Here is a 72,089-nt window from a genome sequence, read left to right as displayed (position 1 = left end):
TCTCGTGAAGGAAGCCGACAGAGCGTGACAGGAGCAAGGCGTGCCCACAAAATCCCGCAGGGTCTCGCTTGATCCGGGCGAGGTACAATCCAGTCGATTCCCGGGATCTACTGCCCAGCACTTGCGTCCAAAGCTTGATGCCGTACAGACACGCGATGGACAATGCCGATTGACCTGACGCCACGGCGACGCTCCAACGAATGCGTAAAGGCCCAACCACCGGCACGCGTCAGCCCGCTTCGGCACGCGCCGACAAGCGCACGCGTCGCGGAGAGGAAAAGGTCACGCAACCACTGGGCAGAAGCTCCGACGCGTCCCGACGGTCGCTCGCCGCTTGCAGCGCACTGTTGCTGGACTATTTTGTCGTCAACCGTCCGAGTCCGGCCTAAAGCAGCCAGCTGTAAACTGAGCTTGAAACAATAAGTCAGTGATCTGTACGCTCTTTTAGACATAAAAAAACACGTTTGATTAACGAATGTACGCCTGCCGCAAAAGTTTTTTTTTTACCTTTCAAGTAACAATAGAGCACCAAATATCGGCATCTGCGCTTGCGCTCACGTCGTCGTCGGTCTACAAGTTCGCTTTGCAAACACCTGCACGACAATGCGATATCGTATCGAAAGCTGCCGTACCGTTTTATTTAGCTGTTGTAACGTTTCGCTAGCTCATTGCACAGCCAACTGCGTAGGAATTGGGCGTGCAAAGTATTATTGAAATATATCTATGAGCTAAATGTCGTCACGTCGTAGTGACGCTAAACAATGGTGCAGAGTCAAAATTGGCAGTTACAAATTTAACTCATTATTGGGCGAACTTGTGCCCAGCAAAACAAGTAAAACTCAATCGCTACAATATAGCGGCTAGCAAAGTCGGCGATCGTCGACATCTGCGGGTCAAGCGCGTCGGCTTTCATACGTCAGTCGTTTAAAGTTGACGCGTAGTCGCCGGTGCCTGCGGGCCTTCCAGAAACTACCGCACAATTCGTGTCGCGCATGCAATGAGATTATGTAAGATTCGTCGACAACACGCAACGGATAGAACCATTGATGACACTCGCGAAACTGCCGATACGTGCAGGCGCGTCCTGAGCCGAACGATAGCGTTTAACGTTTTTTAGCCGGTCAAATACGGCTACGGGATACAGGTAAAGAAGTACGCGTGTCAATATAATTATGCTTGTAGGTATATGAAAAAAGGGCGAAAATGTAGCTTCTGATGACACGCATAAGCAAAAAGAATTTAAACACGTGTAGCGTTCACACACACACACACACACAGAAACATCTGGAACAGCTAAAATTTGCGTCATTCATAGACTGTCTCCTCCCGATTCTTGTTTCTGTCTAATCGTGCCCAAGGAGCACCTCATTTATTTTGCTCTTTTATTTTGAAGCATGAACACCACATCGGGAGGCCTTTACATTGGGCGTATTGCTAGAAAAATTTTCATTGTGCAAAGGGCAAGTTCTAGTGTGACTTGTTTCACATCTCAAGTGTGTCTTTCCTGGCAATACTGCAATGACATGCCGTCGGGTAATGAAGTTGAGAACAGGAGAGTTTTAATACGTGTCTTTCGTTGCCCTTTGCCAAGTTGTACTATAGAAGCACTTATTCAAATGTATGGGGGCAACTAGTTCTGACAATGTATATATATATATATATATATATATATATATATATATATATATATATATATATATATATATATATATATATATACATATATATATATAACGAGATGTTTGTCACAAATTATATACTTCAAGTCGCCGCACAAAAAATACGAGTTAATTGTGTTCTGCCTAGTATTATGTTTTGACACATAAAGACATTTAATTTGTTCTGTGAGGCATGCAATAATTGCTATGGCTTATTATTTTACTGCACAACACTTAATATGGTAGCGGTGGTTGTTAAATTAACCGCAGAAGAAATTAATAATACAATGTATATGTTCATGCACATAGTATTTTATTGCGCCTTCTTAATTCAAGCTTTTTTTTTAATTGGCTGACTATAACAATATTGCAGCATAAAAGCAACTCCATCGGAATAATACACTAATGCATACTTCAAGAACATTCTTTTATACTACAATAATATTATTAAATCAATCAATCCAAATGTTTATTATAGTACCGAGGAACAGCTGGACAGCCTTTGTACCGGTGCACTTAAAAAGCAATATGCGAGCCAAAATGTACATTTGTACGCTGTACACAGTTGTGTAGACAGCGTCTGAAAGGGTTACGCCCTGCCGAAGGAATACCATCAGCGCTAAAGTGAGGGAAGATCCGAGGCGCCTTCATACACTTGAAAAAACAAAGGCCTTCATTGACTGGTAGCGTCCACACCGTGCAAGACTGAGAAGGGAAGTTAGTTGAAACATCTTTACAACATATAGAGAACAGAAATGTTCTGCAAAGGCATCACAAGTGTTGGATACATCACCATTTTCATTAAGAAATATTCGGCGCTCTCTTTAGAAGAGTGAGAGCGCACGAAGGTTCATAAATATCTTGAATTATGTGTCACGCTTTCAGCACATTCAATGTGGTCGTAATGAGGATGCTAATAGCAGTAATAATATTTGCGGTAACATGCCACCCTAGACAGCTCGCAAGGCTTAAAAAAAAGATTGAGGCCCGTAAGCTGGAGCGTCCGATCCCTATAGCGCAAAAGGAGAGTTAAAAAGGCTTCCCTGGGTAATTTCCTGGCGTCATCGTCCTATGTGATCATCGCTATCGAGCACATCTAAAGGCCGGAGCAAATCGTCGGCAAACACCTGACGCAGCTCAATGATAAGGAAACAAATACTGATCGCATGGGTCTGCCAGTCTGAACACGAATGCTCGAGAGGCTACAGCGTGCCATCGACCACGGCCTTCTAATTTAGTTCCCGGAAAATTCTATGCGCTTAAACCTGCGTTGCATATGGAAGCTTGTCTCGTAATAACTGTTTAGATGTAATTCGTTACTGTAAAAAGTAATTGGAGTGGAGTGAGCGTTGCCGAGTGAAAATTTCTTCTGAATGCTGGTAATTATAACGTGTAATGTGTTACGTCCAAGCCTCATTCGGGCATATACCTAATTACAAAGGTAGTCTGCTTGCAAAGACAGCAGGCAGCACTTACCCAATGGCCCAAGCTACTAGACAACTTTAGTCACTGTGTTTGTCCCGTTGTCTGTGTGGCATCATTGAACAGTTCAAAGTGGCCAAAATAGATAACGTAAACTCTTTAATATACACTGAAATGCCCAAGAACGTCGCGCTGAGCTGAAACTAGAGCCAAATGCTCCAGTCGCGCACCGACTGGCCACGAGGACGAACAACGCTGCCAGATGGTCCAGCATGCCGTACGTGTATGAAGCATAGCCGCTGAAGACAAGCTCCTGGATGACTGCGGTACAGAACAGCAGGTCGGCCAGCACGCAGCGGACGTGTACCATCGGGAACAGCTCGTCCACGTGGATCTGGCGCTGCGCGTAGCCCCGGCGCCTCAGCGCATCAAAGCCTGAGTATCGGGCACGTCGGTCCATTTCTCGAAGAAGACGTGCGTGAGCATGACGTCGCACCTGTCGAGCAGCTCACACGACATGCTCACGCCCACGCTCGAGCACCGCACGCTCATTATCTCTAGTGGGTCGAGCGTGGTCACTATGGAGTGGAGCGCGTCCGTCGGCTCCCTGGTCGGATCGTCCAACAGGTGGTAGTAGAGCCTGGCGTGCCTTAGGTGTTCGCTAAGCTGGAGGCCGTCCCGTAACTGGGGCTGCTTTGGTGACATCCGTGACTCGAGCAGCTCCAGGAACTCGATGGAGAGGTGCTGCATCAGCGGCCAATGAACCAGAATGAAGGACCGCCTGAGCCGCGTGTTGAAGGCCAAAGACACCACGCGTCCACACAGGCAAGCCAGGCCCAGCCGTCCTTCGCGTAGCTTGATGATGACGACCCACAGGAAGTTGCTCCATAGGGACACCTCCGCAAGCTGGAAGCACCCATCGGTTGTGCTGGCCCTGCATGACCTGTCGAGGTCCACCTGGTGATGGCCCGAGATGCTCCACACGCAGCGAAGGTTGGAGAAGAGCTGGTTGACCGACAGGCACACGATGGGACAGCTGCCGACAAGGCACACAGCCGACTCTCGAAGGCGGCCGCGCTGTGGTCCCATCTTGCAGACCTGCGGATAAACACCTGTCGTCCTTGTACTCCACTCTGTTGTTCCCATGCATAGCACATCGCTAAGGCGTGGTTTCTGTCTCCTTAAAGAGTAAGTATCGCCAAGTAAGGTTGCGAAACTAGCCTAATATTCGTCTCATACTTATAGAAAGTTAACGTGTGTCAAGTTTGTTGAAAAATGACTAGCCTATGCTGAACCTGACGGCAACCGTCGGGGTGTTCGTGACGCCAAGATATGCAGCTTCTCTACTTAGGTACCGTAATTTACGGTAGTGAGGCAATGGTATAGCAAGTACCACTGGAGTTCACCAAATGAGGAGCGAGAACCACGTCGATGCGATGTAAATTTGCGCAATGTGCCCCAGAATGTGAAAGCGTTGTCTTTTCCTTCTCGGGGGCAGTTTCAAGTGCGAGATAACGCTGCGTAGCCTCCATTTCACTGCCATGCAATTGCGAAACCCAGTGTAGAGATATCAGCAACCTTCATTTCGTTACGCACAATGAAAATGTCCTTCCTCAAAGCAAAATTTTACCTGAATTTTTCTATGTCACTGAACATTGTCATCAGCGAATGAATACCGGCAAGCTGCCGTGCTGGGGAAACCTCACATTATAGGATAAGTCTTTGAATACACAAAAAATGGCGCTGCTATGTATATCCGCGTAAATCAGGTGCTTGTGTACTTGGTGTACGCAGAAACCACTACACGCGGTATGGTTCAGTGTCTGCCCATGTCCTACTGCGAAATATGTTCTTCGCATCAGCCGTGGCTGTATTCTTAGGTACTAACATCATAAATTCAAACGCGAACAAATCGAAAGGTACAAAGCTACGTTATGGCATTTCCTGCCTAAATTGCAGGGTCAACGACGACCTAATTCATGCAGAGCAATGTGACTTTGGGTCGACAGTATGCTTAAAGGCCGGCTATACGGAATAACATCACATAATATTTAGTTGTATATATATCATAAGAAGCCAACAAACACTGACACCAAGGACAACATAGGGGAAATTACTTGTGCATAATAAACGAAATAAAAAACGATAAATTAATTGAATATGGTGGGAACCGAACCTTGTGGGTTCGGTTCCCACCTGCGGCAAGTTCTTTTTTCATCCACTTTATTTTCAAGTAATTTATCGTTTCTTTATTTCATTTATTAAGCCCAAGTAATTTCCCCTATGTTGTCCTTGGTGTCAGTGTTTGTTGGCTTCTTATGATATGACTAATAAAAATCGGGCCCCTCGGTTAACCCCCTTTCTTCTCGTTAGTTGTATATAGTTACTTAGAAGCGGTCTTCACATGTTTTGTCTTGTTCGCGCTTGCATTTGTTCCGAAATGTCTCCCGCGTTTAGGAGAGCAGCAATGCGGCTAGCATTATAGCAAGGGTATACCTCGAGGGAGAATCGAATCCGCGACCTCGTGCTGAGAAGGAGAGGGCGATATAACCACTAAGCCACCACGGCGTGTGAGAGAGCTCTTCATTAACCGCACTGAGTGACGAAGCAGTGAGCGAAGTAAAGGTCTTACGCTTTCGCTTGAGCCTCGCCGTCGCGGCAAGTCCTTCGGCCTCATCCACCGCGTAGCTTGGCTGCCTTTTGGTGTGGACGCAGAGCGGAACGAAATCCCTGGAGCCGAGCCGGATCTTGGGTCGCGTGGTTGGCACTAGCACCTGGAACGGGCGTCGCTGGAACGTGTGTCGGGTGGCTGTCACGAGCGCCTGCGCGATTATGTGGGCACGCGTTGCCCGTGGCACGCTGTCTCGGGATTCCTTCGCGAGACGCGAGGTCGACTGCGCGGCGGAACCGAAAACGATGAACTGCCGAACTGCCGCGAAATCAAGGCGCACGATGGAATACGCGCGATTTTAAGTATGTCATGTGCGAGAAGGGCAAGTCGGCAATTTCTTCTCGGTGCATAATTAGCAAGAGCGCAATGAACAGGGACGTAGAATGGCGCAAGATGGAAACCACAAGTGCGGCGTGTCTTTTTCTATCCGTATTTTAGAGCGCAGCTCTTTGGCGTCCGTTCCTGGGTTTCGCGTCGTCGTCGGCGTTGTCGTCGGCCTCGTAACCATCTCCGCCCCCCTTTCATCCCCCCAGCGCTAGCAGCGACCGACTGATACCGCTGGATGCCGCTGACGCCGCTAGAGAGTCAAGATAACGTGACTGCATAGAACACCGTCGCCGCCATGCAGAAAGAGGAGGAAAGGGTCCCCCCCCCCTGTTCTTGTGTGGCGGATAGGGTGCTCTTCAGTTGCCGACGCGCCGGTTATTTCACGTAGGCCCCGGCACGTCGACGAATACGTGACCACCTTCCCACGGCTAGACCTGGTTCTTAGCGCTGCGGAAGCGAGGGTATCATATTGTTTGTGTCGGCATCGGCGGCGTTGTCCCTGAAACCAACTCCGCAGCTGGGGTTGACTCACTATCGGCGTCAGCGGCATCAGTCAGTCGCTGCTATCTCTTCCCTCCTCCCTTTATCGTGTTGTCCGCTTGCTGCGCGCGCTTCTGCCCCCATCGTTTGCCGCTGGGTGTACACGCCGCCCCCCTCCCCCCTCTTCCTGCGAGTCTCCGGTTGTCAAAGCGCCGGCTCGAACTTAATTCCTTTCTTCGCTCCTCCTCCAATGCAACCCCTGTGCGGTGGCAGTCAGAGAGCCAGATCGGTGGCGGCGGATCTGTATATGTGCACCGCCCGAGCCGAAATTGCCGCTGCCGTTCGCCCTGTGCGGTGGCAATCAGAGAGCCAGATCGGTGGCGGCTTGACATAAAGACAAACAGCAATTTCCTAACACTTATGCGGGAGAACATCCCGTTCCTCTCGCTCGTAACGCGTCCCACGGCTGTGACAACCTCGCGAGGCACTTGTATAGATCTCGTCTTTGAGAATCAAGCATTGGTGTACCAAGTCGAACATATATCAGTCTATTTCTCCGACCACAAAGCTTCCTTCATGACTGTCAAGAACTGTTAGTGGAGTCTTTGTTAAAGGAATACGTGTGAAAAATAAAAAAAAAATTCTGTGATAGCGCATACATGTGTTGCTCGATTTCCTTGCCTCAATCTATCGAAAAGGTGAAACAGCTTATTTGCTGCGCTCAAATTTCGCATTAGGAAGTAACGTAATCGTCGGTAATTTTTTTACAGTGCTCAAGTATAATGATACATTGACTCAAATATCACAGTGCTGTGTAATGCTTCCTTCAGTGCGTCAGTGTTCTTGAGCGCTAAACGAGCGATTTATCCCCAACTAGCCCAAAAGATGCATGCACTTGAAAAAAGTTAGTGAAGGAGTACTGTGAACTTCTAGTTAACTGGATTCGGCAAGCCGAACAGAAGAGCGCATTGTAAGTTGAAACGGACGGCATGGCTGATGGTGTGCGTACTTCCGACTGTTCGACTACTAGTATCCTTTGCTTTCGAAAGTTATCTTTGCCGCAGGAAACAGCGCGAAGAGTTCGCCCCTTAAAGTTGACTGACCTGAGATCACACGAAACACTACGCGGTTCACTAACCGAAGTTCGACACGGTTCATTCACCACATTACACACTACACGAATTCAGGAGTGCCATATTTTAAATCGCTTGAGCGCCGAAGGGAACTGAACATTCACTTTCTTCGACAGAGTTTCTCAGCTGGGCTAGTCCACTCGCCAAGTACGAACTTAATGGGCGCGCTAGGCCTACGCGTAACGCCAACAATATCGGCGGTAGGCGATCGAGAGCCGATTATCCACACTTCGGTGTTCGGAAGCTTGTTTCCATTCGTTTCGAGCATGTGAAAATGCACGTACACCAAGCACAGGCGTTACGGCAATCGTGATTCGGTTGGATGTTTTAGCAGACGATCGCATTGAGACCTGCAGAACCCCGTGGGCAGGTTGAATTTATGGACGTCGTTCGAACTTTGCTCGGATCCACATCGCACTGCCACAACCCACGGTTGTCGGTCGTGTCGTCATTGGCCTATTTATTTTTATTTCGTTTATTATGGGGTTTTACGTGCCAAAACAACTTTCTGATTATGAGGCACGCCGTAGTGGAGGACTCCGGAAATTTCGACCACCCGGGGTTCCTTAACGTGCACCTAAATCTAAGTACACGGGTGTTTTCGCATTTCGCCCCCATCGAAATGCGGCCGCCGTGGTCGGAATTCGATCCTGCGACCTCGTGCTCAGCAGCCCAACACCATAGCCACTGAGCAACCACTGGGGGTTCACTAGCTGTGATAAAGCAAAGGAACTGCATATATTTATCATCTCTTTGCTCATCATATCCCCTGAACTAGACGCAATGCCTGGGTTGGTCCACTAAATCCCGGGTAGGTTAAAATCACCACCGACAACGAGAAACTCTGCATTAACTGTTTCATTGTATTTGTTAAGTCGGACAGCGCCTCAGATTGACTTCCAGGAGGCCTATAATATGACCACCACAGGGTGATTTTCCATTATCTAATCTAATTTCAAACCAAACAGCTTCGCTTTGTCCGACATGAATATTTATCTTACGCGAAAAAATATTTTTGTACACTAGCAGAAAGACGCCCCCCCCCCCCCCCCTCCCGGCTGTTACGGCCTTTTCGTTAACAAGTGTACTGACGCGGACGAACTTCGTAGTCGCTAATGACATTGTTAAGCAACAATTCAGATGCAAGGACTATAGACGGTGCAGTCACATCAAGCAAACTAGAGAATTCATCGGTTTTATTCTTTATACTTCTGCAGTTAACAATTAATAAGGAAAAAGTACTCTTAGGTGCTCGTCCTTGTCAAGTAGCTTGCACGACCTGTCCTAGGGAAGCGTCATACACATACCTCACATTATTTTTGAACAGGTTGTCATGAATTAGTTTAACCTTGTCACCTTCGGTTTTGTTAGCTTTGGCATAATCCCATAATTGATTCGTTTTTCTTCGCACGTTTTCCGAAAAATGTTCCGATATGCTGATCTCCTTCCCTTTTAGTTTTTTTACATCTGCAAGCACAGCCTACTTCTCTCTGACCGAGCTAAACTTTGCAATGATGGGACGCTTTTTTCGTGAGGTGTAGTTTCCAATACGGAGCGCTCTTTCTATTTTTACTTGCTCACAGGCCTGTGTTGACCTGCAACACGCGAGACTCGGATTCACGCTTATTGTCCTCGGCAAAGCAAAAAAATAAAGGAGGTTAGCCTATCTACTACGATTTTCCACGTCATCAACCTTTGCAGCAAGTTCTTCTAGCATCGAATCCTGTGATACAGCTTTAGTGCTGCATTCACTCACCAATCTCTGAAGGTCTTTTAAATTAGCGATTCGGATTTCTAGATTTCGGAAACGAGCGTTTAAGCTCGACATTTCCTTTTTGTTGTCAGTTTGGTACTGCTCAGTGGTTACGAGCCTACTTTTAATCTCGTTCTGTCCATCCAAGAGCTGTTGCAATATGTTGTCAACAGGGCCTGGATTTTGTTCTATATCGCCGCATACCAACAACATCAAGAAGTAGAATGCCATTCTACGCAGTAGCACAATGCGATGTCGTCTACGGTTCATACGTTTTTCTTTAGAGTTATGCTAGCATACACACTGAAAAAGCACAAGGGGTGGAAACGGCAATGCGAGCAGAAAACGGCAGGCAGAATTGACATTACTAACCTGCAGCCGGAACGAAAAATGCGTGAGCGACGCAAGCATAGTAACGCCGGTTCCACGCCCAAAGTGCAGACTGGTGCGCCGGTCCTTAAGTAGACTGAAGTAATCCTGGATGTTAGTCCATGGTTGGCTGGCTGGCAACGGACACCACTCGTAGAGGGCTGTAGTGTAAAACTCCATATCGCTGCTTTATTGATCTGTAATGTATTCCTCAGAAATCCGGAAGGCAGCCCAGCCCGTTGCATCCGGTGACGCAGGCTCGTTTTCGCTGGCTGGCTGAAGATCGCAAAAACGTTGACGCGAGGCTTGAGAGGTAACCAGCTGCAGCAGGAACGAAAAATGCGTGAGCGACGCAAGCATAGTAGCGCCGGTTCCACGCCCCACAATCAGATTATGGCGTTCTTCATAATCCGATGGCAATTTTGGCCCGTAAAACCCCATAATTTAATTTATTACTTGATTGTTGGTGCCTCCGTCATTACATCGGCAGCCGTCATAGGCATAGCAGCCGGAGACCTCGCAGCCTCTGATTGGTGCACGCAGGCGACGCGTCGCCGCGCGTCGCCGATCTTCTAGCATCGATAGTCAACAAAACAACTCCGCGTGGCCATGCGTCACCCTGTTCGCGACTGACGCATGTGATGCATTGACGCGTGCCGAGGCGTGCCTTAACGCCCCTCCTCCACTCTCAGCTTCATCGCTCGCTCAGGTGTAAGCGAATGCTTGTCACACGCTGCTGCGGCCCGCTGCGTCGCTCTATTTCTGAGCACAAGTTTGCCGGACTCGATTCTTCTGTAACCGCAATCACGTGATAACCGACTGACTAGCGCCGTAGACGCCGAGCATATCGGCACAAGATTCTTATTCGAGGTTCGAGTTTATCGTAATATTAGCATAAAGGGTGACGCGACCCGCAAAAAAAAAATGGAAAAGAATAAAAAACTAGTCGGAACAAGTGTTCCTTGTGACCCCAAGGAAGTGCTATGTTCAGTCATTCAGTAGCAGGTGTATAACCATGGTGTGAACCAATGTGCACATCGTGGAGCTTCGATTAGGCCAGTGCTACAAACGCAGGCAAAGACTGAAGCGCGATTATGCAGCTTACTTGCTTCCGCTTTGTTCGAGATAGGCATTTAAGCACATACATGCCTATTTCGAAGCTATGCATAGGCATAGTTTTCTTTGTTTCCACGCGTGCAACTTTTTTGTACGCTTTCCAACGTGAGCTCCTTAGGGACTACCATATCCGCAGGACAGATGCGAGCGGCTGCCCATGCCACTTGCTATGTGTGTTCCGGCACTTGCCGCAGAAACCACGATTTAGCTCTGTGTAATGTGAACATTAATTAGAGGTGTGTTCGAGCACGACAGGTCTTTGTACCGAGGCCGGCGAAACGGCACCTTGGAGCAGCCACCTACAAAACTACGGCGGGTACCAGGTCGGCAGCTGTGCCAGCGTGTGCCAGTCGGTCAACCAGCTGTTCTCCAACTTTCGCTGCCTGCGAAGCATACTGAGCTATCGCCGCGTGGACTACAAGTTCCGCACTGCCCGCGTTGCCGACGGCTGCATCCTCTTGCGAAGCTGTCCCTATGGAACGTATTCCATTGGGTCAACAACAACAAGCTACGAGTAGTGAGTGCACCACGGCTGGCCTGGCATGCTTCCGCGGATGCGTGGTTCCGAGCTCGGCTAACATGCACTGGGGGCATTCCTTTTTCCTGGTTAATTGGCTGCGCATGGAACAATGCTGCATCGAGGACGCGGAACTGTGTGACTCCGGCACGTCGCAAGAGCAGTTCCACTTACGAGACAGACTCTGCCTGAGCCGCAACCTGAGGCACACCAAGCTATGCTACTACCTGCTGGACGATTACTCCCCAGGAACCTGACGGACGCGGCACGCTCCACGGGTGACAACGCTCAACACGATGGAGATCGTGAGCGTGCACTCCTCAGGCGTCGGCGTGCACGTGCTGCTTGACAGGCGCACGATCCACGTCGACTGGCTGTACGCGACCGATGAATCCTACTACGTACTGGCCGACCTGGAGTATGGCAGTGCGGTTATCAAGAAGCTCGTTATGAGCCACTGTGAATCGGGCGCATCGCATATCGGTGCACGCTGCCCAAGTTGTTCGAGATGTCCAACATTCATCTGAATAAGGCGGACCTCTGGAACCTATCCAGCATCTTGTGCGTCAGCTCGAACATCAATGTGGTGATGGTCATGTGCACTGCCGCCTCCTCGGGTATCCACTTGCTTGTCGCCACTGTTATTTCGCACAACGCCGAACTTGTGGAAATAACTCGTTGAATCAGTGTTCGGTCGTACCCAGGCACATACCCATGATCTTTTTCCGGGGGGAGGGGGGCATCCCAAGGTATATTTTCTATGCAAATGTGGGGGGAGAGGTACGTTTACTAGTGCAAATGTGAATAATGCCCACCATTCGCCATAAAGACGCGTGAACCCGCAAAAGAGAATTGAAATTAGGTGTCCCTCACACTTACGACTGTGAGATACACCTCTCCTTTACTTGACAAAGAAGGAACCACATCAAACGGTCTCGCGCATGTCAGAAGCGCAGGAAGAACACCGCCTTGAACAAGTACAGAAGCGAAACTGAAGAATATATATATATATATATATATATATATATATATATATATATATATATATATAACCCGCCGTGGTTGCTCAGTGGCTGTGGTGTTGGGCTGCTGAGCACGAGGTCGCGGGATCGAATCCCGGCCACGGCGGCCGCATTTCGATGGGGGCGAAATGCGAAAACAGCTGTGTGCTTAGATTTAGGTGCACGTTAAAGAACCCCAGGTGGTCAAAATTTCCGGAGTCCTCCACTACGGCGTGCCTCATAATCAGGAAGTGGTTTTGGCACGTAAAACCCCAAATATTATATATATATATATATATATATATATATATATTTGCGGAGTAGAGTTCTTTCGGAGCAGCTCCTCGATGAAGTCAGAACCAAATGCTACGGCACTGACGAACCCAAGGTATATGAAAGAGATTATCTCGGAGAAGAAAACTCAGATATGGACAAGCCTATCACCACAGAGGAAGTTACCGCGGCAATGAGAGCCATCACGAAAAACACAGCGGCAGGAGCAGATCGAATTACAAACTCTCTCATAAGGAACCTAAGCGATGAGGCAGCAGATCAGCTGACGGCCTACCTCAACAAGCTTTGCAAAGAAGGAAAGATACCAGGCGAGTGGAAACATGCCGTAGTAGTCATGATTCCCAAACCAGGCAAGAAGCTGCAGATCGAGAATCTCAGACCAATCTCCCTCACTTCTTGCCTGGGAAAACTATACGAGAGGATCGTCACGAAACGCATCCAGCAAAACCTAGAAAACAAGAGGCTCTACCCAGACACCATGTTCGGCTTGAGGGCGAACCTCTCGACGCAGGACGTGCTTCTGCAACTTAAAGAAGAGGTCCTGGAGACAATGCCCAAGAATGTGCAGAACGTAGTCATGTCACTTGATATAAAAGGTTCTTTTGACAACGTCAGTGACGCCGCTATAATGGAGGGGCTAAATAACACCAACTGCGGGAGAAGAATCCATGACTATGTCAAAGACTTCCTTACCAACAGAACGGCCACAGTGGGACTAGGGGAGTTGAGGAGTGATGTCTTCACCACCCCAAGCAAAGGCACACCCCAAGGCTCGGTCATCTCTCCCATACTCTTTAATGTGGCGATGATCGGGCTAGCAGAAAGACTCAGCAGAATCCAGGGCATCCAGCACGCGATGTACGCCGACGACATCACGGTCTGGGTGAACCATGGATCCCTGGGAGAGAAACAGCAGAAGCTACAACAAGTAGCAAACTGCGTAGAAAGATACGTGAAGGAAAGAGGACTAGCCTGCTCTACAGAGAAGTCTGAGCTACTGAGGGTAGGAAGACACCCCACTGATGTACCACTCTAGGTGAAACTGGAGGGGCAATACATCCCGGAGAGGAACATGATAAGAGTCCTGGGAATGTGGCTACAAGCAAGCAGGAAATGCAGCCACACACTCAGCCTGCTCAGCAAGTCGGCTGAACAGGTAGGCAGAATGATAACCAGAGTCTCTCACCGAAGGCATGGGACGAAAGAAGGCGACACGCTAAAGCTCGTCAGAAGCCTCATAGTCAGCAGGGTAATCTACTCGCTGCCATACCACCCCGTAATCAAGAGCGAAACGGAACAAGCAGAGAAAATCCTGCGGAAGGCCTACAAGACGGCACTCCACCTGCCAAGAAACACACCGAACGACAAGCTGCTACAGCTAGCGATTAGCAACGCCTTCGCCGAACTGGCAGAAGCACAGCTTGGAGCACAGTTTCACCGACTCAGAGACACGGCTACGGGAAGAGCACTCCTGACAAGGTTAGGTCGCGACCCAAGGAGGCATCTCGATCGATCCGCCGATATACCCGACGAGATCCGTAAGACCCTGCAGGTCAATCCCATTCCGAAAAACATGGATCCAAATCTCCACGCGGCCAGAAGGCAGGCGCGGGCAGATTATGTGGAAAGGCATTTAGCCAAGCTAGAAAACACGGTTTTCACGGATGCAACACTGTATCCATGGAATAGACACACAAATTACATTAAGGCAGCTTCGGTAATGGTTGACAACGCAGGCAAGCTAATCACCTGCGCAACTACACGTAGCGACAGGATAGTGGAAGCGGAGGAGGTCGCTGTTGCGCTGGCGGCGGCTGAGGGCTATCGAAAAGACAAATCAATGGTCATTTTGACGGATTCAAAAGAGACATGCAGGAACTACACAAAGGGTAGAATCTGCAGCGCTGCCTTAGCTATCCTCCGCAAGGCAGAACACCTCAGACACACCGCAACCCACAAACTAATCTGGATTCCGGCACACACGGGGATAGAAGGAAATGAAAGGGCAGACGGCTTGGCTCGCGAGATCACGTACCGAGTCGAGCCGCCACACGCCCTGGGACAGCACTTCACCGTGGAGATCGGCTATTCAGAGTTACTGAACTACCACAGAGGCAATAGAATTAGATACTCCCCGCCACACAAAGCCTTAACACAGCAAGAAGCAGCTAGTTGGCGGAGGCTGCAAACGGGAACCTTCTCTAACTTACATATACTAAGCAAGATGTATCCTACACAATTTAGGAACACATGCCCGTGGTGCGGGGCAACCCCCACGCTTTACCATATAACCTGGGAGCGTAAACGTAGCTACACGCTCCACCAACACAAAACCCCGAGTGCGGAGCAGTGGGAGAGCCGGCTCACCAGCTGCGAGCTCGCCGCCCAAAGGGCAATGGTGCAGCACGCAAGTGAAGCAGCGCGGCTCAGTGGAGCCCTGGACTAGGGGCCCAACCCTGCTAAGAAGGTCAAGCGTCTGAAGCGATGAAGACGAAGACCAAACGCTAAACCCTTAATGGACCAAATAGTTTTCTCTCTCTCTCTATCTCTCGGATCCCTCGTTTACTGGTTTCTGGCCGCGTTTTCTCTACTTCCTTTTTAAATAAAACGATCTTGATCAATAGATATCTTCACAAAAAAAAACGATTAAATTGGTTAATTGTCGCTTTTCCTTCCTGTTTGGCTGTTGCCTTGGCTTTTTCCCTTAGTAGATCGCTCAATTTGTCAACTCCTTGCGGCTCTTGTTTCGAGTTGCCAATTTTGCACGAGAAGTGCTGTACAATTAGGAAAAAGCAAGACGAGGTAATTGGTGACGGTCATATGTTTAACGGTTATTGAAGGGCCTCATGGTGGACGCTGTTTCCCATTACATAATTATCCACTTTACCCACCGTGGTTGGTCAGTGGCTATGGTGTTGGGCTGCTGAGCACGAGGTCGCGGGATCTAATCCCGGCCATGGCGGCCGCGTTTCGATGGGGGCGAAATGCGAAAACGCCCGTGTACTTAGAGTTAGGTGCATGTTAAAAAACCCCAGGGGGTCGAAATTTCCGGAGTCCTCCACTACGGCGTGCCTCATAATCAGAAAGTGGTTTTGGCACTTAAAACCCCATATTTTATTCTTTTAATTTTTCACCTTATCTAACCCATATCGTGGGTATATGTGGTTCCGAGGATCTGCCAGCGTCGCGTCGAGCCGCCGCTCGAGGAATGAATGAAGCAAATGAACAGTTAAACGTATCTGGCGTTTTCTCCGGCCGCCACTCGTTCCACGAGCATACAGACCAGCTGACTACGAGCGGAATCCCTTTTCTGGTCCCTGAATCGGTCTAAACGAAGAAGGTTGAACTAACGAAGCAACAGCGATGCGCATGATCGTTGAATATAGATGGTGGCTACTGAACTCATCTGGAGTGAATTGCGCAGGCACCGAATACACGCCCCGGGAGATGCCGACAACTACCCGCATCCAAAAAGGCGGAAAAACATTTACAACCATTCCACTCTGTGAAGATGGAATGACTGTGACAGGTGACGACAGTAAACGTACTCAAACGGAAAGCAAAGTGCTTCACCTCCACCACGGATCAGCCCGAAGGTAGTGCAATGCCGAGCCGACCCGCGGCAAAGGTTAAGCAGGCATTAGGCACTCCCCATACGTGGGCCGATACCGAAGTTATTTCAATTCCGGGCCCAACCACGGCGGAGGTGAAGCAGGCGTTGAGCGATCCCCATACGTGGGTCCATCCCGAAGGTAGTGCAATGCCGGGCCCATCCGGGGCGGAGGTGAAGCAGGCGTACGTGGGCCCATCCCGAAGATATTGTAGGGCGCGTTACAGGTTCCCGAGCGCACAGGGGTATGTGCCATTGAGTTTGGACCCTTTCTGCACTATCACCAGGATCGGCCCACATGATGATTTTTTCTATTGACGGAAGCCGGAAAAACTACGGAAGGTTAGCCATATACAGCTTTCGCTGTAAAAGGCAGTAAAACGTTGACCGCCGAATAGATTGATTTGTCCTCGCTTCAGGAATGTGTGTGAGGAGTGGTGGCGTGGGAGGGGAGGGGGTAGGCCGCTTATCTTGGGAGGGGGGGGGGCAGGCCCCCCGCCCCCTTTTTTTGGGTACCTGCCTGGTCGTAGCCTTACTCTTCAGAACCTCGCTTTGTACTTCTATGGCAGTTATTTTTGTACAATGAGATGAGCGGGCTTGGGTAGACGGCGCACTCCACCTCCCCGCCTTCCTCCCTTGTGAGCGTGAGAAGATAGCGTCGCGGGAAGCCACCCCATACTGGGTTCACTCTCACAAGCATTCGCTCGCAGCTACAGCACACGGCGGGCTGCCGCGGTGTCATCGCGCTTAGACTTTCTGCGGAAGATCACGGCGACGCCGACGGCGAAAATTAGCATTTAGTTTCGATAGAATTGTTATCGAAATAAAATAACCTAATGTTACCCTTGACGACGTTGTGGTCAAAAGGCTTCCTTTGCGATCGACACTGCGCCACACACGCTTTCGCCATTCAGTGGTTTCGTTATCGCGTTGTTCTGAGCTGGTTTAGCGGCTCACTATACTCGTACGAACAATATGTAGCAGAGGACGATGCCGATCGCGACGAGTCTCGAAGATCGTGTTTACGTGTCGGTGCGGACTTTCCCTTCCTGTTTCTCACTGTCGGCTCTGACTCTGCCTTGGCTCGGTTTCTGGCTCCGCGTTAGCGTTTTTATTCAGCCCTGCAGTAAAGGGCGGTGATTGCCTATTGCAGTGTCGCAACTCCCGGCTTGGGGCCGCGGCATTGAGTTGCTCAATAGAGATTAGTAAAATGCGATTGGATGTTTGGTGGCAAAAAGTAGGGCGCGCACAAACAACGGGGCACGCAAAAACAAAGTTCCCAATTGTGTTTCAGCAAGGTTGATGTCGGGAATTATTTGCGCATATATATAAAAAAGAGATAGGTAGGAAATTCGCAAAATAAGAACAAAAACTTGCTGGCGCAACGCACCAAACCGTTTAAGAAAGGTACGCTCACAGCATCCACCGATCAACTCATCTAGAGGTATGCAGACCCTTTCAGAATCTTTGTTCTCTTAAAGTGACCCTTTCATTTGCACGAATTAACGAAGCGCTGCGAATGATAGAATGCGTTTCTAGAATGATATGTTAAAAGTTCACGTTGACTTAATATTTGCCTTTAGTATCCCTTTAGAGGGGGCCCCCTCCTACTTTTTATCAAAGTGGAGAAATGCCTTTGGAGATAAATTAGCCTCTTTCAAAAATACTTTGCCGCAAAAAGTACCTCTTTGCGCTCAGCAAAAGCGGAGATATTGGCAATGTAACACCCCCTATGCGGTGCTTTCGCTCCTTTCCAATCACCAAATGGGGCATCAGTGCCCAGTGCTTCATGTAGTTCACCAGGCGCTAGTTCACCAGGAGCTAGCGTGGGAGCGTAAACAAACTCATGCATGAGAATCACTGCGCGTTCTCACTGCGCAATGCCAGCACGCCTAGGGAGAAACGCATACATAACGAGCAAATGAACTCCGTAGTACCTAGGCATATTCTGATATTGCAGGAGGAAAAGCCTCCAGATTTTCTCTATGGTACCCGCTTTTAGTCGCGCCTGTGCATAAACGTCTGGCACCTGACAAGCGTCTGGTGACTGGTCGTGGCACTCTGCAGAGGCCGCAGGATCTACGCCAAGTAGCCAACCTACATGCAAGAGCAGCGTTTGGTTTGTGCACGACAGGGATGGAGTGTGCGCTCGCGCTCAAATGCTCCCGTCTGGCTGTACTACGTGTTGCGGATCTGCTGTGTCCCGCACCAACTTGACCGACGGGTAGTAGCCACATCCAACTTGCGCATTTTGAAGTACTTCCAACTGCTTGTTCATAACGAAGCGAAGTCTGCCAAGGCGTCTCACCTGGAGAGATAGAGCGCGCGCTGGCAACCGTGCGTGTGGTGCGACCTTAAGTCAGGCGTTGTTCGAGGCTGGTTGAGTTGCGAATTCATCAAGTCCCGACGGCTACGACACTGAGAAGCAGTGTGACCAACGTTTAATTCCTACGCGGGCGGCCGCGGCCAAGCGTGAGCATGAAATAGTCGGCTTCTTCCGGAAATACATGTAATTAGTATTAGCTTGTTTTTTAAAACTGTGTCAGTAAATGTAAGCATTAGCAAGCAAGAAGAGAACTGATCGAAACACCGTTCATCATCATCGTCATCATCATCATCATCATCAACATCGTGATCATCATCATCAGCCTGCTTACGTCCACGCCTCTCCCATACTTCTCCAGTTACCCCGGTCATGTACTAATTGTGGCCCCGTTGTCTCTGCAAACTTCTTAATCTCATCCGCCCACCAAACTTTCTGCCGCCCCCTGCTACGCTTCCCTTCCCTTGGAATCCAGTCCGTAACCCTTAATAACCATCGGTTACCTTCCCTCCTCACTACATGCCCTGCCCATGCCCATTTCTTTCTTTTTTATTTATTGCAACTAAGATGTCATTAACTCGCGTTTTTTCCTCACCCAATCTGTTCTTTTGTTATCCCTTAACGTTACACCCATCATTCTTCTTTCCATAGCTCGTTGCGTCGTCCTCAATTTAAGTAGAACCTTTTTCTTAAGCCTCCAATTTTCTGCTCCGTAGATGAATACTGGTAAGACACAGCTGTCATACACTTTTCTTATGAGGAATAATGGCAACCTACTGTTCATGATCTGAAAATGGCTGCCAAACGCACCCCAGCCCATTCTTATTCTTCTGATGATTTCAGTCTCATGATCCGGATTCGCGGTCACTACCTGCCTTAAGTAGATGCATTCCCTTACCATTTCCAGTGCCTCGCTACCTATCGTAAACTGCTGTCCTCTTCCGAGACTGTGAAACATTAATTTTCTTCAGATTGATTTTTAGACCCAACTTTCTGTTTTGCCTCTCCAGGTCAGTGAGCATGCATTGCAGTTTGTCTCCTGAGTTACTGAACAAGGCAGTATCATCAGCGAATCGCAAGTTGCTAAGGTATTCTCCATTAACTCTTATCCCTAATTCTTCCCAATCCTGTAATTCCTTCCAACCCTTCGCAATCCTTCCAATCCTTCCCAATCTGAATGCCTCCTGTAAACACGCTGTGAATAGCATTGGAGAGATCGTATCTCCCTACCTGACGCCTTTCTTTATAGGGATTTTGTTGCTTTCTTTATGGAGGGCTGCGGTCGCTGTGGCGCCGCTATAGATATCTTTCAGTATTTTTTCATACGGCTCGTCTACACCCTGATTCCGTAATGTCTCCATGCCTGCTAAGGTTTCGATTGAATGAAACGCTTTCTCGTAATGAATGAAAGCTATATATAAGGGTTGGTTATATTTCGCACATTTCTCTATCACCTGAGTGATAGTGTGAATATGGTCTATTGTTGAGTAGCCTTTAAGGAATCCTGCCTGGTCCTTTGGTTGACAGAAGTGTAAGGTGTTTCTAATTCTATTCGCGATTACCTTAGTAAATACTTTGTAGGCAACAGACAGTAAGCTGATCGTTCTATAATTTTTCAAGTCTTTGGCGTCCCATTTCTTATGGATTAGGATCATGTTTGCGTTCTCTCAAGATTCCGGTACGCTCGATTTAATTAGGCATTGCGTATACAGGGTGGCCAGTTCTTCTAGAACAATGTGCCCACCATCCTTTAACAAATCTGCTGTTACCTGGTCCTCTCCAGCTGCCTTCCCCCTTTGCATAGATCCCAAGGCTTTCTTTACTTCTTCCGGCGTTACTTGTGGCATTTCAAATTCCTCTAGACTATTCTCTCTTCCACCGTTCTTATTTGATGTCAACTATTGGCCAATAGCAGCCGGGCATCGGAATCCGCTATACTGCGAAATAAAGCGTCCAGAAAACCAAGGAGCAGGTTTCTGTTGTAAAGAGAGCGTTTGAGAAAAGGCTGACATCGCGATCCGCTTGCGATATCCACACAACGCACACGACTGCAAAATTTGGCTCACATGATCACATCAGCGTATGCTATGCGAGGACTGTTTGTTTTTCACGAAGTCCGAAGGATGTTTCAGGGCCTCTTTAGGAACAAAAGAATGCGAAAAACACGGGAATGTAGGGAAGAAGTAGACGAGCAACCTTTCTGCGTCCGCGCCTTTTCTTCGCTGTTTTGTTTTGAAACATTGATACCTAACATCATGCTCAGCTTTAAGTTTTGTTACAATATATTTCGGAGCCAGTCAAGCTTTCCAAGATGGTTCATTTTCATCCTTCCACATCTCCACGCGCATACAATGGCCATAAGGCTGGTGCGGCTAACGCAATAATGCGTGCAGCACAGTTGTCCTGAAATTCCATTGTTTATAGAACTTGTGCGTACTACTTCCTCCTGCTTACAATTTCGACATTAAATGCTCATGTGTCTGCTACCCTTCTCTGCGCTATTATTGCTTACAGAATTCTAGCAGTATCGTAATTACCCAAGCAGCACCCTCAAGCAGGTACAAAAATGGCGCGCAAACATTCGCATTTTATTAAGCGCTGCCCAAATTTATAGCAGTGCAAAACATATCTGAGGACGCAGCAGTTGAGCATGTCCTTCCACATCGCGGCTTTCCGCTTTCGCTACAGTACAGCGCCCTATGATCCCGGAGGCCAAGCAATTGGCGTACTGCGAAGACTCCTCTTGCTTTCAGGTAAGCTGTACGCTCTACACACACGTTGACATGCACAGAAAACCTGCGTTCAATTTACTACATCGTGAAAGGCGCCAGGTGCCAAGGGCAGAAACCACAACACCAGCTGTTGACAGCACACGATGGTGACCACTGGATAGAATCGGCGACCGAATGTACGATGCGTATCTGGACATGATCTATTGATGCGGTTTTCTGATGGGAAATTCGCAATTGTGGGAAAGTTTTCACGCACTTGAGCGAATATAGGCCTGAATTTATTGTAGAAAAAAACACATTTCAATTTCATCAGTGTCTTTTCGGGCGCGTGTCGAAATTTTTGCGCTCCTTTTTTTCATTTTGAGGTATCACTAATATAACACAAAAAAAAACAACATCCAACACATATCTGGCATTAACATTTCGTTGGCCAAAAAGAAACACATATTTCGAACTGGTGGAATAGGGGATTTAGGTGAGCACGTAGTGACAGCATCTGCAGAATGCCCGCAAAGTGAAAACTGTGCGTTATATTGTGCTTTCTAAAAGTGGACCACAAGGTGCCTGCGTCAATATTTAGTGCTCTTTTACACTAGCGAACGTGTAAGGAAGCTGCCCTCAAAGGGCCAAATTGTGCGTTTATACAGGTGCAAGGTGTTATCTTAACGTTAGGAATATCACTTCGCGCATGTTTGGAAGTTTCGCCTTTATATGATCCCCATCGTAAACGAGTGGCCAATCTTGTTAACCACACAGCCTTCCTTCCATTGGCGTCTTGCGTTGTGTCCGGCCAAAAAAATAAACAAGCACACGGATAGAACAAAACAAAAATATGGATAGAAAAAGACACGCCGCACTTGTGGTTTCCATCTTGCGCCATTCTACGTCCCTGTTCATTGCGCTCTTGCTAATTATGCACCGATAAGAAATTGCCGACTTGCCCTTCTCGCACATGACATACTTAAAATCGCGCGTATTCCATCGTGCGCCTTGATTTCGCGGCAGTTCGGCAGTTCATCGTTTTCGGTTCCGCCGCGCAGTCGACCTCGCGTCTCGCGAAGGAATCCCGAGACAGCGTGCCACGGGCAACGCGTGCCCACATAATCGCGCAGGCGCTCGTGACAGCCACCCGACGCACGTTCCAGCGACGCCCGTTCCAGGTGCTAGTGCCAACCACGCGACCCAAGATCCGGCTCGGCTCCAGGGATTTCGTTCCGCTCTGCGTCCACACCAAAAGGCAGCCAAGCTACGCGGTGGATGAGGCCGAAGGACTTGCCGCGACGGCGAGGCTCAAGCGAAAGCGTAAGACCTTTACTTCGCTCACTGCTTCGTCACTCAGCGCGGTTAATGAAGAGCTCTCTCACACGCCGTGGTGGCTTAGTGGTTATATCGCCCTCTCCTTCTCAGCACGAGGTCGCGGATTCGATTCTCCCTCGAGGTATACCCTTGCTATAATGCTAGCCGCATTGCTGCTCTCCTAAACGCGGGAGACATTTCGGAACAAATGCAAGCGCGAACAAGACAAAACATGTGAAGACCGCTTCTAAGTAACTATATACAACTAACGAGAAGAAAGGGGGTTAACCGAGGGGCCCGATTTTTATTAGTCATATCATAAGAAGCCAACAAACACTGACACCAAGGACAACATAGGGGAAATTACTTGGGCTTAATAAATGAAATAAAGAAACGATAAATTACTTGAAAATAAAGTGGATGAAAAAAGAACTTGCCGCAGGTGGGAACCGAACCCACAAGGTTCGGTTCCCACCATATTCAATTCATTTATCGTTTTTTATTTCGTTTATTATGCACAAGTAATTTCCCCTATCTTGTCCTTGGTGTCAGTGTTTGTTGGCTTCTTATGATATATATACAACTAAATATTATGTGATGTTATTCCGTATAGCCGGCCTTTAAGCATGCTGTCGACCCAAAGTCACATTGCTGTGCATGAATTAGGTCGTCGTTGACCCTGCAATTTAGGCAGGAAATGCCATAACGTAGCTTTGTACCTTTCGATTTGTTCGCGTTTGAATTTATGATGTTAATACCTAAGAATACAGCCACGGCTGACGCGAAGAACATATTTCGCAGTAGGACATGGGCAGACACTGAACCATACCGCGTGTAGTGGTTTCTACGTACACCAAGTGCACAAGCACCTGATTTACGCGGATATACATAGCAGCGCCATTTTTTGTGTATTCAAAGACTTATCCTATAATGTGAGGTTTCCCCAGCACGGCAGCTTGCCGGTATTCATTCGCTGATGACAATGTTTAGTGACATAGAAAAATTCAGGTAAAATTTTGCTTTGAGGAAGGACATTTTCGTTGTGCGTAACGAAATGAAGGTTGCTGATATCTCTACACTGGGTTTCGCAAATGCATGGCAGTGAAATGGAGGCTACGCAGCGTTATCTCGCACTTGAAACTGCCCCCGAGAAGGAAAAGACAACGCTTTCACATTCTGGGGCACATTGCATGCGCAAATTTACACCGCATCGACGTGGTTCTCGCTCCTCATTTGGTGAACTCCAGTGGTACTTGCTATCCCATTGCCTCACTACCGTAAATTACGGTACCTAAGTAGAGAAGCTGCACATCTTGGCGTCACGAACACCCCGACGGTTGCCGTCAGGTTCAGCATAGGCTAGTCATTTTTCAACAAACTTGACACACGTTAACTTTCTATAAGTATGAGACGAATATTAGGCTAGTTTCGCAACCTTACTTGGCGATACTTACTCTTTAAGGAGACAGAAACCACGCCTTAGCGATGTGCTATGCATGGGAACAACAGAGTGGAGTACAAGGACAACAGGTGTTTATCCGCAGGTCTGCAAGATGGGACCACAGCGCGGCCGCCTTCGAGAGTCGGCTGCGTGCCTTGTCAGCAGCTGTCCCATCGTGTGCCTGTCGGTCAACCAGCTCTTCTCCAACCTTCGCTGCGTGTGGAGCATCTCGGGCCATCACCAGGTGGACTTCGACAGGTCATGCAGGGCCAGCACAACCGATGGGTGCTTCCAGCTTGCGGAGGTGTCCCTATGGAGCAACTTCCTGTGGGTCGTCATCATCAAGCTACGCGAAGGACGGCTGGGCCTGGCTTGCCTGTGTGGACGCGTGGTGTCTTTGGCCTTCAACACGCGGCTCAGGCGGTCCTTCATTCTGGTTCATTGGCCGCTGATGCAGCACCTCTCCATCGAGTTCCTGGAGCTGCTCGAGTCACGGATGTCACCAAAGCAGCCCCAGTTACGGGACGGCCTCCAGCTTAGCGAACACCTGAGGCACGCCAGGCTCTACTACCACCTGTTGGAAGATCCGACCAGGGAGCCGACGGACGCGCTCCACTCCATAGTGACCACGCTCGACCCGCTAGAGATGGTGAGCGTGCGGTGCTCGAGCGTGGGCGTGAGCATGTCGTGTGAGCTGCTCGACAGGTGCGACGTCATGCTCACGCACGTCTTCTTCGAGAAATGGACCGACGTGCCCGATACTCAGGCTTTGATGCGCTGAGGCGCCGAGGCTACGCGCAGCGCCAGATCCACGTGGACGAGCTGTTCCCGATGGTACACGTCCGCTGCGTGCTGGCCGACCTGCTGTTCTGTACCGCAGTCATCCAGGAGCTTGTCTTCAGCGGCTATGCTTCATACACGTACGGCATGCTGGACCATCTCGCAGCGTTGTTCGTCCTCGTGGCCAGTCGGTGCGCGACTCGATGAGTATCCAGGAGCATTTGGCTCTAGTTTCAGCTCAGCGCGACGTTCTTGGGCATTTCAGTGTATATTAAAGAGTTTACGTTATCTATTTTGGCCTCTTTGAACTGTTCGATGATGCCACACAGACAACGGGACAAACACAGTGACTAAAGTTGCCTAGTAGCTTGGGCCATTGGGTAAGTGCTGCCTGCTGTCTTTGCAAGCAGACTACCTTTGTAATTAGGTATATGCCCGAATGAGGCTTGGACGTAACACATTACACGTTATAATTACCAGCATTCAGAAGAAATTTTCACTCGGCAACGCTCACTCCACTCCAATTACTTTTTACAGTAACGAATTACATCTAAACAGTTATTACGAGACAAGCTTCCATATGCAACGCAGGTTTAAGCGCATAGAATTTTCCGGGAACTAAATTAGAAGGCCGTGGTCGATGGCACGCTGTAGCCTCTCGAGCATTCGTGTTCAGACTGGCAGACCCATGCGATCACTATTTGTTTCCTTATCATTGAGCTGCACCAGGTGTTTGCCGACGATTTGCACCGGCCTTTATATGTGCTCGATAGCGATGATCACCATAGGACGATGACGCCAGGAAATTACCCAGGGAAGCTTTTTTAACTCTCCTTTTGCGCTATAGAGATCGCCCCCTTTTCTATCACCAGCAACAATGTAATGCTCGACTTCTCAGAGTACACGGACGCCAGTTTTGGAACCTTGAGTAAGAATAATCATGTGCGGAAGATATTGGTACGTTACAACATTGGCCTTTGTCTCAGCGCGCATATGAGAGTGTATTTATTGTCGCTGCCGGCGTCCTCATGTAGAAACTAGGGAAGGTAGCCGACGAAAATTTTGAAAAGTAGTTGTTTGGGTAGGCAACTCGCGAAGGGCTACAAAGGACACACTGAAGAACCAAACAAGCTCGCTGAGTTTACTATGTTTGCGCAATATTTATAAAGATTGAGGGGAGAGTAATGTAAATGTACTCGATTTCATTTCAGATAATGCTCTTTTGATTTCATCGTGACGGAAAAAAGCATTTTTGTTGGAGGGAAAATTTCTTATTGCTATCGGTTATTTTTTTTTTTTCTGTGACGTGTCCAAACCGGTCCCGAATAGACAACTTGCTGCTTGATACTGTCTCGCCGAGTAGACAGCTTAAGTCACTGGATGTGTACCACTGGATTTGTTCTTGAACAGACACCTTCGGCAGTACGTGTGAAACATCGGAATGCGCCCATTCTTGGCCAATCGCCTGTAATGGATGTGGAAAGGGGAATCAAGGGCTATGTATGCATTTCGAGTGCACTCCTATAACCACGAACATCGAAGTGACCTATTCACTGTTCACCACAGGTCACTTCATTGCCTCAATGACTCATTGGGAGGACAGCTACTTCTCTTTAGCAGCCTATCTTAGATCCAATGCTGGGCCAAGACTTCTCCCAGTGATTTCCAATTAGTCGCGTTCTGCTTTAACTGAAGCCACCTTTACCAGCAAATTTGCTCACATCTCGTCACCCCTCCCAATCACCTACAGCCATTTACCGTATTTTCTTTCCCACGAAACACGTTCTCTTGCTGTGAATAATGCACCCCCGGATAACCACACCTTACGTGGCTCGCCACCCCTTCTTTTTAATCTCATCAGCGGATGTATCATGCCCTCGTGTTTTATCCTCTAATCCACAACGATGTCTTCCTGTCGCATGACCTCAAGCCTATCAGCTTTCGCGCCACCGTTTCTTTCGCGATATTTACCTCCTGCTCGAAGTCATTCGATATCCTGCAACACGGGCACTTTCATGACCGCACACAGACAGTGCAGCACTGAATAGCTACTATAAATCTGCCGTGCTAGTTATACCGAGTTACCAGTACTGCGAACTTTATATATATATATATATATATATATGTGTGTGTGTGTGTGTGTGTGTGTGTGTGTGTGTGTGTGTGTGTGTGTGTGTGTGTGTGTGTGTGTGTGTGTGTGTGTGTGTGTGTAGTCGAGAAAAAAACAGGGAAATACTTTTAGGTGCTTCAAAAATGTCCGCTGTATAATACTGTATAACTGTATAACATAACTGTATAATATAGTATGAAGTCAAGATTTCCTAATCCTAGGCCAGCACTTACAACAAATGGCACGGCAGCTGGTACGAAACAACGTCGTGCTACAATGCCAAGACGTTGTCAGCTACAAATCCCTCATTTATTTTAGCTGTCAAGCCCATACCACGTAAAAATAACTCCTGAGAGTTGCATCTCACGATACCGGCACCGCTAAAAAAACTGCACTGTCACCAAAGCGTGGCTGCGTTCCTGGGCTTCGTGGCAGCACGCGCAATAGCGCCGCAGGATATTTGTTGTTGTTGTTTTTGCCTATCACTTGTGTGGCTCCTACCCACGGTGGGGGATTGGCCAAGAAATGGGTGGATTATTCCAAATTAATATGGAGCGCCAATTTCCCATTATCTATGGAATTAGCAATGAATAGCGTAGAATGCGCTGCGAGGCTCGTAGTTTGTTGCTGCTTTCGTCGTCTTCGTTCTTGTTGCTCTTATTGCTACGGTGGCCTGTTTCACGTCATCTGTTGCACTTGTGCTCTTTGAGATTCCTGTCATGAAAACCAAGACGGTAAGAAAGGGTAGTTAGGCAGCCCAACGTACGGGACAACTGTAACCGCTGGGTGAGTTAAGTCCGCAGAGGCGACGCTGAAGTACTTGGACGATATAATGCTGCACGTTTCTTTACTACTTTTGTTTTGTTTGATTTCGTGCCACATTACCCCAGTGACACATATAGGAGATGCGCGAGCTGCGTGCCCGTTGAAGCGTTGGCTTCCCCAATGTCGTCGCTCATGGATTCCTGAGACCACATCGGTTCAAAAAGATCAGCTTGGCGGTTTCCCACTTGCACTCCCCTCTCATCCACTTTTTAATGGATGGCTGTGCCCAACGGCAATGTGCCACGTGTTGCTTCTCGTGTTGTGTTGGCTTCTCCTGATAATGATGATGATAACCTTCAGTTATTACAGATACCCACGAAGGCCGCCAATCCGGCGGCAGGTTGCAGTCTAGGAGAAATGTACCGGAAACTAAAAATTGGGCGAAATGAAAGGCACCGGAAAACAAGACTAGTGTTAGCATTAAAAAAGTAATATTAATGAAAGAGAGACGAAACATCGCAATATTAAAGAATTTGAATAATAAAATTATTTTAGTGTAATGAATACTGAACAGGCAAAAAAAAGGTAAAGGTGAAGAACATAGAAAAAAAATGAAAGTATTTTGGTTCAAGTAAAAAAAAATAAATAAAGTGCGCAGGAAATATTCCTAAGGCGTTATGCTAGTAGTATGGTAGTACATGGTATAGTGGTTATGGTAGTACACAAATGATAGTACTATCGGCAAATTCGATTCTAGTGGGCTACAATGAAGTCGTCTATCGATCTAAATTTTTTACAAGTGTGGCATGGAGAGGATACCGCGGGACCCGCTCTGCGAACAAAAAAGAAGCACAGTTTCTCCCGAAAGGCAAAACATCAATTGCGATAGCAAATAAGTAAACAGCTATGCGATATAAGGATAGTACTTTATCGGCCGCATAAACTTGTAAACATAGGCATACTAAATAAGTTACCAACCATGGCGTCACGCGCGCACAAGCACACATGAACACATCTCATTCGATGACTGCAGAACTCGCTGTCAAAGCGCTGCAATGTGAGAACGCGGCAGCAGCAGCGAGCGAACTGACCTTCGTGCTGTGGCTGGACGCAGCATGAAATCTGTGAGAACTAGACATGAGAAAGGCCAAGACGTATGCACTGAAACATAAGTAGGGCAATATCATTAGCAATTTCGAAGGTATAGTAAAAGCAGAGGAATAATTCTATACTGGCCTGTACAGCACCCAGAGCAGCCATGCTGCATTCATTCGAAGTAGTAATGAACAGGGCACAGAGGCTACTTCTCTAATTGGTTATGAAGTTAGAAGGGCCGTGCAAGACAGGTAAAAAGCGGCAGGATGAGATGGAATAACGGTCGATTTAATCAAAGATGGTGGAGATACCATGCTTGAAACGCTTTTGGTCCTTTATGTGAAATGCCTCACGAATTCAACGGTTCCAGACAACGGGAAGAATGCCAACATTATATTTATTCATAAGAAGGGAGACGTTAAAGCATTAGACGTTAAAGACGTTAAGTTTACTGTCCGTTGCCTACAAAGTATTTACTAAGGTAATTGCAAATAGAATCAGGAACACCTTAGACTTCTGTCAACCAAAGGACCAGGCAGGATTCCGTATAGGCTACTCAACAATAGACCATATTCACACTATCAATCAAGTGATAGAGAAATGTGCAGAATATAACCAACCCTTATATATAGCTTTCATTGATTACGAGAAAGCGTTTGATTCAGTCGAAACCTCAGCAGTCATGGAGGCATTACGGAATCAGGGTGTAGATGAGCCATATGTAAAAATACTGGAAGATATCTATAGCGGCTCCACAGCCACCGTAGTCCTCCATAAAGCAAGCAACAAAATCCCAATAAAGAAAGGCGTCAGGCAGGGAGATACGATATCTCCAATGCTATTCACAGCGTGTTTACAGGAGGTATTCCAAGACCTGGATTGGGAAGAATTGGGGATAAAAGTTAATGGAGAATACCTTAGTAACTTCCGATTCGCTGATGATATTGCCTTGCTTAGTAACTCAGGGGACCAATTGCAATGCATGCTCACTGACCTGGAGAGGCAAAGCAGAAGAGTGGGTCTAAAAATTAATCTGCAGAAAACTAAAGTAATGCTTAACAGTCTCGGGAGAGAACAGCAATTTACAATAGGCAGCGAGGCACTGGAAGTCGTAAGGGAATACATCTACTTAGGGCAGGTAGTGACGGCGGATCCGGATCATGAGACGGAAATAATCCGAAGAATAAGAATGGGCTGGGGTGCGTTTGGCAGGCATTCCCAAATCATGAACAGCAGGTTGCCATTATCCCTCAAAAGGAAAGTGTATAACAGCTGTGTGTTAACAGTACTCACATATGGGGCAGAAACCTGGAGGCTTACGAAAAGGGTTCTGCTGAAATTGAGGACGACGCAACGAGCTATGGAAAGAAGAATGATGGGTGTGACGTTAAGGGATAAGAAAAGAGCAGATTGGGTGAGGCAACAAACGCGGGTAAACGACATCTTAGTTGAAATCAAGAAAAAGAAATGGGCATGGGCAGGACATGTAATGAGGAGGGAAGGTAACCGATGGTCATTAAGGGTTACGGACTGGATTTCAAGGGAAGGGAAGCGTAGCAGGGGGCGGCAGAAAGTTAGGTGGGCGGATGAAATTAAGACGTTTGCAGGGACAACATGGCCACAATTAGTACATGACCGGGGTTGTTGGAGAAGTATGGGAGAGGCCTTTGCCCTGCAGTGGGCGTAACCAGGCTGATGATGATGATGATGATGAAAGCATCGAAAAACTATAGGTCCATTAGCTTAATTTCAGTATTGTATAAAATATTGACCGAGATAATTACAAATAAAATAAAGGCAACATTCGACTTCAGTCAACCAATTAAGAGAACAGGCTGGATTCAGGAAGGGATACTCTGCAATGGATTACACTCATGTCGTCAATCGGGTAATAGAGAAATTTGCAAAATGCAGGATAGGATCTTATCGCACTTGACTTTATACGTAAGCTCATGGCAGCACCGACAGTTATATTACGCCGGTTGTTTCCATATATTGCTATCGCAAAATTCGCAATAAATAGAAAATTTTACTAAGGACCAACCACGCTGCTTCTCCATGTCGTGATAGAGCGGTGAACGATATTTCTAAAAAATCTGTTGCTAAATCTCCGCCAAATGACTACGCTCGCATTTGGTGACAGCGGCACACAGTCGCAAGAACTTGTGGAGGAAATACCGGAGTTCTGGCAGCTTCAGGTGCACTAGATTATTCAATAACATGGGCGGCTTTGTAGTTCTACATTACATCAGAGCAAACTGCACTCGACAGAAATCAAAGGCAACGGCACCGTTATAGTTAAGCAAATTAAGGACAATTACGCCGTATCTTCACACTTCTAGGACGCTCCGACAGCCCAACGACAGATATTTCAAATGCAACCACACTCGGACGAGCAAATTTTGCTTCTGCGAAGTGAACGTAGCGGGTATTTCAAGACGCATGTTAAATTCATGGCTGTTTTATTCGTGAACATTACTTACGTTACGCAAAATTATCAGTGAGCAAAACAGTTTTTATTTCAACGCAAGGAAAGAAAACCGAAACTAGGGCAACTGTTTTGCGTAGTTGTGCCGACCTTGGTTGTGCCAATGCTTCCTTTACTAGATGCTTGCCGCGTTGTCCGGTAGCTCGGTTCCGGGTCCGTGGCTCAGGGCCCTCTCCCTTTTCTCTCCTCCGCGAAAAGGCAACGAGCGGCTCTCATGGCGAACGCCTGCAACTTGCAATCACGTGCTGCGGCCTCCGAGATTAACATGGCATCTGTCATTGGTTGTGCGCGTACAAAATTATCCAAAGCCGAAGCCGTCAATAGCCTGACGCCATTTTGCAGCTGCGTTTCATCATGCGCGAGTACGTTGTCGTTGAATGGTTCTGAAAGCGCTGCGTTAGGCGCGACTGCAACCAAGCGTTGCGGCAAGTTACTGTGGCAACTTATTTCCGTGCTGTGTGGTTACGAAAAGGGGGACCGCCGCACCACAACGTGTAGCCGATTTCGTCTTTGCCGACATCGAGCAAGTGCAGCTCGCCGGACCGTCACAAGCGCCCGAAGTGTAGCGGTTTGCACTGCGTCTTTCATTGTGATATGGGAGATCGCAACGCACAGAGACGACCAGATGCATACGAAAGACTACCAGCGGGGAGTGACCTGTGCCATAGTTCTCTTAACGTCTCAGGTAAGCATATCACACTCTAAGAACAGTTTACACCCTTTGGCTTGCCCCTCCTGCCACACAAAAATAATCGTCATCTGCCTTGATGCGTTTCCTTTCTTTATCGCTGCGAGCCCAGAACTTTCCAGTAACGAATGGCACGCGCGTTATCAGCATAGAACAATTTACACCCTTTGGTGTGCCCCTTCTGATAACGCGCGTGCCGTTCGTGCCGCTCTTGGCGTGCCGTTCTGGGCTCGCAGCGATAAAGAAAGGAAACGCATCAAGGCAGATGACGATTATTTTTGTGTGGCAGAAGGGGCAAGCCAAAGGGTGTAAACTGTTCTTAGAGTGCAGCTTTTGTTCCGAGTTTACAAACTCGGCCCTTCCGGTATGGCTACATTTTGCGCCACGTTTCTCTTGGCAGTTCACAGACATTTCTTGGGCATGCGTGCGCGTATGTATGCGCAAATACTGCTGGCAGACGGAAGCCTCAGGCGAGCATCTGAAATTATAGCAAAGCTGTACTGCCAGGAGAAACACCGTTCTTAACGACTCTAGTGAAGAGTGACCTGCCGCATCGAAAAATCCGTAGTCAAGTGCTGCGTAACTTGAAGTGTAGATACAATACTAGCACCAGTATGACTTTCGCTGGCGAAGACAGGTCGTTGAAAAGACAGCTTGTGTATTCCGAAGATTTACTAGCGCTTTAGGTAGATTACCGCGAATTATAAAAGCGCCACAACGCTGTAACACTGAGCTTAGTGTCACACATTACTTCCCCCCCCCCTGCTCTGGCTTCTGGATTGGATTGGCGCGGCTCGCTACGTGCTTGCGCGCGCTTTTCCGAGCGCAGATTGCTGTGCGCCTGGTTTGTGCACTAGGCTCATATACAGTTGCTTTTTCGAGCGCAGGTCGGTGTGCGTCTGGTTTTTTGCACTAGGCTTTTATACGATCGCTTGTGGCTGCAAACCATTCGTCGCGGCTTGGTACAGGCGGATGGATGGATGGATGTTATGAGCGTCCCCTTTGGAACGGGGCGGTGGCTTGCGCCACCAAGCTCTTGCTACTATGCTGCCTAATATCCTACCTAAGTTAACCAATGAGAAACAAAAAAAAGACACTATGAACTACCACGTCCAAATTTTCTGATACCCTATTGCGAACTGTGCTTTTGTACGTCTCCGTCTTTTGTCGTTTCCCTACTTTTCTTCCACCAATCCTCCAATCGCCTCTTACTGATGTCTATTGCGGACCTGTTTGCTTTACCATTGCTCCCGCTGAACCCAAGGGCTTCAAGGAGGCCAGTGGTGCCTAAATCGACCGCTGGATAGATGTCTTTACATTCTAATAAAATATGCTCCGTCGTTTCCCTAGCTTTACCGCAGCAAGCACATGCTTCTTCTTCCTTCTTATATCTCGCTTTATAGGTGCGTGTTCTAAGGCATCCCGATCTCGCTTCGAAAAGTAATGAGCTTCCCTTTGAGTTATCATAAATGGTTTCTTTCCTAATTTCGTTTTTTCCCCTTAAGTAGTTACTCATGGCAGGTTTCTTTTCCATTGCCGCCACCCATGAGATTAATTCAGCCTCTCTGACTTTCCGCTTGACCTTCTTTGTTGCTGTGTTGCCCACCCCACAGGCCGCATACTTGCTGGTAAGCTTCCTATTTCTTTTCCTCCACTGTGAATCAATGTTTTGCCTGTACAGATACCTGAACACTCTCCCAGCCCATTTACTTTCCTCCATATTCCTCAGCCGTTCTAGACTTGGAGCGCGCCTCCTTTTTGTACTGGTCTTTGAACACATCGCTCGCTGCTCGCACTTATATATATATACGAAGTGAGAAAAGTGAGCGTCGCATAGCGCGGAAGTGCTGCGCCGCGGGCGTACCGTGTATGTAAGCGCGCAGCAATGCCGGGAAACATTCATGCAAAAGCAAAGGGTCAGAAAACTGCGCTTTGTTTTCCATTACTTTGTCATGTATGTACCTTCACACTGGGTAGCGCCGAGCGATCGCTTCTAATAAACCCAGAAATGAGTCTTTGCAGCGCGTGTGGCCATTAATTGACTCCCACCCCACAGCCATGTGAGGTGCGACTCCAGCAGCGGTGCAGTTACTCTGCAGCCGGCGGAGAGGAGGTGGCGCTTCACTTTCTGCCAATAACTTTTTCTTTTTCTTTTTTTTGCGTGTGCACGCCCGTGATAGCTCGGGAGGTTGTGCGGGATGAGCTGCTGGCGCGACCCCCACTCGGTGGCCCCGGGAGGATTGTGCAAATTGATGAATGCCTCCTTCGCGGCAAGCGAAAATACAATCGAGGCCGCCTGATGACGGGCGACAACGTTCCGCCGAGCCGCCAAAATCACGGCGGCATTGCAGATTGTGGACCATGGGTATTCGGCATGATCTGCGTGACCACCGGGCAGCTCCGACTATTCAAGGTCCACAGACGGGACGCGGCGACGCTAGGCCCCATTATTGCAGCCTACGTTGAACCGGGGACCACCATCCACAGTGATGAATATGCCGCATACAACTGCATGCCGAACTTAGTGCATGCTAACGGAGCGAGCCTCAATCTGCAATGGGAAACTAAACCACAGCGTGAGCTTTGTGGACCCAATCACGGGCGTTGACATGCAAAAAAATGGAATGTTATAGGCATGCAGAAACTGAAGCGCCACCTCCTCTCAGCCGGCTGCAGGGTAACTGCACCGCTGCTGGAGTCGCACCTCGCATGGCTGTGGGGTGGGAGTCAATTAATGGCCACACGCACTGCAAAGACTTATTTCTGCGTTTGTTGCGATCGCTCGGCGCTACGCAGTGTGAAGGTACATGACAAAGTAATGGAAAACAAAGCGCAGTTTCCTGACCCTTTGCTTTTGCATGAATGTTTCCCGGCATTGCTGCGCGCTTACATACAAGGTACGCCCGCGGCGCAGCACTTCCGCGCTAAGCGACGCTCACTTTGCTCACTTCGTAATTATATATAAGTGCGAGCAGCGAGCGATGTGTTCAAAGACCAGTGCAAAAAGCAGGCGCGCACCAAGTCTGTGCGCCTGCACTACAGGTTTTCCCGCTCAGTTTAATCCAAACGTCATTGAAAATAATCCAGGTGCCAGCCAATTTAATCTGAGCGCCAGCATTTTTAATCCCAGTGCCAATAATTTAATCCAGGCGCCACAACATTTAATCCCAGCGCCATCCGAATTAATCCGCGTGCCAACTCATTTAATCCTTGAGCCAACCATTTTAATCCCAATGCCAGTAAATTTAATCCTGTTAGAAATTGATTGAGAAACGAATAATTCTTGCAGAAGAGCTCGTAACAGGCTTCATGAATGCCATATATTCATTGATGTGATAACTATATTGGCGTCAGCACTATAGGAGCACAGTTTCCACGCTACCGGTGTTGTCATGGTTTCTTCAGAAACACTACCGTGTGTTATACCGCTCGCTCATTTCCTCATTTTCAAGTCGCATTTCCGAGTGACAAGAGACTCACATTGGTGAGGCAGAATCGTGACGGATATTACGCGACTTGGGTTGCGATCATGACATGCGATTTCCTTCCCTATCGTCTTGCATATCGATCGGCATTGTTCGCAAGGGTAAAAACTTGCTCACCATTACTCAGGCACTTGGCATAATTACTAAGCGATTCAATATAGCTCTCTAATCTTGTATTTTGCGTGCACTCTTATGCTTCCGTCATGCATACCAAATGAAATGCTTCTAAGAATGTAACAGCTTATCCTTGAGTGACATGATTAGCTCACTTGTGACTCGCTCGACGCCACCGCCATCGCACCTCTCCTAACCTGCCTACTAACATATCAAAGGAAATCGCTTTCAAAGCTCAAAAACATGCTCCCTATCAATGACTCAAGTGACGTGAACACTAGTGACTGGCGTGACGTCACCACGCGTGCGAAAGCGGGGTCCTCCATTCAAGGATCAAAATAAGCCACCAAGGAAAAACAACAAACTGTCTGACGTCGACCGATCAAGAATCGTTGATGCCTCAAGGCGCGGCGGAGATTTGAGACAACTCGCCGAGACGCTGGGCATAAATCTAAAAACTGTAAGGTCGATTGCAGCGACAGACCGTGAAGTGTCTCTGAAAACGGGGGCTCCATCAGAAAGTTTTGTGCCGACGTTGTCACCGTCGTAACAAGAACTGTCGACGAGAACCCAGCGTTCACGCTGAAACAGATAAAGCGAACCGTTGAACAAGAAATACCTGGCCTCACAATCACCACCAGTTCTGTTGACCGCCTCCTCGACGCACACACATACTCCATCAAATTAGCGACCCAGAGGCCGGTGGACCGCAACCGCTGCGACGTGAAGAAGAAGCGCAAGGAGTATGCGCAATGGTTACAAACCAATGGGCCCCGAGTTTGTCGCTTTTACGTCGACGAAACGAATTACAATATATGGTGCTCAAGAAAATTCGGCCCCGCAAAAAAGGGCACGGCAGCGCTCCAGACGACGACTTCGACGAAAGGCGCGAACATCAACATCATCGCCTGCATGTCGGCAAATGGTGTGCTGCACTGGCGAATTGTCGAAAGAGTCCATTGGATTGTATTCAATGACTTTCTCGCCAACGTTTCCGCCCAGGTTGACTCTGAGGAGCCGGATACAGAGGTCGTATTCATTTTCGACAATGCTCCCGCTCACAATCGCGCAGAACAGGCAAATCTGGTCAGCTCTAACCATTCCATCAAGTGCCTGCCGCCATACAGCCCTTTTTTTAATCCCATTGAGGAAGTTTTCTCCAAGTTTAAATGTCAAGTTAAACAGTACCTCAGTGAGTGGCGCGACGCAGTGCTGGTGACTCCACAAGGAGTCACACAAAAGGAGCACAGGCGCTCGTTGCTTGTAAATACTGCACAACACGCAATAGCACTTGTTCAACGCGTGGATTGCGCTGCATTTGATAGGCACAACTTTTCTTTTGTTCAGGCTGCGCTTAGAGAGGAGGACATGTAGTTGTTCTCGGTTTGTTTCTATAATCCCATTCAGGAAGTTCCCTGGTATCTTATGAAATTAAATACCGCATCGAATAAATTACACCTTTTCGTTCAAAATATCTCATCGTATCTTTGTACATCTCGTGTCGAGTGAGATGTCCCATAAAATACATCACGGCGCTATTTTTTTGGTTGCACTTCTTGCAGTCCATCCCCGAGCTTTAGGAGAAAAGAATGCGCACTCAATTCCACGCATCCGAGATTCAGCTATTCGTCAATTTTCCACTTATATTTGATTAACGTGAGGTAACCATCAAAGTTTAAGCCTATACAAGGATATTTTCTTTCGAGGTCGGTAACATGACAATGTTTCTGGCAATATTAGAACCACCGCTCCATAATGAATAAATCATTTGTAAGAAAAAGGTGTGACTCAATTCGCATATTTCGCCTTTTAAACATATTTTTGTATTATTACAGCCCTTAATGAAGAGTGCGTGCTAAATAGTCTTTATGGTGATGTCATGCGAGTCACCATCATAACATGGTTTGCGCGTGTCAATGCGTCTCTTCTCTAACACGATATCTTGAGCGAGTTCCTCGGAACAGTGCATTGTAAGTCACTAGTGATCACGTCATGTAAATGAGCAATAGTAAGCAGTTTCCTGCCCTTTGAAAACCATTTCTTTTGATATACGTGCCGGCAGGTAAGGGGAGTTGACGCTCCCGTGCGAATGTAGTGACGTCACGTGAGTCACTAGTGATCACCTCCTTCTACTTTGTGATAATGAGCAGGTTGTTGCTCTTCAAAAGTAATTTCGTTTGATATGCATGTCGGCAGGTTAGGAGAGTGCATGCTTGGGTGAAACCGTGGTGACGTCACGTGAGTCACTAGTGATCACCTCATTCGACCTTGTGATAATGCAGGTTGTTGCTCTTCAAAAGTAATTTCGTTTGATATGCATGTCGCCAGGTTAGGAGAGTGCATGGTTGGGTGAGAACCATGATGACGTCATGGGAATCACTAGTGATCACGTCATTGGCTGGGTGATAGTGAGCCGGTTATTATCCTTTATAAGCCACTTCGTTTGATATGCATGCCGGCAGATTAGGATAGTGCATGCGTGAGAAGCCTGGTGACGTCACGCAGTCACTAGTGATCACGTCACTTGAGTCATTGATAGGGAGCATGTTTTTGAGCTTTGAAAGCGATTTCCTTTGATATGTTAGTAGGCAGGTTAGGAGAGTTGCGACGGCGGTGGCGTCGAGCGAGTCACAAGTGAGCTAATCATGTCACTCAAGGATAAGCTGTTATATTCTTAGAAGCATTTCATTTGGTATGCATGACGGAAGCATAAGAGTGCATGCAAAATACAAGAATAGTGAGCTATATTGAATCACTTAGTGATTATGCCAAGTGCCTGAGTAATGATGAGCAAGTTTTTACCCTTGCGAACAATGTCGATCGATATGCAAGACGATAGGGAAGGAAATCGCATGTCATGATCGCAACCCAAGTCGCGTAATATCCGTCACGATTCTGCCTCACCAATGTGAGTCTCTTGTCACTCGGAAATGCGACTTGAAAATGAGGAAATGAGCGAGCGGTATAACACACGGTAGTGTATCTGAAGAAACCATGACAACACCGGTAGCGTGGAAACTGTGCTCCTATAGTGCTGACGCCAATATAATGATCACATCATTGAATATACGGCATTCATGACGCCTGTTACGAGCTCTTCTGCAAGAATTATTCGTTTCTCAATCAATTTATAACACGATTAAATTGAGTGGCATTGGGATTAAAATGTGTGGCACTTGGATTAAAATGGCTGACGCAAGGATTAAATGAGTTTGCACGCGGATTAATTCGGATGGCGCTGGGATTAAATGTGGTGGCACCTGGATTAAATTATTGGCACTGGGATTAAAAATGCTGGCGCTCAGATTAAATTGGCTGGCACCTGGATTATTTTCAATGGCGTTTGGATTAAACTGAGCGGGAAAACCTGTAGTTCACTATACCTGCACCAAGCAGCGCCGAATGGAAAGCAGCGACAAGCAATCGTATAAAAGCCTAGTGCAAAAACCAGACGCACACCGATCTGCGCTCGAAAAAGCAACAGTACAAAAGCCTAGTGCAGAAACCAGGCGCACAGCAATCTGCGCTCAAAAAAGCGCGGGCAAGCACATAGCAAGCCGCGCCAATCCAATCCAGAAGCCAAAGGAGGGGGGTGGTGTAATGTGTGACACTAAGCTCAGTGTTACCGTGTCAGGCGATGTGGTAGCACAGATATTTTCGTAGCGGTAAAGCTGCTGCATGCACAAGCGAACAGACACAGCACTTTAAAAGCACTGAAACAGAACAAATTTAACGTGCAATTGGCTGCAAGTAGAAAACACATTAGCTCACTATCTAAGCCTATATATAATGTATTATTTTTTACGCAATCTTTATTTTCACTGTTGTAAGTATTTAAAAGCATGAATTTGCTGCAACCTTTATATAGTAAATCCTACTAGGCTTACAAAACCTGGGTGTGCTATGTGGTGAATTTGTAATACTGCTATTGGATTTTCTATATTGAGTTCGGTGTTTTATGAAAAAAAGGGTCCTTTTATTTGTAGTTTTATGTTAGTGCGTATATTTGCCAAGCAGAAATGAGTTGATTGCAAAGTTGTACCTTCCAGTGAGCTGCATGTGAACCCAAGTTTATCCTGTCTTGGCTATTGTAATGTGCATACAGCAATTTTAAGTATATACAGCCGTAGTTGGCTTAGTCGCTGCAGCATATTTTGTAAAAGTAGAAGGCTGTTTATTATTTTACTGCTTCCATGCAGAAATACCTTTTTTCTTGTACCAAGAAACGCTGACAGCATTGAATGAAATGAAGTGTGGTGTGTTTTCTACTAACTTAATGAAGGAAATTTCGTGTGCCGTGTATCAGAGATTAGTTTACCTTCTTGTACTAAACAATGCGTTATGCCCTCGGCTACTGCTGTTGTACTGTGTATTTTTGTAATTTTGAAATGTATTTTATTTTAGGTAATCAAGAAATGGCAACAGCCAGAAGTCACCATCTTATCCAGCACGTTATGGGTGAGACAAATCGTAACGGGCACTTTCGCATATCTCATTAGCATATGATGCTAGTTGTAATTTTTGTGTCCACTTTCCTGTCTTTATTCATTTTAGCATTACTTTGCAAAGGGTAATAGTTTTACATTGAGACAGAGTAATCGCCCAAAGGGGAGACATGGCTGGAGGAGACAACCCACACAAGCCTCCTTTGTCCGTATCGCTATGTTGCACAGTTACTCTGTCGTTATGTACCAACAAGCCCAAGTTCCTCATCAGCTACATTTACTAATTATCCGTTATTACAATTTCATTGACACAGCATTGAAAGTACAGATGTACACTGAAAGACAGAGACTTGAAATGATGAAGAGCCGTAGAACAAGGAGCATAGCTGGAGCCAATGTTTCGACAAAGAGAAAGAAGTTTTTTTTCTCAAAACTTTGGCTCCAGTGAATTTTCTTGTTCTATCACTATTTACGGTTAAAAGAAAGCATTATTGCTCTTGCTGAAGTATAATGCATTATGGAATAAAAATTAGCAGGGTGAAATATCAGGAATGTCAAAATTCTTGTATATTCTAATGCTAGAGCAAAAGCCAGAAAAAACAAGATGTAGAGAACCAGATTATTTTTCACTGCCCAGTTTGGCCAGCTTCATTCCGAGCTTGCACTTTGTTGCATTAACGACCACTGCAATTCATTAATTGAATTGTCTTCGTGATTTACTTATGTTTAGAGATCTTGAACTTGTTTTAATGCTGCTTAACATAATGCATATAAAAAAATATACAATTACATTTTAAGGTGGCAGGCTTGCAGTTGACTAGCAGATCGCTTGACGGTATGAGCTCAGGTTTCAACTGAGCTTTCATGCACAAGTCGGTTGCACCCCCTTTTTTTCATTGCTTGGATTTTCATAGACATAAGTACCGTTTCTTTTTTTGTTGGGGTACTAGTTTTGTTGTAGGACCTAACTGTTTGCCTTTATTTGTATTGGTACACTCTGGCGGCTCCTACCCCTGCGTCCTACCACCACCTTGTCCTGACTACGTCCACTAGGGAGTTGGGAGCCTTTGGCGGCTTCTGCCACTGCATCCTGCCACCACCATGTCCCGACTACGTCCACTAGGGAGTTGACAGCCTTAGTGATGATGCCAAGCAGACTGACAGCCGACAGAAAGATTCAGGTAAATACCTGTAATTAAGCGGCGTCTTTTTGAGTGAGGTGTCTTGTAGCCACTCGGCAAGGAAAGAATTAACTTCGAAGCAGTTTAGACTCCCTGCTATCTTTGCAGAGATGCTCAAGTCCATGCATTTTCTCTTAGCCGCCAAGAGGCTGTGTATTAGACGAAACGTGATGCAAATTTTGAAACTACAAGAGACCACTTGTAGAATTTTTTTTCTGGCTTAACACAAAAACTACTTTCATAAAGCTTTACGAATTTGAAAACAATACAATGTACTCTCATACATGGTATTTGGCATAAATTTACTAGGGCTGCCTCAGTGGTAAGTAGGCCGATAAACATACACCAAAACTGACTTCTTTTCCAAGTTCATCCTCATCACTGTGCACTGCTGCATAATGTGTCTTTCTGAAACCAGTTCTTGCACACAGCACAAGTCCTAAACATGTGGATTACATAAATTTGCAGCTTTTGCTTTAGGCCAGTTCTGTGAAAATAAACAGTATAAGCCATCTTGTCCATTTTTAATGAGCCATAATAAACTGAGCAGTGGCTAATAAGCAGTTCAGTTTTTGGTGTAAGGCCTTTCTTCATTGTCCTTAAAAATTTGGCCCTCTTAATGAAGGAACTAATTTTTTGGCTATGCCATTTATAATGCATAGTGTGAGGCTTTACACAAAATTTGACAGTGTTTACGCCAGTAAAACAATTTTTTGCCTTAAGTATTGCATAAAATAAGATTTGTCTATATTGAAGGGCCTCCATTTCTTCAAAAACAAAGTCCAAGTGGTCGTGTGCCAGGTTAGGACAGCTGGCATGGGATAGCCTACTTACACAAATAGGGAGGGCCATGTACACTTGACTTTATATAAGATACTATTATTTATCCACAAAAGACAAAATGGAGGATTCCGTTCTATAAGCAGCTCTTCACATTCAATTACACTTTTGCACATTTATACACCTTGAGTCTGGTGACTTGTGTCTGTTTTCATTATCTGCAATGTGCAGATGGTAAACTTCAGATTTGCCCTATGGTGCAGAATATTTTGGTACTTATATATATGGTTCTGTGTTTTTCAGGTTGCCTCAAAATTTTACCCAAGCCATGCCACACACGCGGGCCAGGCCTCTTGCGAACGACGTATAACCAGGCTCAACGCAACAGTGTCGAGTGAGTCCGGAGATCAAGGCAACCTGCTGTGCAACCAGCACGCAACGCTTGGCGACCCCTCTACATGTTCCATCTATTTCACAGCTGTACCTCAGCTTCCATCTATTCAAACAGCATCACCAGCTGTGATCACTTATCGAACCATGGATGAATGTTGGGGTGGAGTGATTTGAACAGACATTCTATTTGTCTCTTCAGATTCTTTGCAAATACTACTTCTGTTATTATAATTCATATGTGCATTTAGTACCTAGTTTTTAATAGTTCTTTTCTCTTATAATTCTCACCATCAACTCCTGCTAATATAATGTATACCTGTCTTTATGTCCCGATTCCCGTAGTTCTTTTGTACTTGTGGATATAATTGATAGGTTCTTAATTCTTGTACAGAAAGCTAAAATGCAAACTTACGGCATCCTTCCTTTGATAATCTACAGCACTGCAATGTGTTCAAGGAAATGTAACATAACACGGGCTCTGGTGCAGGATAAATTTAAGAGCAATATAGAGTACTTATTTCAAGCACCCGTTATTTTTGAAAAACCCAAGAATATATGAGCACCAGAAAGAAAATATTAAACTAGAGAAGCATGGGTTCCCCTCATAAGTCTGGTAATAATGTGACTTCCTTTCACTGCAAAGATACCAGTGGTACTCGCATAGAAGGTTTGAAACTTGAAAGCTATGATGCCCTTGGCATTTCTCTGCTTATTTGCCACATTGACGAATGTCAAAGGCATCGTAGGTTTCATGCACACATTGGTTGTATTACACCTTTTGGGTATTGCATTTCTCAGACACACAGGTTTGCAGCAGTGCTTTAAATAGCAGATGTATTTCCTAATTTTCAGAATTTGTTAGTGCAAGAGTAACAATACAGATCATGTAATAATAATTTTACGCACTTTATGTCCATGGATGCATGCTTCTGATGACATAGTGCCATGTGGTCTGGGGATGAATGTCTTTATTTCCGATTTAAATATTGGCTTCCAGATCCGGGTTAGTCTCCTACACTGAGTATTCTAGGTCAGAGCCCATTCACTAGAGGAAAATGAATTAAGGGGAGACACGGCTCTTAGGAGCCGAAAGTTTGCCCGAAAATCGAGTTTTCAGAAATGTCATTTTCGTGTTCGTACAACCATCCCACACCTGCCTGCAACTTTTTATTTAAAAATACCTCGTATTGATGGCGTAACAGCGATTCAAAGATTCGCTGGCACACCCACAGCCCTTTAAATTGTCGACAAATTGTGCTTATTTCGGCTGCCTATAACTCATGGACGGCTCGCTCAACCGCGGCCATTTTGGTATCGTTGAAAAGCTCGCGCGTTTGGCTTCTTTTTATCACTCAATAAGCAACCCTGCGCTCGCCGCCTTCACAAATAAAACGAGAAAAAAGAAGCATGCATAGAAAGTCGTCATTGGCCAGTTAGGATCACGTGGCTACGATGGCGCCATGTTATTGGCTTAGGGCACTGGATAGGAAAATTTGTCTGGTAGAGGCGCCATTTTGTCTTTGGTTACGACCGCGCCACGACAAACATGCCTGGAGGACCGAAAAAGTTCCACACTGTATCAGTTCGGCCGAAAGCGAGCAAAAAATAAGAAACTTGCTAAGGGCAGGACATCGCGGGACACTGCAACGGATGAGCAAGCGACTTTCGTGGCTGAGGCACCCGACAACGTTGATTGAGGTGATAGCGGTCCAACATCGCGCAGCCCTGGAACCGATGAGCAAGTGACTCGCGGTGCTGGTGCATCCGACAACGGTGGTGTATCGCGCGACTCTACAACAGGTCAGCAAGCGATTCGCAGCGATGCTGGTGATAGCGATCTGCAGACCGACGGCATCCTTCGCGCCGACTCCGGCCGTGTGATAGTTGCGGCTTGCGGCTATGCAGGTGATAGCGTACTGCAGAACGACGGCATGCTTCGTACCTACTCCGGCAGTGTGAGAGTTGACGCTAGAACTGTCACGAGCAGCGAAATAGTTCAAGCGAGTGCCCGGGATCAAGTCACACTTGATAAACTCGAGTCGACACTGGCAACAGCGCGAAAGACTGCTGTTTTCACTGATGCAAGCGACGCGTAATCGGCTTCAGCCGTGAGCATGGCAGCTTTATACGCGATTGTTGACCTTAACCTTGTCAATGTGCTACTTGCTGCCTTGCAGTGCAAGGTATGCGGAGGATGTGCGAAACTAGTCACGGGCGACCGTGACTACGGCCTCGCCAAGAAACTGGTCGTGCTGTGCGAGAATTGTAGTGAAGTTGCGTCGCAATGAAACTCGCGCAGAGTTGATGGGGAAAATACATGTAATCCGTTTGAGATTAACATGTTAGCCACACGTGCAATGATCAGCAGTGGAAATGGCCAAACAGCCATGAATGACATCTTCGCGTCGATGGGACTTTCACGCAAGGGGCTCCACAATAAAACGTTTCAGCGGCACCTAAAGAAGACGCTAGAGCCTGCTGCCACCCGAGCTGCCGCGACCGTTATGACTCGGTGTGCGAAAGAAGTCACTGAACTGTATGAGGACATTAGTTTTGGACACAAAAAGAACATTGCCGTGTGCTACGACGGAACTTTGTTGACAAGGGGACATTCCTCAAATATTGGTGTTGGAACTTGTTGAACTCTTCACTGGATATGTGCTCAATTACCATGTGATCTCTAACTTTTGTTTGGGCTGCGAGAATGGCCCTAAGCCAGACAGTGAGGGCTATGACCTTTGGAAGTTGAGCCACCAGTGCCAAAAAAACACAAGCTGCAAGTCTGGCCAAATGGAAGTCGATGCAGGCAAAATCTTGTTTGAGAGGTCGCTTCAGCGACATAACCTTCGTTATACAGTAAAAGCTCGTTAATTCGGACTTCTAGGGACCGTAAATTATGTCCGAATTAACCGAATGTCCGAATTATCGAGCGGACAAAAAAAAAATGCACGACTTTCATCAACAAACCTTTATTGCGCAAAGTAATCGAGGATGCTCGTTTGCTTTCGAGCAGAAACCCGCGCGGATACTATTTTACGAAGTCCTTCCAGGTGCTTAGAAGCTCGCATGCAGTCTGGAGAGTCCCAACAAAATTCTTCCAACACAGCGAGGGCCTCCGCGGCTTCCTTCACAGTGCGAGGGGGCCGAGGCTGCTCCTCTCGCGGCTCCTCTTCCTCCTCAGAATCTTCTCCGTGCAGCACGTCCCTGACAATTTCTTCTTCGGTAAGTGAGCCGGCTGTAACAACGCCGTCATCAATGCCGACATAATCAGCGAGTGTCACCGCATCCGGCAGAACTCCTCCAAAATCCTCGCAGTCATCTCCATTGTCATCTAGCAACACTTCGGCCACTGCATCATCGCCAGGCTCACGCGCAACGAAGCCACTGTGTCTAAAACAGTTGGCGACGACGTGCGCGGGCGTGTTGTGCCAAACGTAGGCAAGAATGTTGACCGCGCTCAAAAGATTCACGTCGTACTGCTTGCCGACTTCATGGCACAGGAGCATCCGTTCCAGCACGCGCCTGCGGTATTTCGTCTTGACATACTGAATTATGCCTTGGTCCATCGGTTGGAGGGCCGATGTTGTGTTCGGCGGCAAGAAAACAACTTCTATGTTGTCCAGTCCGGTGACACTGTTATGTGCACTACAATTGTCCAGCACCATTAACACTTTGCGGTTCTTTGCGGAAAACTGTCGGTCTAACTTCTGCATCCAGCCACGAAAAATTTCCGACGTCATCCAGGCCTTTTTATTCGCTCAGTATTCCACCGGAAGAGCAGGCATGTTCTTAAAGCACCGTGGCTTTTGTGCCTTTCCACTGACGACAAGCGACAAGCGCTCTGTTCCTGTCATGTTGGCGGCTAAAAGAATGGTGACGCGTTCCTTGGATCTTTTGCCACCGATGCACGGATCTCCTTTCATGGTCACAGTTTTGTCTGGCAAAGCCTTAAAGAAAAGTGGTGTTTCATCAGCATTAAATATGTCATTTGGATCGTAGGCGGCGATGTGCTCGAGCAGCTGAGCGTTCTTCCAGTTGTTGGCAACGTCTTCGTTGACAGCGCCTCTTTCGCCGCACACAGTCTTAAAAGCGAGGCCATGTCGCTCTCTGAAGCGCGCGCACCACCCTTCCGATGCCTTGAATGCATCGATATGCATCATCGGTGCAAACCTCTCGGCTTGCGCCATGATGAGGGGTCCACTCAATGGCAGATTCGCATTACGCGAGTCGACCACCCGCCGAAGCAAAGCCTCTTCCAACTCTGGATGAGCTGCTGTTCGCAGACGCTTTCGTGACGCTCGAAACTTCTCGCTTTCGAACGCCTGAAAAATCTGTTCTTCATTTTTCACATACGTGCTCAAGGTACTTCTTTTCACGTCGTACTTCTTCATGGCTTCTTGTCGAGAGAGTCCGTCCTTCAGGGCCCGCAAGATTTCCACCTTGGTAGCCAAGTCCTTCGCCTCGTATTTCGGCCGCTTCGCCGGCGTTGCCATAGGCGGAGAATGCAGTGACACGGGCGCACAACAGAAAAGCAGCAATGAAGTTCAATAACTAAGCTCCGCTAAATCCAGCGGTCCTCGGCAAAACAGTGTGCAGGGATGTAGCGCACCAACAGCAACAAAGCGACAAAATGGCCGCGCGACACATGCAAAAACAAGAAAAAGCACCCATCCAGCCACAAGTCGAGCCAATTGGATTGGATTGGCGAAGTTTCAGCCACTTGATGTCAATGACGATGCTGCGTTTGGGCAACGAGGCGTTGGTTTGGGTATCACTTTTGTGCCGTGTTTGCCGTATTTTCGTTTTTGAGCCTCGGTGGCTGCCCGAAATCGTCCGAATTATCCGAGGTGGGCTGGAATCCGTCCGAATTAACGAGAGTTTCGTCCCATAGACTCCTATATATAATTGTAGGGACCAGGCGCGAAGGCCGAATTATCGGATTTTCCGAATTAACGGAAGTCGAATTAACGAGCTTTCACTGTACCACCATGTTGTGTGACGGTGACAGCCGCACATACAATGCAATTAAAGAAGTGAAAGTTTATGGATACATTGAAGTAGAAAAGGAGGATTGCATTAACCATGTGAGGAAACGCATGGGCACCGCACTCCGCAACTTATTACAGAAACACAAGGGTGAAGGCAAACGAAGCCTCAGTGGCAAGGGGAGATTGACAGCTGAGCTGGTCGACAGGTTGGCTGTCTACTATGGGCGAGCCCTAAAATCACATGTTGGTGATGCGCAAGCCATGAGCCGCGCAGTGATGGCAACTTTTTATCATGCGACTTCCACTGACAGTTGCCTAAGCCATGCCCTGTGCTTGGCTGGTAAGCAGTCTTGGTGGCCCCACAATGCAGCAAAGGCCAAAGGGGAGCCAGAGCCTAGGCACAAATACAATTTGCCTAGTGATGTGGCTGCAGCTCTTTTGCCAGTGTACCAGCGCTTGTCAGTAAAGAGCCTGCTGCAGAGGTGCCTGAGGGGAAGGACTCAGAATTCGTATCAGTCTCTGCACTCTGTAATCTGGAGCTTGCTAGCAAAAGAGCAGCACTGGTTTCTTCTTGTGGTACAGGCAGCTGTTGCTGAAGCTGTGCTGCGTTTTAATGCCGGCAATGAGTATACAGCTGCAGCAGTGCTAGCAGAGCTGGACATGAATATAACACCCACTGGGTCCAGCAGGGCAAAAGAAAGCAACTTGCGGTGGAGTACAAGTTCTACCCAAAAAAGGGCAGCATCACTTGGCCTTGCTAAGGCAGTATAAAAAAAGCACCATGACAGCATGCATCCTGACTATTCCCCTGGTTCCTTTTGAGATATATCACGGGTGGGGGGGGAATCTGTGAATAAACGGAAATATTTTGGCCCGTTTTCTCAAAGCAGCATTTCTGATGGTGTCATAGTCTTGGAGCAACAATATATTCAGTTGTGCTTATCCTACAGCAGTAATTATTTTTTTGCCAGAAAGGTAGTGAATTGATAAGTGAAGTAGGCATAAAATATGAATAAATATTATTACAGAAAATTTCTAAAAATAATTTTTCCTGGCAGCTGCATTAGCTTTTACTTTGAAAATTTTGACATGCTCCAATTTTGGGCAAAATTTGTGAAAAACATTCATTCTTGCCTGGTTGGACCCCTGTATCATCCTTGATCAATTTAGTATTCAAGCATTTGCCGTAATCACCACGAACATGTCCTGAAATGTTTTTTCTCGTTTTCTCAAAGCGACATTTTCGATGTTAGTGTAGTTTTGAAGTGACGATATCTCTGGTTCTACTCATCTTATTGCAATAATTCTTTTTTCGTCAGAAAGGTGGACAAATTGGGAGTGAAGTAGGCCTAAAATATGAAATATCATTGCAGAAATTTTAAAAAAGTAATCATTTCTCCAGGGTTTCACTAATGCCTTCTGCTTACAAAAGTTTGATATGCTGTAACTTCGGCATAAATCAGTTTAGAGCATTCATTCTTGTAGCACTGCAAACTCTGATCATTCAACATCATTTTGATGTGCCAGTCTCCTTCCTTAACAGCCAGCATTGTAGAGAGAACTTGCCTCCAAATTAGTCCATACAAAAAAACATGAATTGCTTATATTTTGAAAAGTACTTGTTGCATGGGAAAACCAATTGCATATTTGAAATCAGCATGTCAAAATACATATGTGATGGAAGTTTTATCAAATTGTGGCCACAAATAAAAAAGAAAATTTACGTGGGGTGTCCCCCCTTAAACTGGGAATTGTAAACATCAAAAGATCTTGTTCGGGACACAAATGTGACAATCAGCAAGGTTCTTTGTGCATTCATTTCTGAATTTGTGAGGATATATTTTGACTGGTTTCATTAATGCAAGAACAAATATTTGTTTATTCTCACACTAGAGTTGGCTGCCCTCATTGGCATACAACCCCTTTACAGGCTAAAAATTCAGTGTATTAATAGGCTGTTTTTGATTTTGCGCACTCAGTGTTAAGGGATGCAAACGGTGACATACAACAGAATGCAAAAAATTACTAAGGAATGCAAGCAGGCCATGGGGCTTTCTAGGCAGATGCGTGCGTGTGCTATTTGTAAAACTCCCTATGGTATGCCTGAAGTCATTTTCTAACCCTTTGGTAGAAACACTGTCACCCACTTATTACGGGGAAATGCTCCTCGAAACAACATTATTTAATTATTTGTACTAGAGATTTGAATATACTGCCATTCATTGGGAGTTGTATGTAGATTTGAATTGTCATTAATTTTTGTGTAGCTGGTGTTTTTTAGTTATGTCCTACATAGTGGCAAAATATTTTTGTGGGCACTTTCTTGTGTATAAAATTTTCACAAATAGTTTCATGCTGTATCTTATTTAGCTAGTTGTATACTCTCTCACCAGAGCAGGAGTGGCCACCCAGGTGCAGTACTGGGCCACAACCTCCTATGTGAATACTACAATCAAACCCCGGCCCTCAGTCCCCAGCAGCCGCGAAGCAACTGACCACGGCAGCGGTCAGACCTGTGACGCAGCAGAGGGTGCTAAGAATCCCTGGCTCAGCTGGGACAGGCTGCCATTGGAATCTGAACCTGGCAACGTTTAACGTTAGAACGTTATCTAGTGAGGCGAGTCTAGCAGTGTTATTGGAGGAGTTAGAGGGTAGTAAATGGGATATAATAGGGCTCAGAGAGGTTAGGAGGACAAAAGAAGCATATACAGTGCTAAAAAGCGGGTGTGCTACTGGGGCTTAGCGGAAAGACGAGAACTAGGAGTCGGATTCCTGATTAATAAGAATATACAGGGTGTCTACCAACCGGGAAAACAGGGAATTCTCATGGAATTTGAACAGTCTGGAAGAACTCAGGGAAAACTCAGGGAATTTGTGCTTCTATCAGGGAAAATTAGCTGTAACATTCTTGAAAGGGAACGAAAGCCGTATTAATGCTGGCTCCAGTAACAGGGGAATCGCAACGAATCGTCACTGACGCCGTGTCATCGGCACGATGTATTGCCAGAGTAGTTAACGACCGATTTTCTAGACGCCCGATTTTTCGGACATGCCCGATAATTTGCACACCTTTGCGGCACCACCACGTACTCCATATAGTCAATGTATATTGCCCTGACTGCGGGTCTGAAATGGCATTAATCAAAGCCGCCACCGCCGCTATTTTGATTATCTCGCCGCCTCGAACCGGCACTCTCGCACGCAGATCCGCTGGCAGCCGTAACCACCACCGCGGCAACGTTAGGCCTAGCTGCTTCTATGTTCGCTATCAAGCTTCTTGCCGTCCGGTGCCGTGTTTTTCATTGAAAGAATTCGCCGCTATCACCAATGGCACCAACTCCGCCTTTGTAATCCTCGCGATTGGCTTTGAAGCTCGCAGAGCACAGCGCGTTGCGTAATGCCAGTCTCCGAAAGTTAGCTTCGCCTCAGTACAGTAGTGTTAGGCGGTGAAGCATAATAAGCGTGGGAAGGGGCAATTGTCACGGGACACAGTATGTATTACACACGTGCACCCCCATCTCCTGTCACAGTACGAGCACCGATATGCCTAGTAAGTGTACTGGCAGGCCTTAAGAGCTTTTTCGGGCGTGCCTGTGGCAATTTTAGCCCTTAAGGGCAGGTAAAGACAGGCATTCACTATTTTTGGACTGCCCGATATTCGTATGTTTATGCGGCCCCTAGGAAATCCGAAAAATCGGACGTTGACTGTACAACTGACCAAGAGGATGCTTCAAATGGTCCATGTGGTGTAAGCGTGGTAGAAGGAGGATGAGAACAGAAAGGACCGACACACTGAGGAATTAACGGGAGAGGAAGCGTGCCGCCGCCTTTTTGAAGGAGCTTGAGCTAAAAAAATGTAAGTGTTGGCAGACGCTGAGATACAGGTGCCCCTCATCCAAACCAAAATAAACTGTTTTAAGCAGTGAAACCCAACACTGAGATGTTGTGTACGGGCTGAGAGTATGTCAGAACAGTTGAGGTTGACTTCCCAGCTGCTGAGAGAGAAGCTTAGTTGTGACAAAGTTCAGGCCTCATACAGATGAGCTTGCTGTCAGTTGATAGAAATAGCTCATATTAAGAAATATTTACTTATGTATGCATCTCCTTTTCATTCGTATTTGAAAATGTTCGACTCAATTTGGAATGGGTTTTACCGTTTCTTTCGCTGTGCATTTTCCTAACACTTTCCTTCTGTTTTCTTTTTAAATAAAATAGATATTACTCCTTACTATTCAAACTGGATTAAGTCATTTTTTTTTTGTTTCAGCATGCTTACTAGAGAGTGACAGCATCGGGCAACGTGGTGTCAGCCTGTCTTCACATAAAACAAAAGTTCTGGCTCATTCAGGGAATTTTGCAAAGGTGCTCAGGGGAAACCTGGAAAACTCAGGGAATTTGGAAATGTCAACCTGGCAGACACCCTGATATAGCTGGTAATATACAGGATACTCTATAGCATTAATGAGAGGGTGGCAGGTCTTGTTGTGAAACCTAATAAGAGGTACAAATTGAAGGTCGTACAGGTCTACGCTCCTACATCCACTCATGATGACCAGGAAGTCGAAAGCTTCTATGAAGACGTGGAATCGGTGATGGGTAAAGTCAAAACAAAATACACTATACTGATGGGCGACTTCAATACCAGGGTAGACTAAAAGCAGGCTGGAGACAAGTCAGTGGTGGAATATGGCATAGGCTCTAGGAAAAGCAGGGGAGAGTTATTGGTAGAGTTTGCAGAACAGAATAATATGCGGATAATGAATACGTTCTTCCGCAAGTGGGGTAGCCAAAAGTGGACATAGAGGAGCCCGAATGGCGAGACTAGAAATGAAATAGACTTTATACTCTGCACTAATCCTGGCATCATACAAGATGTAGACGTGCTCAGCAAGGTGCACTGCAGTGACCATAGGATGGTAAGAACTCGAATTAGCCTAGACTTGAGGAGGGAACGGAAGAAACTGGTACATAAGAAACCAATCAATGAGTTAGCTATAAGAGGGAAACTAGAGGAATTCCGAATCAAGCTACAGAACAGGTATTCGGCATTAACTCAGGAAGAGCACTTAGTGTTGAAGCAGTGAACCACGATCTTATGGGCATCATTAAGGAGTATGCAATAGGAGTCGGTGGTAACTCCGTTAGACAGGATACCAGTAAGCTATCGCAGGAGACGAAAGATCTGATCAAGAAACGCCAATGTATGAAAGCCTCTAACCCTACAGCTAGAATAGAACTGGCAGAACTTTCGAAGCTAATCAACAAGCATAAGACAGCTGAAATAATGAGGTTTAATATGGATTGAATAGAACATGCTCTCAGGAATGGAGGAAGCCTAAAAGCAGTGAAGAAACTAGGAATTGGCAAGAATCAGATGTGTGCATTAAGAGACAAAGCCGGCCATATCATTACTAATATGGATGAGATAGTTCAAGTGCCTGAGGAGTTCTATAGAGATTTATACAGTACCAGTAGCACCCACGACGATAATGTGAGTGAGAATAGTCTAGAGGAATTTGAAATCCCACAAGTAACGCCGGAAGTAAAGAACGCCTTGGGAGCTATGCAAAGGGGGAAGGCAGCTGGGGAAGAACAGCTAACAGCAGATTTGTTGAGACGTGGTGGGCAGATTGTTCTAGAAAAACTGGCCACTCTGTATACGCAATGCCTCATGACTTCGAGCGTACCGGAATCTTGGAAGAACGCCAACATAATCTTAATTCATAAGAAAAGGAACGCCAAAGACTTTAAAAATTATAGACCGATCAGCTTACTGTACGTTGCTTACAAAGTATTTTCTAAGGTAATCGCAAATAGAATCAGGAACACCTTAAACTTCTTTCAACCAAAAGACCAGGCAGGATTCCGTAAAGGCTACTCAACAATAGACCATATTGACACTATCAATCAGGTGATAGAGAAATGTGCGGAATATAACCAACCCTTATATTTAGCTTTCATTGATTACGAAAAAGCTTGAGTTTGATTCGGTCGAAACCTCAGCACTCATGGAGGCATTACGGAATCAGGGTGTAGACAAGCAGTATGTAAAAATACTGAAAGATATCTATAGCGGCTCCACGGCCAGCATAGTCCACCATAAAGAAAGCAACAAAATCCCAATAAAGAAAGGCGTCAGGCAGGGAGATACGATCTCTCCAATGCTATTCACAGCGTGTTTACAGGAGGTATTCAGAGACCTGGAGTGGGAAGAATTGGAGATAATAGTTAATGGAGAATACCTTAGTAACTTGAGATTCGCTGATGATATTGCCTTGCTTAGTAACTCTGCGGACCAATTGCAATGCATGCTCACTGACCTGGAGAGGCAAAGCAGAAGGGTAGGTCTAAAAATTAATCTGCAGAAAAATTAAAGTAATGTTTAACAGTCTCAAAAGAGAACAGCAGTTTACTATAGGTAGCGAGGCACTGGAAGTGGTAAGGGAATACATCTACTTAGGGCAGGTAGTGACCACGGATCCGGATCATGAGACTGAAATAATCAGAAGAATAAGAATGGGCTGGGGTGCGTTTGGCAGGCATTCTCAAATCATGAACAGCAGGTTGCCACTATCCCTCAAGAGAAAAGTATATGACAGCTGTGTCTTACCAGTACTCGAGTACGGTGCAGAAACCTGGAGGCTTACGAAAAGGGTTCTGCTTAAATTGACGACGCAACGACCTATGGAAAAAAGAATGATGGGTGTAACGTTAAGGGATAAGAAAAGAGCAGATTGGGTGAGGGAACAAACGCGAGTTAATGACATCTTAGTTGAAATCAAGAAAAAGAAATGGGGCATGGGCAGGACAAGTAATGAGGAGGGAAGATAACCGATGGTCATTAAGGGCTACGGACTGGATTCCAAGGGAAGGGAAGCGTACCAGTGGGTGGCAGAAAGTTTGGTGCGCGGATGAGATTAAGAAGTTTGCAGAGACAACGTGGCCACAATTAGTACATGACCGGGGTAGTTGGAGAAGTATGGGGGAGGCCTTTGCCTTGCAGTGGGCGTAAACAGGCTGATGATGGTGATACCACAAAGTGTTGATGCCTATCCAAACAGCTTGTGCAATTACTGGAACTTTGCAAAAAATATTAGGCCACCTTAAATAATTTTTAGAGCAATTTTAATTAGATATCAGAATTCTGCATATCTTGAAGAGTATGTATGCCTAATTTCAATTGTATAGGACAATTATAAGTGCACAAGGTTATTCTCATGCTATTGTGAGAAAAAATTCAATAATTTTTGCACAATAATTCAGTATTTGCAGTAATTTTTTGTCACAATCCATGAGAAGTATGCAAGATTAGTAGGCAGGCCTGCCTTCCTACTAATCTTGGATACTTCTAGTAACGTTACATGCTGTTTGAATAGATATCGGCAGTTTGCAGTCTACAAAGAGCTGAGTTAGCTACAGCACACTGCTTTTCGTGAAAATTTAATACACAAGAAAGTACCGGCAAATATCGCTATGTATTTTGCCCTTGTCTAAGACATAACTCAAGAAGCAGCTAAGCAAAAGCTAATGGCATATATGAAATCTGCATGAAGAACTGTACAATTGGCTCTCTTTTCAAACCTCTAGTACAAATAATAAAAATATTTTGAGTAGTATTCAATCAGGAAAATGTTCCCCTTGCTACAGTGACCTACAACATAGCGAATCCCGACCAAGGTGGCCGCATTTCGATGGGGGCAAAATGCGAAAACACCCGTGTGCTTAGATTTAGGTGCACGTTAAAGAACCCCAGATGGTCGAAATTTTCGGAATCCTTCACTACGGCATGCCTCATAATCAGAAAGTGGTTTTGGCACGTAAAACCCCATAAAGAAAAAGAAGTACAACATAGGGACGCAAAGTCTAAGGCAAGTCCTCTTGTCGAAGTGACTCTGGGCTGTCTTCCCAGGAGATTCTGTTAAACGCTCTGCATTTTCCTGCATTTGCCAGAAGTGCAATCCTAAAATGTTTGTGAATGTGCAATCGGTATCGCCACACTAACAGAAAAAAAGACAGTTCTGTGAAATGTAGAATCGACTATAACTTTGACATTTACATTTTGACTCCATGTATTTATTTTGTGTTTTGTGCATAGTGTTTGAGCGGTGACTGCCGCTAATTATTGAACATAACTGCTTCATGGCAGTGCGACAATTTTCACTAGCAGAAATTTATAGCAGTTGCAGGCATTAGAATTACAGTACTCAATAACGTCTACTTTGTAATAACTCAGACTAGCACCAGTTCTGAGATACACATACCCAAAAAGTAATGATCAAATAGATTTCTTTTCCATACAGAATTGTCCCACAAGGCTTACAGAAGGCTTTCCCACAAGGCTTACAGAAAGAGCAAAGCATATTCCACCAAGTATGGTGGCTAATATTTCAGAGCTGCCAGAAAGAGGACTCCTACAAACTAACAATACCTTCAGAATACCTTCAGCACTGACTAGCTTCAATAATGGGATGTCAGAATTTTCCTTAAATTAATGAAACATCAATTATTGTGATCTTGCTTAAGAAGACATTTGCAATTATCGTGCAGTTCTAATCTCTGTCACTTTTGTAAATGTTTTCAAATTATTTTTTCAGGCTACAATTTTTGGTAATAGTGGTATTCATTGCAGAAAGAGCTAGTACATGGCATTTAATAATAAAGGTACTGGTCATTGTAGATTTTCTTCAGCATTTGTTCTGTTCCACAGCTGTTTCTTGAAATCTGAAATGATGTACTTATCTCTTTGTTAGCAATAAACAGGGAAATCTGTCAGTATGTTTTCTTTAAAATACAGCTGATCGACCCAGTAGGTAAAATTAATAGTTATAAATTACAACGATAATAGCGCAGGACCATAAAAACATATTGATGCTGACTAACAGCTGTGCCCAGCTACATCCACGCAGCTGTGCCATACAATGTGCATGTGTTCAGAAGAGCCAAACGCCCCAGAGAGAAAGCAACAGTAACTCATTGTTCGTCACCTTGTACAAGCAGATTATGCGCCAGATGTAATTTATGCTCAGTAAATACATAAATCAGTCATGTGAGGTGTCTCAGTATAGGTTGCAAGTTCGAAGTTCTTGTAATCTTGCTTGTTTTTGTTTTGTTTCCTTTGTGAGCATGAGTGACGTGGTTGCCTTGGCACATATTGTCAAATCTGTTTCTTCATCACTGGGAATCACGAAAGTTCAATTACACATAAAATTCCCAGTTACTGATATGGTAGGCTTCGAGCTTAATTCTCTTTCACATGTTTATCTACCAAGTAGTTTTATCGTTCATTGAAACATATCCACGCAATGCACAGTGGGAACCCAAATTATAAATGTCTTCTCTTGCTTTCTACCCAGCCCTGGTGTTTTCGAAACCTAGCGTTGGTACAATGGCCTGTCTGCACGTGCAGAAAAGTAGCGAAGTGGCTAAAGATAAAGGTCAACAACATAATGAAGATACAAAGCAAAACTGTAAGTTTGCAATTGTCCCCCATAACCAGATTTTCGCTTACAATTTGAAAAAAAGAATTGACATCCTGCTATGGTGTGAGAGTTGCTTTGGGCACCAAGTGAACTGCGTAGCACCTGTGCTAGAGTACACAACAAAGCAGAAAATCACGCCAGATTGGAGCAGCAGTGGTAAGTTAAGCACAGATGTTTTATTTCAAGCACCATTAATGTGGCTTATCTGCTCCTGTTTTGTTTTGTGGGAACGCATACATTGGGAAGACAATTTTTCGCGCCAATGTTACCTTAGCGGGACACCATAGAAAGGTAGAAATCAAGAACAGGTATTCACACTTGGTTGCCCACAGTGTATTATCTGGACGTATTTCACTCTGCAAAAGACTACTGTGGTAGATAATCATAACGACAAAGACAAAAGAATTTGGAAATGTCAACTTGGCAGACACCCTGATATAGCTGGTAATATACAGGATACTCTATAGCATTAATGAGAGGGTGGCAGGTCTTGTTGTGAAACCTAATAAGAGGTACAAATTGAAGGTCGTACAGGTCTACGCTCCTACATCCACTCATGAGACAAAAGGTATGTGTCAGTCATCCTTCCGTGACCTCCAGTGTTTATAGAAACACTTCTTTCTGTATATGTGCCAAGCCGTAGGGAGGCCTTATGTAACTCAGTCATGCTTTCCAAGTTAAATATCAGAATGAGGACAATCACAAGAACATTGTATAAGTGATTTGTAAATGTGGCACCTAATGTAACTTATTCATGTATGTGCTGAGGGTAGATTACAGCCAGTGCATAATATGCTCTTACAGGATAGCTTGTGATGAGTAAAAGAAGCCTTCCTCACATCTTCCTCTTTTTTTCTTTTGGATCTTGGTGCACCATGTGTATTGTTACAGCTGCGTGCATGCAGCTGGGTATAGTTTACGTGTTCTGCTTCCTCACTTGTCCTCAATATTCATGTGCTGTCTTTGCCATAACAAAATACAGCTACCTGTGCTATGTATTTTGTCAGCATGTTTGCATTATGGCAAGTTTTGTATTAGTGGTTATTGCAATCTGTGAAATTGTCTGTGTCGCCTATTATACTTCGTCTTGAAAAAGTATGTTTGTCAGCATAAATAAACGATTAATATAAATGTTGCTGTATTTATTTTTGTAATATTGTCAGTTATGAAGTTTTTATACACTGGTGCATATTGTATGACAGAATAAAATTGATGCACAACTCTTTAATGTGGTATTTTTCAGATCAATTTTCCACTGACGCTAACATGCACAAGTTTTGTGGGAAAAGTGCCAACAAGAGTACCATAAGGTAAGGCAGCTGTTTTTACTGTTAAATTGGATTATCAATTGCCAACCAGTTCTTTTCAGCAAGCATAGTATAACAGATAGATTATCTAATCTAAGTTGGAATATTGTTTTTATTGCACTTCATTATCTGGGTCTCCTTTGTACATAAGTGCAGGCTTTTTTATTTGTTATGTGTAGCTTACTTGCTTAGGATGTTAAATCATAAGTGCTAAATAAAAACACGTCTCGGAGAACAGTGAAATAGGTCTAACTTATAAATCTTTTGACATATTATAAGAGGATTTATGCGGTGGTGAATTGAATTTCTACATGAGTTACATACTATTTTGGGATCTCATTATGGTTCTGAGTGGCATTGCAGTGTCATGCATATGCAGCTGCAGGCTACATATTGGATGTTTATTTAAGACTTTTGCTTGGTTGGCTATTGAGTCCAGTTTAATAGTAATGAGAACTGTCTTACTTTCATGGTGATTCTGTGCTGACTGATACATTTGAATTTTCCAGAAGACAATAAAAAAGGGTGACGAAATATTAACTTTTTGTTGCTAACCTGCCATGTTCTTTTTGGAAAGTTTCCTATGCATTCTTTCTTATCATATGTTGTCTTTTCACAGTAGTTATCTTGAGAACTAGCCGTAGTCGTGTGTACTTACAGCAAAAGTTGGTGACACATTCTGAAAAGTGGCTCGACGCTGCCATCTGAGAGTCTGACGACTTACATGGATAAGTTATTTTACTCTATTTGCAAGAGTCCTGCGCCACGCACTAAGGGTAGCTTGACACACACTGCAGGAGTCATCAGACTAATTAAGAATAGTTGCTCGAATCTTTCAGCAGTGGTCATGGGACCCTTTATCTTGAGTCGTCTGACTCATGTAGAATAGTTAACGGACTCCCTCAGCACTAGTCTTGTAACCCTTTTTAGAGGGTTAGGAGACTACTACAACAGAGTGTGCATGACTATTGTGTGTGGAGTCACGCAAACACCTTGTTTCGAGCACAGATAGTCTCGGGACTCTCTGCCGAAAGAGAGTTCGGGTGTCTTCCACAAAGTGTGTCGTATATGTGGCGAGTCCAGACTGCGAAAAGAGTAAGAGATACTCTTTTTTATTCTTAATGGGAAGAAGGGTATATTTTTGTAAGAAAGCCAATTATGTTTCACTATCCAATTAGCTTGCCATATTCCTGCAGGAATTCGGTCGCTTAGCTCAGTCTGCAGATTACAATACCCTATGGGATACATTTCGCTCCACACTAAAGCAGTCGGTTGACACACGTTACATGCAAACATTTGTCTGCAAAAAAAAAAAAAAAGAAAGGTAGTGAGAAGGCCCGGGTTACTCGGGAGGTCAAGCGATTTATTAATAAGAGACATCGTCTCCTGAATGCTTATAGGAAGCAGCGTAACCCTTGTGTATTTGTAATGTTAGAGTTTCTTGGAAAAGATATAAAAGTAAAAAAAAAGGTTGCTAAGGAAATATACTTCTTAGCATTGGGCCCAAAGTTACAAAATACCCAAAAAAAATGTGGAAGTGTTTAAAAACAATTAGCAAAGACTCAGTCGACATACAGAGCTTAAACAACGGCAGTGTACTTCTAACTGATGGCCTCGATCTATAAAGCTTCTTGCTTCAGTCTCTATTTCCAGTCTTCTTTCATAACTCCTTGTCATAACGAAATACCGCGTATTCGCGACAATGTGTTCGAACCTATGCTGGAACTGGTTGTGACACACAGGGGTATACTTAAGTTACTTAACACCATAAATGCTCCTTCTGCAAGTGGTCCTGATGGTATACCTTCTTATGTGCTGAAGGCTTGTTTTGACATAATTGCCCACTACCTGTTTATAATGTTTGAGAAATCGTTAAGTACTTCTTAATTGTTTACCTAAGGAATGGAAATTTGCAAACGGGGTACCGATCCATAAGAGTGACCCAAAAAATATTGTCTCCAACTACAGGCCAATTTTTCTAACGAGTGCTTGTACTAAAACACTGGAGCACATAGTGTACGACGCCGTAATAAAACATCTAGAAAACAATTTTTTTTTACCGATGTCAGCATGATTTTAGCTCTCGTCGTTCTTGTTCGACCCACCTCCTAGAATTCAGCCACGATGTTCATTCATTTGATCTCGGTGTACAGGCTGAGTGTATATTGCTGGATTTTAAAAAGGCATTTGATTCTGTTCCTCATGTTTGCTGTTACATAAGATATCCCTCGGTATCTCTCCTTCATTGCTTGATTGGATTAAGTGTTATCTACAAGAACGCATGCAACATGTTGTAATTAATGGCTCACAATCTGATTACATTGCTGTTACTTCGGGAGTTCCCAAGGGATCTGTTTTGGGGCCATTGTTGTTTCTGGTATACATCAATGATATTGCTCAGGTTGTGTCATCCAAAGTGCGTCTGTATTCGGATGATTGTGTGATCTATCACTGCATTAGGCCTTCCACTGACCACAAGCACTTGAAATGCAATTTGGACTGTATAACATGCTGGTGTGTTAGGTGGCAAATGTCTTGGAACCCCAGTAAGCGTCAATATGTCTTTACACGTAAACACAGTCCATACATGTTTTATTATGCATTAGACAATGTCCAGCTATCGCGAGTAACTGAGTATAGATATCTTGGTGTTTATTTCAACTTGAACTAAGCGCGTTGAATATGTTACAGCAGAAGCCTGTAAAATGTTAAATTTTGTTCAATGCAACTTCCCAAAATTAAAGAACTATTTTACTTTTCGAATGTAAGACCCATATTAGAGTGTCTGTGTGGCCTGGGATCCGCAAACCAAAACACCGTCTAATATAAATATAAACCTAATATATATAATATAATATAAACCTAATTATAAAAACAATCTTAAAAACATTGAAGCCCTGCAGAACCGTGCTGTGCGTTTTATTTTTTCAGGTTACCCACGCCACACCAGTGTCACTTCATTGAAGAATCGTGCTGAACTGCATGTGTTATCATGTCACCGTAAAATCGCTCGCTTATCACTTCTTCATAAGCTCTACCATCCCGCATCACTTTGCAAGGACTTCTTTAGGCCACCCCCTGCCATCTGTCCCCGCCGTGATCATCCTTTTAAAATCGAATGCTTCACGTGTTGCACACTAACTTATCCCAGATCGTTCACACTGCGCACAATAACCAAGTGGAATAACATGCCATCAGGCATCGCAACCATCACTGGCATAAATGAATTTCAGAAACTTCTAACCATCAATGAAATTCCGTATACCTTTCTTGTGTCATGCCCCCCCCCAACCCCCTTTCTTTAGGGCCCAAACATGGTCAATCCGCCTGTCCATTCCGCCCTCGTCCGCCCGCGTGCTGATGGCTCTCTAGTGGAGAGCGATGAGTGGTCGCACTTTTCCCATTCGTACGCCTGCTCGTCTCTAATTGGCTCATCCGAGGCGAACGGTGTCGGGTGTCGTCACAGCAAACATGGCGCGTTCTCGAAGTGAAACGAAGCGGAGACGCAAGGCCTAAGCTACAGCCGCGTCAGAAACAGTCTATTTTTCTCCTTCTTATGATCTTTACTAGAGTTATTTGGCACCCACCGAGATAGTCACCTAAGGCAGCAAGCCGGTGCACCCTTCCAGGCGTCGTCAGTGCGTGCGATCGCCGACAGAAACAGACAGAGTGCAGGAAGTGTGTTGTGTTTACGAGAGCATCGGAAGAAATATCTGAAGCCGTCGACATAGTGATTTTTTTGTTCCATGCGTCGAGTGCACGTCACAAATGAGAAGTCCATCACATACACGTGCATTCTGAGCAGGACGCATGTTCAGCGCGTGGCGAAATAAGTAGTGTCCGATCGGCACACCCAGCGTGTGCGATTGGTATATGTTATGTGTGTGTGGTTCGTTGCCGCAAAGTGGTGAACGCCAGTCGTTCGCAACTTTCAGAAGTAATGATACGATCAGTAGCGATAAGCTTATATTGCCTCGTTATCGCTGCCATTCAGCGTGTGAGCCGTTTCGCCGGCTGCGATACGCCGGGGTGACCGCGACGTTCGAGCTGTGTTCTTGCTGTTATGAAGTTCGTTTGCAAGCTACAAATCGTGATATGTATGTGTGATGTGTTGCAGCGTTATTGGGTGTAGAAGTGATCGTACTACGCAATGTTCGTGTGCTCAACTGAGCATAAGTATTGCCGATTGCGTTTTCTTGTGTAGTACCCTGATAGAGAAGCCCCATCACAACGGCCTTTTCTGCTTTGTCATCTGTCGTTTGTTTCGAAAGTTTTTACTGCACGCTTCAAGATGCTTCTATCAGTGGGAGGAAATTAGGGAACATCATAATAATTGCATACTTCAAGACGTTCAGCGCTGTCGTAAAATGTGGACGCGCCTGAGAGCACTAATGTCATGAATGCAAATTTCTGGCAGCCTTGATTTTCATAATGTGGACATTAGTGTGAAGCGCAACAGTTGTGATATGGATGTTAAGATTACGTCAAAGAAATAGCCTTACATTTGGGGGATGCAAGCGTCTTGCATAAACTAGAACCTAAACTGTCTGGTTTTTGCTGGGGTCCAAGCATACAAGCTATTTGTGCAGACGCCAGTGACATGGCAGCAGGCCTTATTGTGGATGAAAAGCACATACTTCATTTTGAGTCTTACCAGTTTGCCTTTACTGATAGAAGGTCATATGCATGTAAAAAGAAACAACACTGATCAATAAAGCTTGGCCATATAATTTTCATATCGGTATGGGTGTCAGAAGAAATATTTTAAGTCCCCTGCAAAATGCACAATGATTCATGCTAAAAAATCATCGGCCCTTACACTCCGTGAAGATGGATGATAAGTGAAGCTTGTCCATTTGTATAACTAATCGCCTCCTTTGCCATGAACTTTGTTTTCTTGAATGTGCCTCTGTGATTAAGAATATGTGCATTGTGTGGATACTCTTGACATCAATGAAGACAAGTTGTCGGTGAAACACGTTTATTGAACATCAGAAACTTCACCACTCAATTTTTTGCAAGTGAGCAGAATAGTCTTGTGATCGCTGCAGTATACTGCAAGAGGTTCGGTCATCTCAATGTCACACATGTCATTTGCATATGTAAAATTATACACATCCATCTTATAGTAGAGGGTATGTTCACCTGAGTGCAACACCGCAGCGAAAAGCACTCAAACGTGAATGTAATCAGCCACTGTCCTCACTTTGTTGGCAGTGAAGCACATATTTATTGAACATCAGAAACTTCACCAGTAAATTTTTGGCAAGCGAGCAGAGTAGCCTTGTGCTTGCTGCAGTATACTGTAAGAGGTTCGGTCATCACGATGTCACACATGTCATTTGCATATGTCAAATTACACACGTATGTCTTATAGTGGGTAGGTCTGTGCTCCTTGATTACGTAATGTCTCTATGGCTGCTGGTATCTCTACTGATTCAAATGCCTTTTGGTAATCTATGAAAGTCATATAGACAGGCTTATTGTACTCTGCAGATTTCTCAATAACCTGATTAATGACATGGATGTGATCCATTGTAGAGTATCCCTTCCTGAAGCCAGCCTATGCCCTTGGTTGACTAAAGTCCAGTGTTGCCCTTACTCTATTGGAGATTATTTGGTAAATATTTAATATCATACTAGGAGTAAGCTAATGGGCCTATAATTTTTCAATTCTTTAACGTCTCCCTTTTTGTGGATTAGCAAAATGTTTGCATTCTTCCAGTTTTCTGGGACCCTCGCAGTCGACAGACACTTTGTATAAAGAGCCGCCAATTTTCCAAGCATTATGTATCCTCCATCTTTGATTAAATCGACTGTTATTCCATCTTCTCCTGCTCTTCCTCGTTTCATGTCTTGCAAGGCCTTTCTGACCTAATCACTAGTTATAGGAGGAGTTTCTCTATCCTGTTCATTACTGTTTCTAATGGAGGTATCCCGACTCCTCTGGGCACTGCGCAGGTCAGTCTAAAATTCTTTCACTGCTTTTACAATATCTTCGAGATTGCTGATGATATTACCCTGCTTATCTTTCAGTGCATATATCTTGGTTTGTCCTATGCCAAGTTTCCTTCTCACTAATTTCAGGCTGCATCTCTTTTTTACAGCTTCAGCCTTTCTCACATTATAATTTCGAATAGCCCTGATTTTCGCCTTGTTGATCAGTTTTGACAGTTCCGCGAAGTCTATCTTATCTCTTCAGTTTGGCACTTTCATTCTTTGTCGTTTCTTTATTAGGTCCTTTGTTACTTGGGACAGCTTGTCTACTGGTTGCCTTGGTGCCTTGCTTCCCACTTCAATTGCTGCCTCTAAAGCCCAGCCTAGTTACAGTTTCATTCATTACCTCTATGTCATCATCATCTCTCTCTTCTAAGGCTGCATATTTGTTTGCAAGTACCGCCCTGAATTTGTCTGCCTCTAGGTTGACCTGTTTCTTTTTGACCATTTTTACTATTTCTCTCTTCAAACTGAGGTGAATCCTAGGCCTCACTAACCTATGATACATGAACTCAAAACGTTGACGCTCAGTCTAAGGACACCATGTGCACGCTTGGCTAGATGAATGATAACCACTTTTCTTATACAGGTGGCACACTTTCTTGCGTAATGTGGACCCAAGCTTGCTGATTCTTTTCGCCACAATGATCAACCATGTAATATTTGTGCCTGGACACAACAAGGCATGTCTGAAACATGCATCACAATGCAGAGCCAGCCAATCAAGATATTCTCTTTTCACATATTTATAATGCTCCCCGAATGTAATTTTGTCAGTGACCATAGTCCCTGTGTAATACTTTGCCACCTGAAAGAAGAATTTCATAGGCATTAACTGTTATGCATTATGCAAGACATGTAGTCCTGGCTATCATGAGCACACAAATTACTGATCTTCAGAAACATAGACAAATTGCATGGTGTGGAAAAGAGTGGCTTGACATTCTAAATGTTATGCAAATATGGCACCACAGCTCATCTTTTCTGGTGATCAGGGAAGGTTGTGTCATTACATGATTTCAAGTTCAACCCTTTGGAACCCAGTGGCGGCATATGTTGCCATATTACTGTACCACAGCTCTTGTATGTACTGAGAGCTCTGTTTTACTAATAGTAACATGCATGCTACATCACCATTTTGCTGGACCCCTCCTAGATGGCACAACCTACAGAGGAGACGGGAATAGACTTTTCTTACGCAATGTCACAGTGCCCCGCGGGCATGCTGTACACTACAGTTAAAGAGGTTACATCGAGCTAGCAGGCTTGCCTGGTCACTCGCCGCCTATTTACAGCAGGCATTTCCTGTCACAGAACGAGCACCGATATGCCTAATGCGTGTAACCGACAGGCCTTCAGAGCATTTTCGAATGGGCCTGTGGCGGTTTGAGCCTTAAGGTCAGTGAATCACATGCTTCTATTTTTTCCAACTGGCCGATTTTTCAGATGTTTTCGTGGCTCCTAGGGAGTTCAAAAAATCGTACGTGACTGGCCACCAAGAAGATGCTTCAAATGGTCCGTGGGGTGAAAGCGTGGCAGAAGGAGGACAAGAACAGAAAGGACCTACGCACTGAGAATGAAGGGGAAAGGAAGCATGCTGCCGCCGTTTTGAAGGAGCTTGAGCTAAAAAAACAATAGTGTTGGCCGATGCCAAGATGCAGGTGTCTTTAAAGCAATGAAACACAACACTGAGGCGACATGCGCGGAATAAGAGTATGTCAGGACAGTTGAGGTTGACTTTTACGAGCTGTTCCGAGAGAATCTCAATTGTGGGAAAGTTCGGGCCTCATACCACTGAGCTTGCTATCAGTTGATAGAAAGAGCTCATATTCGAAAATATTTCCTTCTGTATGCATCTCCTTTTTATTCGTATTAGGAATGCCCGACTCGATATGCTTACTAGAGAGTGACAGCATCTGGCGATATGGTTTCAGCCCATCTTGATATAAAACATAGTTCTGCATCACTCAGGGAATTTTGCAGATACCCTCAGGGAAAACCTGGAAAACTCACAGAATTTGGAAATGTCAGCTTGGTAGACACCCTGATATTGGAGCACAACAATTTTATAGTTTTACGCAGAACAGCTTGTGCATTATTCACAAAGCTGAACCTAAGGAAGTATTTGCTGGTTTGTTATGCACTCACTTTTGTGAGTGCATAACACTCCTCACTTCCTCACTTTTTGTGCGGCCCGGTCTTCCGCCATATGAGCCTTCATTTCTTTGTCATGTGCATGTTAAAGCAGCTACTAATGAAGAAAGACAAGCACAAAATGAGTAACTACATCAACCTTTTCACACCACAAGAGGTCACTGAACTCACTGCTAAGTCAAGTCATTTGATAATCTCGGTCTGCTTTCAAATAAAATACAGGTACTGGCCAGCTGTTTATGTTATCCTATGTATTTTTCGTTTTCCTAAAATATGGCACTGTGCATCAGCTAGCTAGGTTGTCACTGCATAAATACATAAACGTGCAGCCCATGCTCAACTAACTCAAAACCTGAGTAGAGCTTAGAATAGTTCATGGATCATGTGCATCCTGTGGGAGCTTATTTTTTATATGTAGAGCAATCAGAATACAACATACATGTATGATGCTGACAGTATCAAACAGTCTCAAGTCTAACATCCTTGTTTGCTGCCATAGGTGAGAGAGGGAGCATGCGTGTCGGGGTACTGCTTAATTTTGTGCGCTTTGGTAATGTTTGTACATTGTTGAAATGTTAAATTAGGTATATTAAGTAGTAAGGTGGCAACAGATTGGCCACCCAGGCTGGCAAGAAAGAATGCAATTGTTTGATTTCACTCAAAATAAGCTCTCTTATCAGCAACGTAAATTATTTGCTTTCAAATAAATACTCCCCTTAGAAACATCTCATGAGTATACATATATCTGCATGAGGTCACCGCTCTACATACATACATATTGCTTTAAGCCAGTCATAATGAATTGTACACTTACTGCTTAACCTTCATTTCCTTGATGCATGAAGTTAACCACTTATACACAACCTTTTTGCACACAGTGAGAACTTCATTCATCGTTGAACACATTATTTAAGGCTACGTTTTGTTTGGAAAGTTTACAAACAGCAATTATTAAATTTCTAATATGCATGTTTGATGCCTCATTTTTGGTAGCTTTATATATGTAAAAAAAGGAAAGTGCATTTCATACATCCAAGTGCTTTAAAGGGAAGCTGAAACACTTTTCGAAAAAAATGAGTTCTCTGCGGCATTCTACAGTTTTGAGTGAGTCCTTTGAACACGAATATCTGGTTCAAAAAGGGCGGAAACAAACGCAAGCGGCTGTTTTTTCAAGAAAACGCGCACCAGCGCCTCAGGGCATCGCGAGAACGCCGCTGTTGCCCGTGATTGGTCGGGGCCGCTGTGACGTCAATCGCGGCAGTCGCCGGTCGGCGCCGCCGCACGCCGCCGTTTCAGAGCGTAGCACGCTGTTCTGTTCTGGCTTCATAGCTGCGTTGTAAGCCTTATGGAACGTTCTCGCTGTCTCGGACAGCTTGTATTTTCGCCGTACATGTTCGAACCGACAGCCGATACGGAAAACGATGGCGGCAATGGCGGTAACGGCGGCAACGACGATGTTGAGTGTGCCAACAGCGAGAGCTATTTGTGCACCTTCTCGCGCGTTGGAAATCTTAGCTGGTACGTATGTTTTTTTTTTCATGTAGCTGCACGTTCCAATGACGGGAGAAAAAAAAATGCGCTAAAGTGTCACTGGGAGCTTGCTGCTGGAAGAATGCCGAAGCACTAACTTCTCATTCGATTGTAAACACGGGTGCATTTCCGCGAGGTCAAGCACCTTGCCGCTGCTTGTCTAAAGTCTCGTGGTTTTTTGAGTGTTGATGCACGATCGCGAACATAAGTGCCGCGTTTCAAACCGCACACATGCAGGGCTGCGAGGTACAGTCACGGAAGTTGCTTATCATACACATCCAGAGATGACCAGAGGTATTATATGTGCAATTCGACAACTTTGCGATTGTGGCTCGATCAAGAATCGGTATGCGTGCTCCATGCTAGTGTTGACATAAAGATATTAGGCAGTTTTAGCACCGCCGTGTGGTAAACACTATAATTGCAACCGTACGTCGAATGTCACTAGGCAAGCCTATACTCCATTTCATACCTCAGGTGCGACGCTGTGGAAGCTACGCACGAAGTCCGGTCACTAAAATTTATTACTGCGTGCGTTTCCGTCTATGCTTCGCAGCGTGCCAGCGGCGTTTGCTCGCGCGAGCATGCACGTGAACCTGCCGCGACGGGCAGCTTCACGAAAGAACATTTTACGAAAATCGCAAAAAACAAACGTGAGCGGCGGCAGGGGCAGATCTCTCGTAGCGTCGTTCAGTAAAGCGCAGGACGGAAGGAGGCATGCCAGTACATGCCAGCACGCCTGCCCGGCAGCTCGGTCGCCGCGAATGACGTCACTCTCGCCGGTTCTCTCCCCTGGCAACCACCTCACCCGGCGCTCCGGGAAGCGATGGGGGCGTGTCCGCGGGGGTGATTTAGAAAGCGATTTCCGCCCCTTATATTAACAAAACGAAGAAAAAAATTCGGAACCGTAAATTATCAGGTCTGTTATTCCCAATACCAGCAATTCATGGAAAACCGTTTCAGCTTCCCTTTAAGCACTCTTAAAATTGGCAGAGGGAAAAAAAAAGCAAATGCAAGCATATCAGCAGGCTGTATACTCGGAGCCTCACACGCGTGCTCAATGGTAAAGAGGTGTGTCTTGGCGACCTATGCATCTGTATTCAGAGACAGATGTGCGTGTGTTCCGTATTTTTGCAAGCTGTCACTAGCACTACAGAAACTGCGCCATCGCGCTGAACACGGGGATTTCTGGCGAATCGCGCCGGCGACACTCACTTTCCCGTGACGTAGAACGCAGCACGTTGGGTAATTCGAGAGGTTTTGCTCAACCAGCCAAGGCAGCGCGCACTGAAAGTAATCGTCCGAGTATACGTCGCATGTTGTGACATGATGCGATTGCAATAGATCTTAAGAGGTGGCGCAGATAAGATGACTGTGCAGTGTTTCGAAGAAGGATGACGGTACCAATGCAACAAATGCAATTGCAGAACAGATGTGGCAGCCTAGAGTCGCATTTTCACCGTGATGCGGAAACTTGAAATCATATCTTCAAAAATATGCCAATGTCGTCTGCTGTCAAAGGTAGTTGCCAACCTTGAACACCTTTGCTCCGGCGAACGGTTGCCAGCTGTCAACAGGTCGCGTCGCCCAATAGGAGTGCACGTGCGGATTGAGCGTGCATCGAATTTTGCGACACCATCCGCCTTTTGGGCGTCCGCACTCGGGCGCGCTAGGGCGGAACGGACGGGCGGATTGACCATGTATGGGCCCTTACGCTACAAACAGAGTTAACGAATGATCTTGGCTTCTGTATAACATGCATATTATTATGTTATTGTTCCTATTTTTATTGCGGTGATTTACCTTTTCCTTTCAAGTTCATGTGTTGTGTTGTTTCCTGATTTGTTATAAATTAATGGCGAGTGTGCTTTCTGTGAACCACATTACCCTCCAATTTGGCGTGCTTGTGATTCGTGTTCTCTTTTTGTACACTTCTGATTATTAGTAGTAATACGGCAATCTTATTGACCTTGTATAATTATTTTTTTTGTGATTGCAGTTTATCAGTTCCCGTTTTTTTTCTCGAGTTATTACTCATTCGTTACATCTGTATGCGTTACTGCAGCCCCCCCCTCCCCCTATGTTATACCCGCCTGCGAGAGGGCCTTGAGGAGTATTCTGAATAAATTATTTAAATATAATATGATATAAACCGCGCAGCCCGTTTTGTCTCTAGTAATTATGACTTTACTTATAGTTTTACTGCACTTAAGGCTAGCTTAGGATGGGAATTATTAAGCACACGCAGAAAAAAAAAACACGAGATTGGAAATGCCTTTTAAAATTTATTTCGGCATGGTTTCAATAGATGAAGAAACTTACCTTTTACATCCTCATGTCTTATCTCACTGCAGTGACCACTCTTTAAAAACAAGAGAAATTATTTGTAAAACATACGTCTTCCAGCACTCGTCTTTCCCACGTGCAATATCCCAGTGGAATCAGCTACATGCAGTAAATTGCTGATTGTCTCACTGAAGTATCGTTCAGAGCATTAGTGTTGAATTTATAGCGGCGTGAATCTTTCTGTTGTTCTGTTACTTTTGTTTGGTCAGTTATGTACTTTATCCGAGCATATGTAACCCTGTGTATTCCCCCTGCAATAATGTCTTCGGGCGCTGCAGGTACTATCGGCGTCAAATGAAAGTTGAACAGCGGAGCGCGTGGACCAAGCATAAGTGAAGATATAGTCATGATATAGTGCGCGCCGTCCAGTCATCACCATTGACAGGCGCGCACATCCGGTTTGGCCGCACTGCGCGAGGTTTGGGAGTGAAACCATGCCAAACGGCCAAACGTGTTCGGCATGCCGGCCGCCGTCGCGGCTGCCAGCGATACCGCGCAGCGCAAGTTTGCCGATCGAAAGAACAAATATGGCGCGCAAGCTGCAAACCGCGCGGGCGAATCTACCTTGCGATGACGGTGCAAACTGCACAACGCGCACCGCTGTTCGCACCGACAGCGCTTGTTGCTTCGGCGATCTGTGCGATAAGACTCGCCGTAAACTGCAATATTCTAGCTTCATTTTTATTTTTTATTTTCTCCCTTTCAAATGTAAGAACCAGAACAGAAGCGACATTATCTCACTAGAGGGGCATCGCGCAGTGCGGCCAAACCGCATGTGCGCGCCTGTCAATGGTGATGACTCGACGGAGCGCACTATATCTTCACTTATGCTTGGTCCACGCGCTCCGCTGTTCAACTTTCATTTGACGCCGATAGTACTTGAAATAAATAAATAAATAAATAAATAAATAAATAAATAACGAATTTTGGGACTTTGCATAGTGAACTTTGGACTTTCTTTGGACTTTGTTGCTTTGGGCTTCGTTTCTTTGTTACCTGCCGTGGTTTCTCAGTGGCTATGGTGTTAGGCTGCTGAGCACGAGGTCGCGGGATCGAATCCCGGCCACGGCGGCCGCATTTCGATGGGGGCGAAATGCGAAAACACCCGTGTGCTTAAATTTAGGTGCACGTCAAAGAACCCCAGGTGGTCAAAATTTCCGGAGTCCTCCACTACGGCGTGTCTCATAATCAGAAAGTGGTTTTGGCACGTAAAACCACAAATATTATTAACTTCGCCCAATAAAAAGGTAGTTTTGACGTTCACAGTTTTAGCGCTGTATTATTCACCGTCACTACTACGTGACAATAGCATAAATGAATGAATGAACACAGTGTTTAATAACATGACGCTGGCTCTATGGCCTAAGGGGGAATATGCGCTGATGGGAGCAAAGGAGAGAGGAGGCACACCGTGGCATCAGCGACCGATCCCGATTGTCTACCAGAGTTCCTCTAAAGGAGACGGATGACGCCGGTTTCGCGGCCGAATGCGTAGAGCGCCTGAAAGGTGCCTCACGCGTTCAGTCGCTGTCAGATCCGATCATCGAGGTGTGCCACCAAACCACGGTGCTTGGAACACTAATAAGTTAACGCATTGTACGCCCATAGCATGTGATGAATGGGGCGCTCGTTTTCCATGCTTTGCAGGTAAGGTCAGGTGAATGTGGGGTTGTGTTTGATTCGGAGGCACTGCGTTTGTTACGGTACAATCGCCAGCCGGACAAGACGTCTGAAATTAACGCTGTGCCAATTCTGACCTTGTACGCTAGATCTTGGCGCCCTCTTAGTAGTAGAGGTGAGAGCGGTCGCGGGTCATTCAGT

General features: G+C 45.8%; 2 protein-coding genes and 1 long non-coding RNA gene across 4 annotated transcripts; 2 read left to right on the top strand and 1 right to left on the bottom strand.

Moving 5' to 3' along the window:
* Nucleotides 1–3,236: 3,236 nt before the first annotated feature.
* On the bottom strand, nucleotides 3,237–5,860 carry LOC142571318 (uncharacterized). Its single transcript, XM_075679580.1, has 2 exons — nucleotides 5,713–5,860; nucleotides 3,237–4,178 (listed from the first exon to the last, which is right to left on the bottom strand). The coding sequence occupies exons 1-2, from the start codon at nucleotides 5,755–5,757 to the stop codon at nucleotides 3,501–3,503; spliced, it is 723 nt and encodes a 240-aa protein (XP_075535695.1). The 5' UTR covers nucleotides 5,758–5,860; the 3' UTR covers nucleotides 3,237–3,500.
* A 16,665-nt stretch (nucleotides 5,861–22,525) lies between these two features.
* LOC142571311 (uncharacterized) lies at nucleotides 22,526–25,202 on the top strand. Its single transcript, XM_075679572.1, has 2 exons — nucleotides 22,526–22,708; nucleotides 24,247–25,202. The coding sequence occupies exons 1-2, from the start codon at nucleotides 22,664–22,666 to the stop codon at nucleotides 24,922–24,924; spliced, it is 723 nt and encodes a 240-aa protein (XP_075535687.1). The 5' UTR covers nucleotides 22,526–22,663; the 3' UTR covers nucleotides 24,925–25,202.
* Nucleotides 25,203–41,108: 15,906 nt separating this feature from the next.
* LOC142578284 (uncharacterized) lies at nucleotides 41,109–58,768 on the top strand. Of its 2 annotated transcripts, XR_012827210.1 has the most exons (3): nucleotides 41,109–41,294; nucleotides 42,378–42,468; nucleotides 58,178–58,768. It is a non-coding gene; the product is annotated as an uncharacterized LOC142578284 (long non-coding RNA). The 2 variants fall into 2 exon arrangements; XR_012827209.1 differs by lacking the exon at nucleotides 58,178–58,768 and having other exon boundaries at nucleotides 42,378–58,157.
* The last annotated feature ends 13,321 nt before the right edge of the window (nucleotides 58,769–72,089 follow it).

This window comes from Dermacentor variabilis, chromosome 1, assembly GCF_050947875.1.
Source record: "Dermacentor variabilis isolate Ectoservices chromosome 1, ASM5094787v1, whole genome shotgun sequence".
In the NCBI taxonomy this organism is placed as follows: Eukaryota; Metazoa; Arthropoda; class Arachnida; order Ixodida; family Ixodidae; genus Dermacentor; species Dermacentor variabilis.
This window is presented reverse-complemented; position numbering and strand designations above follow the sequence as displayed.

Coding starts and splice junctions, on each gene's coding strand:
- LOC142571318 (XM_075679580.1), bottom strand. CDS start 5,757: ATGAGGCCGAAGGACTTGCCGCGACGGCGAGGCTCAAGCGAAAGC. Junction 4,179..5,712: donor GGCGAGGCTCAAGCGAAAGC/GTAAGACCTTTA, acceptor GTTTATCCGCAG/GTCTGCAAGATGGGACCACA.
- LOC142571311 (XM_075679572.1), top strand. CDS start 22,664: ATGAGGCCGAAGGACTTGCCGCGACGGCGAGGCTCAAGCGAAAGC. Junction 22,709..24,246: donor GGCGAGGCTCAAGCGAAAGC/GTAAGACCTTTA, acceptor GTTTATCCGCAG/GTCTGCAAGATGGGACCACA.